Here is a 72,089-nt window from a genome sequence, read left to right as displayed (position 1 = left end):
GTCATGCTATCCATTTTAGTTAAACAATATACATGTCAACTATTTCATGTCCTCTTTTTTCCACACTATCTATTGCATCTGTCTCTCATACAATGTCTGTACATTCAACTATGTTTCCTGTTTATCAGCCATTTGAATTGGAGCGGGTGATGCCAGTATCTAGCGGACTAAAAACACGGTCTTCAAATAAAACAGTGCTACCTCTTGGTGGAGATAGCACCCCAGTTGTACATGCACAAGAACCAGCCCTACCACACATAACCCAAACTCTCGCAGATTGTACCCCTACTGCGATGGACAGAGAACCAGCTTCACCCAATCTAACCCCAACCCTAGCCGATAGTAACCCAGTTCCTATTGACACAGCACCATCTCCACCATAGAGCTCCCAAACAAGAGCAGTTAGTAAGGCAGCTCCAGTGCCCAAAGGGCCAGTACTATCACGGCGAACCCCAACTCCACAAGTTAGTGTACGCCTATGCCTGTGGAGGAAGCACAACCAGCTAGTCGTAGTTTAGCATCTATCGCATTTGATGTTGTTAAATCGTATGTGTGTATCTTCCCATCTTGGAAATATTATACTGAAGATGAAGGAAAATGCCAGTTGCAGGTGTTTGTCTAGGAGTTATGTGTAAGTAATGTTATTCATGGCAATTACTTTGCTTCGTCCCATACATCCTACCTCCATGATGGTTATAACACAGCAAATTTTCCCATTTTTCTCCATAGAGAAGGACCGATTTGGAAACTCGGGATGACGTAACCTGTGCTAATACCTCTGCTATCTTCAAGAATGCTTGGTGGCAGTATCGGAATTACCTGAAGAAAACATACTTCACCGGCAAAGAAACTCATCAAATTCCCTTACGTTCTCCTGAGACACATTTACTGCACGATGACTGGGAACGCCTTGTTCTGTACTGGTCCCGAACCAAGAATGTGGTAAGGTCTATGAGCTCATTTTCTATTTTTAAGTATTATATTCTTGCGTCTTACTGTACTCTGTTCATGTAGAACAAGTGCCTAAACCTGAAGAACAACTGTTCTAATTTAAGATTCCATTGCTATCATAGTTCAAAAAAAGCGCTAGGCGTTAATTGTGCGTTTTGCCACCGCCTTGCGCTTTACTGACCAAAGCGCATGCTTATGCGCAGTTATGCACAGATTATGCGCAGTTATGCACAGATTATGCGTAGTTATGCGCAATGCGTTTTGCCAACGCCTAGAGCCTAGGCGCGCTTAAGCGCTCGCTTAGGCGCGCCTTTTTTAACTATGATTTCTTTGCTCTTGTATCACTGTATTTACTCATACAAACTTATTTTTAAATTGAAGGATCCAATCGAAACTCCAATGGCACAGCAGGTATGTTCACGCATGTTTCTTTAACAGGTTTGCTCTTATCAATAGCTCTGTTGATTTCAATTTCAATTATGTATATAGTTGACTTTCATATCATGCACATTACTAGCATCACAACAGAGCCAATAGTGTTGTTGTACATGTAGACCCATGGTACCCATCTGAAATCTTGTTGTGCCGTGTAGTTTCCCACACTTTGTATTCTTTCACTGCTGCTTTGTCTTGAACTGATATGATTTGAACCGTGTCTATATTTTGATTTGGCAAGACAATGCAGTGACCATAGGACATAGATATATGTTTGTTTGATGCTTTTATTATGTACTAGTACTTGGCAATAGAAGACTTGGTAGTTTAATCCTGTCCACCTTACTAATGAACTGGTTCACTGAAATGAGTTTCATATACTAGTACATGCTAAACTTGTTATGTGTCTGCTTGTTTCTTCTTTTAGAATGCTGACAGAATATTGGGGAAGAGTGGCTTATTAAGCAATGGTAAAGGAAGTAATGCAGATAAGGTTCAGGATAGTGACACATCCTTGTTGGTCTCCAACAAAACTTATAAAACAGCTAAGGAAGACTATCTTGAAGACAGCAAGACAACCCCAAAGTCCTATCTCGGTTTAGTGTTCGAGTTACTGGCCACTACCGCTTGCACAAGCTATTCAAACTCACTGTCTGAATCAGTTCGGTTTCTTGAGTCTCAACTACAAGCTGAAAGACATCGATCAGTTGTGCTGCGACAAGAAGCGGAAGGACTGCGGAAGTCCCTGGAGCATTCAGATGCATACTTTCTGGTGCAACAGCAAGCGTTGGAGGATTTTAGCGCCAAACAGGACAAAGCTAATCAGCTTGCTAAGCTTATTGCCAGCATGGTGGATACCCAGGATAACGTTTCTTGAGCTCTTCTGAAGTTGTTTCAGTTATGCTCTTGTTTTGCTGCCGCGTTTATTTGCACGGGTGGCCAATTTTGACGGCCAGTGTATGTAATGTGCTGTTTTGTTCCCTATATTTGCACTGGTGGCGAACTTTGATGCCCAGTGGAGGTAATATGTGTAATAGCGGTAATAGGCTAGCGTTAATTGCTTGCTTATTTATTTCCTTATTGTCTTGTTTAGTTGTTTGCTTGTAGTCACTGCAGTTCTTTTTCTGTTTTTTTTTCTAGTGGCCACAATAGCCTATTTTTGGTAACTAGGCCAAAATAATCATGGCAACACACGGACTGTTGTAACCATGGGCCTCCTGCAGGCCGTATGATCCATGGGCCTTCGTCCGGCCGTAGGATCCATCGGCCTTCTATACGGGCCTTAGGGTCCATGGGCCTCCTACGGGCCGTAGGGTCCATGGGCCTTCTACGGGCCGTATGATCCATGGGCCTTCTACGGGCCGTACTATCCATGGGCCTCATACGGGCCGTAGGATCCATGGGCCTTCTACGGGGCGTATCACCATTTTGCCAATCATGGGCCGTACTATTCATGGACCATAACGGGCCATTAATAGGCCGTATTTGACAACTCTATGAAAACAGCCCAACGGGTTTTTTTGACATGAAAACAGCCCAACGTATTAACGGGCCGCAAACGGGCCGACTGTAACGATGGGCTGAATTTGGCCCACAAGCAGAAAATTACAGTAACGGGCCGTATGTAACCGAATGCTGCAAATGAGCCCAAGAATCAATGGGCCCTGAGAAGGCCGAAAGATAACTTGGGCTGGAAATGGCCCAATGGAATAACGGGCTGTTAATGGGTATAAAGTGATACACTGTTCATTACGGGCCAGTTTCACCACGGGCCATTAATGGGCCAAGAGTTACAAAGGTCCTCATATGGGCCGAAAGAAGTCATGGGCCGGAAGTTAAAAGGGGCTGAATCAAATTGGATGCCCAAATGACGCTACTAGGCCTAATTCGGATAGGGCGTAACGGGCCCTGGGTTAGCGGGCTGTAAATGGGTTATATGCGAACATGCCGTTAACAGGCTTTCCGTGGGCCGGCCCACCACCTTTTGACCAAGTCAAACGGGCCGGCCTTTTCACAGGAATGGGCCTCTGTTGGGCCGTGCCACGTGTCGTCGTATCATAGGCGCCTTCGGTCCAATGAGCGGATGACATCTGTCCCAACGGTGAGCCGACACGTGTTTCCTCCAGCCAATGATGATTTTACACGTGGAAAATCCCCATTGGTTGGGGCTGTTAACGGGTTATTGGATCCAAAACCCGACCCGATAGCTTAACGGCGTTCCGTTACGGTGGATGCCACGTGTCGGTCACCCTTGACGAAAGCACTTCTGTGACGCGCGATTTATCGTCATGGAAGTGGACACTTCCGTGATGATAATTTTGGCAATGTCATGGAACACTTATACGACAGCACAGGTATGACTATCTTGATTCTGTCATAAATTTGTCATGGATGTACATGCATGAAAAAAAACACGACCTACTGTGACAAACATGTATCATCACGGAAGTGTATTTTTTTGTAGTGCATCCTCCGAGGACTTTGAGCGAAAATCATCGAGTGGGGAAAACCCAAACCCAAACACATACAAACCCAAAGTGATTGAGCATCACTGAAGAGATTGATCCTGCGTGGATCCAACGCTTGTTACCTTTGAAGACTGTGCTTCTTCCAGACGGTTAGGCGTCATGGTCTAGAGCATCCAAGAGGAATTGTGGATTGCCGAGTGACCGAGTTTGTGAAGGTTTGGAAGTCACCTGAAGACTTACCACGAGTGATTGATAGAGGTCTGTGTGACCTTAGCTCAAGCAGAATACGGTGAGGACTGTGTGTTCGGGACTGTGTGTCCTCAGGTTTAAATACCTAGCCGCTCCAACCAGATGTACAACTGAGACAGCAGTTGGAACTAGTCTACCAAATCATTGTCTTCACCAAGCTTACTGGTTCTATTTCCTCAACTCTTTCACTTCCTCATTACTGTGTTGTGCACTTGTTCATATCTATGTTTGAAGACTTCAACTGAAGACTTTCTCAATTTCCTCAGTTCAATTTCTTCAGTCTGTTTGTCTTCATCCTGTGTTATCCTGTGATTACGCTTTCTGTACTCTGTGCTTGTCTTCATTTCATCATGATGACCATGCTTGTGTTCTGCTATGTTTACTTTTGAGTACTCATTCCGCTGCAAGTAGTTCTTCGCTAAGGAATTTCCTCACCTGCAAATTCCTCAGTGAAGAATTCATAAGAATTGCCTATTCACCCCCCTCTAGTCGATATAACGCACTTTCAACCCGGGGGCCATAGGTTTCACTAGTGGCTTCTCTCAAGATAGCATAAGTATTACGGTGGGTAACTGAATTACTGTCGAGCAATTGATAGAATTGTGCATAGTTATGAGAATATCTAGGTATGATCATGTATATAGGCATCACGTCCGTGACAAGTAGACCGACTCCTGCCTGCATCTACTACTACTACTCCACACATCGACCGCTATCCAGCATGCATCTAGAGTATTAAGTTCATAAGAACGGAGTAACGCTTTAAGCAAGATGACATGATGTAGAGGGATAAACTCATGCAATATGATATAAACCCCATCTTTTTATCCTCGATGGCAACAATACAATATGTGTCGTTTCCCCTACTGTCACTGGGATCGAGCACCGCAAGTTTGAACCCAAAGCTAAGCACTTCTCCCATTGCAAGAAAGATCAATCTAGTAGGCCAAACCAAATTGATAATTCGAAGAGACTTGCAAAGTTAACCAATCATACATAAAAGAATTCAGAGGAGATTCAAATATTGTTCATAGATAATCTGGATCATAAACCCACAATTCATCGATCTCGACAAACACACCGCAAAAGAAGAGTTACATCAAATAGATCTCCAAGAGAATCGAGGAGAACTTTGTATTGAGATCCAAAGAGAGAGAAGAAGCCATCTAGCTAATAACTATGGACCCGAAGGTCTGAGGCAAACTACTCACACATCATCGGAGAGGCTATGGTGTTGATGTAGAAGCCCTCCGTGATCAATGCCCCCTCCGGCAGGACGCCGGAAAAGGCCCCAAGATGGGATCTCACGGGTACAGAAGGTTGCCCCGGTGGAATTAGGTTTTCGTGGTCTGTTCTGATGGTTTGGGGGTACGTAGGTATATATAGGAGGAAGAAGTAGGTCGGTGGAGCCACAAGGGGCCCATGAGGGTGGAGGGCGCGCCTGGGGGGGGGGGTAGGCGCGCCCCCTGCCACGTGGCCGCCTCGTTGGTTGCTTGGCATCCACTCCAAGTCCTCTGGATCACGTTTTTTCCGAAAATCACGTTCCCGAAGGTTTCATTCCGTTTGGACTCCGTTTGATATTCTTTTTCTGCGAAACACTGAAATAGGCAAAAAAATAGCAATATGGGTTGGGCCTCCGGTTAATAGGTTAGTCCCAAAAATAATATAAAAGTATATAATAAAGCCTGTTAAACATCCAAAACAAAATATAATATAGCATGGAACAATCAAAAATTATAGATACGTTGGAGACGTATCAAGCATCCCCAATCTTAATTCCTGCTCGTCCTCAAGTAGGTAAATGATAAAAACGGAATTTTTGATGTGGAATGCTACTTGGCATAATTTTCAATGTAATTCTCTTATTTGTGGTATGAATATTCAGATCCGAAAGATTCAAGATAAAAGTTTAATATTGACATAAAAGTAATAATACTTCAAGCATACTAACTAAGCAATTATGTCTTCTCAAAATAACATGGCCAAAGAAAGTTCATCCCTACAAAATCATATAGTTTGGTCATGCTCCATTTTCGTCACACAAGGATGTTCTCATCATGCACAACCCCGATGACAAGCCAAGCAATTGTTTCATACTTTAGTAATCTCAAACTTTTTTCAACTTTCACGCAATATATGAGCGTGATCCATGGATATAGCACTATGGGTGGAATAGAATGTGATAATGGGGGTTATGTGGAGAAGATAAAAAAGGAGAAAGTCTCACATTGACGCGGCTAATCAACGAGCTACGGAGATGCCCACTGATTGATGTCAATGCAAGGAGCAGGGATTGCCATGCAACGGATGCACTAGAGCTATAAATGCATGAAAGCTCAACAAAAAGAAACTAAGTGGGTGTGCATCCAACTTGCTTGCTCACGAAGACCTAGGGCATTTGAGGAAGCCCAATGTTGGAATATACAAGCCAAGTTCTATAATGAAAAATTCCCACTAGTATATGAAAGTGACAAAACAAGAGACTCTCTATCATAAAGATCATGGTGCTACTTTGAAGCACAAGTATGGAAAAAAGGATAGTAGCATTGTCCCTTTCTTTATTTTTTTTATTTTTTGGCCTTCCTTTTTTTATTTGGGCTTTCTCTTTTTTTTCTTTTTTTATTGGGACAATGCTCTTTGAATGATGATCATCACACTTCTATTTATTTACAAAATGATTACAACTCGATACTAGAACAAAGTATGACTCTATATCAATGCCTCCGGCGGTGTACCGGGATGGGCAATGAATCAAGAGCGACATGTATGAAAAATATGCATGGTGGCTTTGCCACAAATACGATGTCAACTACATGATCATGCAAGGAAATATGACAATGATGAAACGTGTCATGATAAACGGATTGGTGGAAAGTTGCATCGCAATATATCTCGGAATGGCTATGGAAATGCCATAATAGGTAGGTATGGTGGCTGTTTTGAGGAAGATATAAGGAGGTTTATGTGTGAAGGAGCGTATTGTATCACGGGGTTTGGATGCGCCGGCGAAGTTTGCACCAACTCTCAAGGTGAGAAAGGGCAATGCACGGTACCGAAGAGGCTAGCAATGATGGAAGGATGAGAGTGCGTATAATCTATGGACTCGACATTAGTCATAAAGAACTCACATACTTATTGCAAAAATCTACAAGTCATCAAAAACCAAGCACTACGCGCATGCTCCTAGGGGTAAAGATTGGTAGGAAAAGACCATCGCCCGTCCCCGACCGCCACGCATAAGGAGGACAATCAAAGAACACCTCATGTTTCAAATTTGTTACACAACGTTTACCATACGTGCATGCTATGGGACTTGCAAACTTCAACGCAAGTATTTCTCAAATTCACAACTACTCAACTAGCACAACTGTAATATCACTACCTCCATATCTCAAAACAATCGTCAAGCATCAAACTTTTCTTAGTATTCAACGCACCTATAAGAAAGTTTTTACTAATCCTGAATGCCTATCATATTAGGACTAATTCCTGAATTTAAGAAAATTACCATGCTGTTTTGTAGTGCTCTCAAAATGATATAAGTGAAGCATGAGAGAACAATAGTTTCTATAAAACAAAACCACCGCCGTGCTCTAAAAATATAAGTGAAGCACTAGAGCAAAAACTATATAGCTCAAAAGATATAAGTGAAGCACATAGAGTGTTCTAATAAATTCCGAATCATGTGTGTGTCTCTCTAAAAAGGTGTGTACAGAAAAGAAGATTGTGGCAAACTAAAAAGCTAAGACTCAAATCATACAAGACGCTCCAAGCAAAATACATATCATGTGGTGAACAAAAATATAGCTCCAAGTAAAGTTACCGATGGACGAAGACGAAAGAGGGGATGCCTTCCGGGGCATCCCCAAGCTTTGGCTTTTTGGTGTCCTTAGATTTACCTTGGGGTGCCTTGGGCATCCCCAAGCTTTGGCTCTTGCCACTCCTTGTTCCGTAATCCATAAAATCCTTACCCAAAACTTAAAAACTTCCCAACACAAAACTCAACAGAAAATCTCGTGAGCTCCGTTAGCGAAAGAAAACAAAACACCACTTCAAGGTACTGTAATGAAGTCATTCTTTATTTATATTGGTGTTAAACCTACTGTATTCCAACTTATCTATGGTTTGTAAACTATTTTACTAGCCATAGAATTATCAAAATAAGCAAACAACACACAAAAAACAGAATCTGTCAAGAACAGAACAGTCTGTAGTAATCTGTAACTAACGCAAACGTATGTAACTCTAAAAATTCTACCATAATAGGAAGACCTAAAAAATATGTTTATTGATCTGCTGCAATTGGAATCAGTATTATATCACGTTCTGGTAATTTGTAACAATTGTTTTCGTGAACAGAAAGTTTCTGGAATTTTCTGCAAGATCAAATAACTAACATCCAAGAAGATCCTATAGGTTTAACTTGGCACAAACACTAATTAAAACACAAAAACAAATCTAACCAGAGGCTGGATCAAATATTTATTCCTAAAAATAATCAAAAAGCAAAAAAAACTAAAAATACAATTGGGTTGCCTCCCAACGAGCGCTATCGTTTAACGTCCCTACCTAGGCATTGAGATTTCGATGATGCTCACATGAAAGACAAGAACTGAAGCGCAAAGAGAGCATCATGAAACACATGACAAACACATCTAAGTCTAACATACTTCCTATGCATAGGCATCTTATAGGCAAACAAATTATCAAGGCAAGCAAAAACTAGCATATGCAAGGAAGCGGAAAGAAACAATAGCAATCTCAGCATAACGAGAGGTAATTTAGTAACATGAAAATTTCTAAAACCATATTTTCCTCTCTCATAATAATTACATGTAGGATCATAAGCAAATTCAACAATATAGCTATCACAAAACATATTCTTAACACGATCCACATGTATGCAAAGTTGACACTCTTCCAAAATAGTGGGATTAACATTAACTAAAGTCATGACCTCTCCAAACCCACTTTTATCAAAAACTTTATAAGATTGAACATTCTCCAAATATGTGGGATCTAAAGTTGACACTCTTCCAAACCCACTTTCAATATTATTGCAAACATTATAATCAAACTCATATTCATCATGGGGCTTAAATAAATTTTCAAGATCAAAAGAAGAATCACCCCAATCATGATCATTGCAACAAGTGGAGGACATAGCAAAACTAGCATCCCCAAGTTTAGGGTTTTGCATATTATTAGCACAATTTAAATCAATAGAATTTATAATAAAATCATTGCAATCATGCGTTTTCAAAGATCTGTCGTGAATCACTTCATAAAGTACTTCATTACAATTTTCAGATTCACGAATTTCAAGCAAAAGCTCATAAAGATAATCTAGTGCACTCAACTCACTAGCAATAGGTTCATCATAATTGGATCTCTTAAAGAGATTAGCAAGTGGATGAGGATCCATAAACTCTTAGCAAGCAAAAAGAAGGCACATGGTAACACGAGCAAACAGAAGGACGAACGGAAAAGGGGCGAATAAAACGGCAAAGGTGAAGTGGGGGAGAGGAAAACGAGAGGCAAATGGCAAATAATGTAATGCGAGGGATAAGAGTTTGTGATGGGTACTTGGTATGTCTTGACTTGTGCATAGACTCCCAGGCAACGGCGCCAGAAATCCTTCTTGCTACCTCTTGAGCACTGCGTTGGTTTTCCCTTGAAGAGGAAAGGGTGATGTAGTAAAGTAGCGTAAGTATTTCCCTCAGTTTTTTACAACCAAGGTATCAATCCAGTAGGACACTACGCTCGAGTCCCACACACCTACACAAACAAATAAGAACCTCGCAACCAACGCGACAAAGGGGTTGTCAATCCCTTCACGGTCACATACGAGACTGAGATCTGATAGAGATGATAAGATAATATTTTTGGTATTTCTATGATAAAGAGTAAAAGTAAAGAAAGCAAACAAACAGTAATGGAAATAACGGGAGATTAATATGATAGAAAATAGACCCGGGGGCCATAGGTTTCACTAGTGGCTTCTCTCAAGATAGCATAAGTATTACGGTGGGTAAATGAATTACTGTCGAGCAATTGATAGAATTGTGCATAGTTATGAGAATATCTAGGTATGATCATGTATATAGGCATCACGTCCGTGACAAGTAGACCGACTCCTACCTGCATCTACTACTATTACTCCACACATCGACCGCTATCCAGCATGCATCTAGAGTATTAAGTTCGTAAGAACGGAGTAACGCTTTGAGCAAGATGACATGATGTAGAGGGATAAACTCATGCAATATGATATAAACCCCATCTTTTTATCCTCGATGGCAACAATACAATACGTGTCGTTTCCCCTACTGTCACTGGGATCGAGCACCGCAAGATTGAACCCAAAGCTAAGCACTTCTCCCATTGCAAGAAAGATCAATCTAGTAGGCCAAACCAAACTGATAATTCGAAGAGACTTGAAAAGATAACCAATCATACATAAAAGACTTCAGAGGAGATTCAAATATTGTTCATAGATAATCTGGATCATAAACCCACAATTCATCGGTCTCGACAAACACACCGCAAAAGAAGAGTTACATCAAATAGATCTCCAAGAGAATAGAGGAGAACTTTGTATTGAGATCCAAAGAGAGAGAAGAAGCCATCTAGCTAATAACTATGGGCCCGAAGGTTTGAGGTAAACTACTCACACATCATCGGAGAGGCTATGGTGTTGATGTAGAAGCCCTCCATGATCAATGCCCCCTCCGGCAAGACGCCGGAAAAGGCCCAAAGATGGGATCTCACGGGTACAGAATGTTGCGGCGGTGGAATTAGGTTTTCGTGGTCTGTTCTGATGGTTTGGGGGTACGTAGGTATATATAGGAGGAAGAAGTAGGTCGGTCGAGCCATGAGGGGCCCATGAGGGTGGAGGGCGCGCCTGGGGGTAGGCGTGCCCCCTGCCTCGTGGCCGCCTCGTTGGTTGCTTGACATCCCCTCCAAGTCCTATGGATCACGTTTGTTCCGAAAATCACGTTCCCGAAGGTTTCATTCCGTTTGGACTGTGTTTGATATTATTTTTCTGTGAAACACTGAAATAGGCAAAAATACAGCAATTTGGGCTGGGCCTCCGGTTAATAGGTTAGTCCCAAAAATAATATGAAAGTGTATAATATAGCCCATTAAACATCCAAAACAGAATATAATATAGCATGGAACAATCAAAAATTATAGATACATTGGAGACGTATCACCCACGCTCGGGGACGAGCATAGGACGCAGGGGGGAATAGGATAAGGGCACTCGCGCACTGTGGCTTTTGGTCGCGACATGCCCATGCTTGCTGCGGCATCTCCGGCGTCGGCGAGCTCTAGGGAGGGGTCAATGGTGATGGGTCGGGGCTGTAGGTGCGGCGTGGTAGTCGTCGGCGAGCCCTGGATCGAGCACGCGTTGAACAGAGGAGATGGCGACACCCAGAGCGCGTCGAGTAGCTGCCAGGCACCGTGTCTTCACGTGGTCACCACGCTACATGGTCAAGACGACGCCCAAACGCTGCCAAACCTTGTCTACGCTCTAGTCCACGCAGTGTTTAGTCTAGGAAAGTTAAAAGCTCATACCCAGGCCGACCAGAATTGACTCAACCAAGCTGGCAAGTTTCTGACCAGAAACTTGGTCGCCAAGTTAAGCAAGCTTCTAGATGGCCACTAGGGCTGATCTCCTGGGGTTTAGGTTTTCTTAGGAGGGTAGTTAAGCTCAAGAAAGATCAGGGCCAAAAGATCAAGGAAAAATGTACTTGCTGTACAAACTGGAATTTTGGGGCAGAAGAGAAATGATTTTCTATAGCAAAAATATTGCAAAAAATCATGCAATATTTTTTCTTGGGGAGGTGTGCCAAGGTCCAAATAATATTCAGGATTTATCTCAGATTTTTGGGCGCAATAAAAATGAGGGTTGCTTTGGAGCACGAGTTTCTGATTAGAGTTTCAGAGAGGAAAATGAATATTTTTCTTTTATGAAAAATATTCATTTGATTATTTTGGGGATTTAACAGAGAAATAAAGTTGAATGAGAAGTAGATAGGTCACTTGGGTGAAAGTCAAGGGTATGCCCAAGTGACAAGTCCATTTGAAATGATTCCAAAATCCAAATCAATGCAAGGCAAAAACCATGTCCGGAAACAAAGAGAAGGCAAGTCCAGGAAAAGAGATAAGGCAAAATCCAGGCTGTCACAAAGGGAGCGGCAACCAAGGCTGTGGAAAAAAAGAGGGCTTGCCGCCACGCAGAGACCTCGAAAGATCTCTCACGGGCAGGCGATGGTTCCCAGGAGCGCCCTAGGCGCGGAGGCGAACATGCCGAGCTGGCGGCGCTGCAGTCGTTATCCCTCGACGGCATGACGGATCAGCTCTATAAGCACCTCAATAAGCAGAAGGAGTTCATCGACGGCTTGGTGGAGCTGCTGAAGGAGAGCCTCGGCGACATGCCCGCTGAGCTCAATGAGCAGGAGGAGTTGACCGCCGGCTTGGTGATGCTGTTGAAGAAGAGCATTGCCTCAGAGAAGAAGGCGGCCGGTGAAATCCTGCAACTTCAGGAGGACAAGGCGAAGCTCTGCCACGAGCTCGACCTACTGAAGGAGGAGAACGCTGGCTGGAAGAAGCTGCATGAGAATAGTAGTTCCTCGATGAAGATGCTATAGGCCCTCGTCATGGAACGGAAGGAGGAGTTGGCGAAGCTCCGCATCGAGCACCCGGCTACTGTCAAGGTACGTAATGCGGCCATGGAACAGATGATGAAGGCTCGTGTCGAGAAATCCCGCATCATGGATACAATGAATAAGATGGCGAAGGAGACACGCAAGGAGATGGAGGTCGTGGAGGCGATGAAGAAGCAATTACGACTCCGCGGCCAGCAACCCTTCATGTAGTGAGAGCAGCGCCCCAGACTTGTGTGTGCGTCTTCCTTCTTTTTTGGGGGTGATAATCTTCCTTCTTATTTTGCTCCTGTGTTTCTTCTTTTGCTTCGGGTGTTTCGCCGCATGTGTCACCTTCTCTGCGAGGCATGAATAGAACAATGCTAAAAATGAGATGACTAGCAAATTAGACAATTCTTTATTGCCAATAGAACAATGCCTCTTGCTAGTAATATATAATAAGAGTAGAGAGTAGAGAATATGGCACTGGGCTGCCGTGTTTCGTGCTCCTCCGTTGTACTCCAGTGGAAAACTTGAGTATACCGCACAGTTCTTTGCTCCTTCTCATGTCGTTGGCATATTTATACAAGCAGTCAAATCACAAGGCCCTGCCTTCCGGCAGTAACGAGCCGTCAAATCACAAAGGCCCTCGCCTCTCTTCAAACCGACCAAGCTAGACTGCCCCGCCCTCAAGCCTTTTAAAACATGTATACTTTTGTACAGTAGTAGTATCGATGGATTGCGCCATGGAGCAAAACTAACAAGATGAAATTAAAGAAAAAAGGTGGTACATATAGAGAGCGCTCGTCGCCAAATTATGCATATAGTACTATTAAAAAAGCTATTACGTGCTTAAATGGGGTGCTAAATTATATTAAAGAAATTAGCATACCTATTTAATTATTGTGTTCTTATTATTTATGCCACTAGTTGTGTATCACTACTCAGTTTTGCCATTAGAAGTTACAACTACTCAAAAATGCCATCGATCCGTGAGATGCCTGCTCAAAAATGCAATTAGATATCTCAAAAATGTCATCGTTAAGTTAGATGTTTGCTCAAAAATACCATTAGACATTGTTATTTTCACGTCAAACCCGTTGACCATGTTATATGACAAAAATAAGCCGATTCTCACAATGATAATTGTGGCCCCGCTTGTCAGGACTAACCAAGCGAATAATTTTACAGGAAAATAAGAACGTTGTTGGGATCAAGTAGGCCCCACACTTTGTTTTACTATAGTGAGATAGAGGGAGAGCTGGCATGTTGGTCCATCGGTATTTATGTCATTATAAAATGGCCAATGAGATTTGAGTCACAATAATGGTGTCCAGCACAACACACCCCTCAAATAAAACTAAGCACCCTGAAATTCTTTGACAACCAAACTTCTGGCTATATGATGTTGGCCATATATATTGTACGTATTATAATGTGAAGAAACGAGTGGTCGTACTATACCAACTAAAAGATGAACTGTAAGAAATACTAGTATGTACATACTGAAGAGTTAAAGTAACGAGAAGGAACATAACATAGTTCTGCTGGGGGCTCAGCACAACACACCCCTCAAATAAAACTAAGCACACCTACAATTAAACTAAAGCAACTAATCCGGTAGACACTGCATTAGAACCACCATGAGCAATGACACTGCCACCTTACTCGGACTCCTCATCCACGTACTCGACTTCATCCTTGTCCCTCTTCCTCTTGGGCGATACTTCTTTGCTTGAACCGCACACTTGGCTCTTGCTCTTCATCCAACCCTTGTAGATGTTGAAACAAATGTAGCCATCCATTGCAGCGTAGTGGATGTGGTCTATATCTAGTACATTCCACTCCCATTCATGATGAAAGTCGAACGGAGGTTTCTTCAGTGTACCGTACGAAGGATGAACCATGGCTCCTGCCAGGGTCAGCATTGAAGGCTGATCATGGGAGGGCACCAGCCGTTTCTTCTAGAGGTCAATGGGGTTGCCTACAACGAGGCCTATCTGACCCAGGATTTCCTTGTCGTTCCTAAAGTCTACAGTAACGAATTTGACCAGGCCACTCTTGAGGAACTTCTTAAATTCCTCGCACTCAACATCGGCATGGCATATGTGGTAGACCAAGCATAAGTCATGCACGAAAACCTGGATCACGGTGGGCCTCTTCTTCCCTGCCTCCTTTAGATTCTTCTCGCTTCCTGGGACTGTGGTGTACTCAACATCTAGCCCAGCGACCCACTCATCATTTGAGTTTTCGAACATGCGTCTGAAGCGAGCAAGGCATCCTTCCACCATTGCGGAAGAACGGGTGTAGATGACGTCATACTCATCGCCGGTGATGGTTCTAACCTTGTACTCACCGCCGATCATGGAGTTTTGGGACGCCATGGATCTGGGAGGAGGGTTAGGATTAGTGGAACTACCGTAATGTGAAAGGGCGGGACGACTAGGAGCGAACTGCCGTAATGTTAAAGGACGTCCAGGGACAAGTACGAGCAAGAACTGCCAGTGGTTGTTGTACAAATGCTGAGTGGGGCATGCGAACGGTAGGGTAGTGGCTTGCCTGGTGGATAAATGGATTCATGCACAACACTATGGGGGCCCAATTAGATGTCATGTCTACTTGACGCCCAATTAAATGGCTTTCGATGTCATGTCAAGCGTCTGGAAAATTACAGGTGATACGAAGCTACCGAGAGCCCTTGGATCTCAGATCGAACGGTTGCATGGCGTGATTCTAGACCTATGGGTGAATATCCTATCCTGGAGGGTTATTCTGCAAATTTTCAGCAACTTAGCATGCGACCCTTCGATCTCAGATCCAAGGGCTGCCAGCAGCCCGTATCATGGTCGCGCCTACCACGACCGTCGCCTCGCTTGCGCGATCGCGCCCTTGGAGATTTAACACGGTGTGTTAGGCTATCTGATGTTGGCATGTCATACATAGTCATCACTTAGTCACTCATACTACAACAAGGTTAGCTATAAGAGTATTTTTTGTTTACTTCTCTCTATCTCTTTCTTCATAGTATTTATTGCATTTGCCAAGGAGTGACCTCTTCCAATGAAATGGTGCTTAGATGAGGTGCTATGGACATTAAATGGCTTAGCAACTTAAGTCCCCAATGCATAGGTGCTTAGTTTTTTGTTGCTAAGTTTGCTTCATGTAGGTGCACGCGCTTAGCACCGTTTCTTCCCGGGGTCACCAAACTAGTCTCTCTCTTCTTAATTAACTTGCCACATCAGACTTTATGCCTATGTGGCAGGCTTAGCACCTGTAGGATCAAGTACAATAGTGGGCTATAAGCCCACTTTAGAGCATCTCCAATAGCTTGTCTATATGGATGTCTATACTCGTTTTCCACGACGTGAGCCCAAAACAGGCATCCAACAGCTTGTCTATATGGTCGTCCAAATATACACATCCTCTAAATCGACCTCGATAATGTCCATGCCTGGACAATGTGAAGGGTCGTCTAAACTCAGCTGCAGTCATGATTTCTTCCTCTCCCCAGCGATGGCCCTCCTGTCATGGTCCCTGTATATAGACATTCTGATGCAAAACTGGATGTGTATATGAGGGAATATTTTTAGACCATTGTCTATATGAATATATAGACATCCAAATATACACATGCTATTGGAGATGCTCTTACATGGCATTTTTGCATATGTGGGGGAAAGAGGCAAGGAAAAAGTGGAGGAGTGGGCTCTCAAGCAAGAGCCAGCCTCTACATGGTGGAGCATCGGGAGAGGCACCTGTATGGAGGTGGTCAGGAATCGGGAGACTCACGCTGGTCGTAGCGCCGCAGTTAAAATGATAATGGCAAGTCAAATCACTGGGCCCCACCTGTTCAGCAGTAACTCGCGGTCAAATCACACAACCCTACGTTTGCAGCAGCCTACTACTCCCTCATCTTCTCGCGTCTCTGTCGAACCGACTAGGCGGAACTGCCCCGCCTACCATGTGGGAACAGCCCCGCCCTCGACTTTTAAATCATACAGTATACTAATTTTGTATCCATGGATTGCGCCATGGACCAAAGCCTCAAGAAAACGGCGGTACACATTTACGGACTACAATATACAGCACACCCGTCGCGTTCGCGTCGCACCCCAGACGGTCGGTCGGTCTGGCACACCGCTCTCCGAATGGAACACGCGTCATATTGCATTTGCACACACATGCGGGTCTGCAATTGAGAACCGGCCATAGGCACACTCCCCGGCCCTGCAAGTCGGGTGAGTTAATAGGAGGGACGAGCAATAGTACTAGAGAAGTGGTGTACAGACCTTGGTGCCTGGACGATCCCTGCATGACACGAAAGATTAGTTCGTCCATGCATGTGACCAGACTCCAGCAGACACGCCTGGATTGTCTATCGTCTACATATCGTGCAGGTTGTGTTGTACATGGCTGTAGTTCTGGTGAGAAATCTGAAAAAAGGTTTCTTGTCATCTCGCAAAATTAGGTGTCATGTGCGTCGGATCACTGCGAGGGTTAAACAGCGACAACTGAGTTCCTCCAAGGCGCTAGTCATGGGGGCCACATGCACGAAGACTACTCGGCTGCCATCTTTGTCAAGCCGGCTATGTTAATTAGGGCATCTATCGATGGACCCCTTTTCTATGCGTTTATCTTTAATTTGAGCTTTGATCCTCGTCTAGTTTGTCCGTCGGGATTCATGTTGTCTCCCAGTGAGGTTATGGTTTCTTCTCATGTTATAATCCGATGCTTCACATCAAAATGAGGACAACTGCACCTCCGGGGCACGTGCATGAAGACAGTCATTGACGAGGTCAAGCCGGCTCCGGTAGACAAAAGAAAACTAGTAGTACTCCACTATATAGGCAGGAGCCTCCGCGCTTGCTTGCTAGTGTTGCTCTCTTCACACTTTCTCGTCTTCTCCAGATCTAAACACGACAGCGGTGGCCACACACTCTCTCTCTCTGCTCACCGCTGGTCACAGATCTAGCCGGATCCTATCCGCCAGGGAAGGTGAGAAGGTGCAACGTTCATGCGGTCGTCCTCGACAACGGCTCTTACCCACTGCCGGCGCGTCCCAATCAGCGTGCCTTGCCGTTCTCTCCCAAGCACCGCTGTCTAGGGAGGGCCTCCGACCCCTTCTTCCTCGCTGTCGTAGTGTGGGCAGATCCGGCCTCCCGCCGCCCACCTAGCGACATGCCGGCGACCCTCAGGTATAACTTCCTTCGAAACCGGCCTTTCTCTACTTCCCGAGCTCATGACGTCGCTGCATTTGTATCTTTTACTATTTCCTAGGCCCCCTCGTAGATAGGATCGATCGGTTGTTCGAAAGCCACCTAAATTTTTATTGTTAAGAGGTAAAACTAGTTCATGCACTCGAATCTAGTACTACTTGGTTCAAACAAGGAAGAAAGGGGTGGGGTGGGGGTGGGGGAAGATTTGTTACCTGAATCTAGGACTTGGTCGAAAGAGGAAATAATGGGGGCGAAAAGTAGCAGAGACTGGCTATCCAACTGGTCTCTAGGTCTAATAGGGAAATAAAGGGAAACGCAGTACAAACTCAATATAAACCCGATCTATTGGTTGAAAAGGAAAGAAAGTGGGGACTGGGGGACAAGTCAACAGAGTAAGTCCAGCACTAGATTTGCTAGCCTCACACAGTATAAGGTGGCTATACCGAACAAAAATGGGACCAACCCAGATATCCTGTTCTGATGTTTGTTGCCCCGAGCCACTCTTATGTAATGCCACTGGTAAAATGTAGCAGTCGCACTGCTAAAAGTAAGGACACGTTAAACCAATGTTGCTGGTAAAATGAAGCAATGGCACCATTAAAGTAATGTCGTATTTAACGGTTGTCATAGTTAATCCTAATGCCCACACTAATATCTAGCAATGCTGCTGCTTTAGAAATTGCTACTGTCCTTGTAGGATTGCCATTCAGATAAGGAACATGCTTCTTTTCATTTGATGTATGTTTCATCACTTGTTTGTCACCCTCCTTTCCACCTTTTTTGTGCAAACAGAGACATACATTTCACGCTTGATCTTAGTTGAACTGGACAAATGATATCCAAATTATAGTTGAACATTCCAGGAGCTTCACAACCAACCTTGATGTTGCTCAATTTTATTGCAACTAATGAAGAAGAAGCTCTGTGGGTTTCGTTTTCTGATGGAAATGGAACCGGGGCTGGAGCCCTTTTCTTAAAAAAATGAAGAAGAAGCTGCTAGCTCATGGGACATTGCTTCATTTTAGGTGAACTGCACCAAAAGGTCCCAAGAATTGAATCATCCATGTTGGTGACTGGTGTCATCCCTTCTACGATGGCGTTGACTGCAGACATGGTTCCCATCACGAGGTATGTTCCTTTTTGGTCTGACCGTTTGCCAAAGATCCTGCATGTTGAGTCTGCTCTTGTGCTACTGTTTTGGCACTGCCATGATAAAGCAGTAATGTTATTATTTTGCACCTTAATCTAGTGGCACTATTAATTTGAGGCAATGTTTTGGCACCGCTAGTGGCACTGATTTTTTTATATATCGAAAGAGGGGGTTTCCTCCGATTTCATTAAAGAAATCCAACCATAGAGAACCATTATCCGACAACATCTCAGTGTAAACGGGCAGTTATGCAACTACTACTAGAACGGACTGAGTACTAGCAGGAGACAAGTTCGCCACATAAGCTAGGCAGGTAGGGGGACGCAGCACCAGCTCGACCAAGTTTGGATTACAACCCAAATGCTACCACAGAAACATCAGAGGGGAAGATAGGGACTGAAAGAGCCAGCTTCAGCATCCCAGTCTAAGCACCCCCGGCCTCCATCCTTGCGACGCACGGTACACCTCGTTTGCCACCTGCTCGACCCTAGTGCCACTGATAAAATGAAGTAATAATACAGTTAAAATAGAGCGAGTGTCCTCTCTATCATTTCATTTCCAATGTAGATAAAGAAAGTGCTTCTCTTTGTTAGTATATGTTTCATCAACTAGTCCCATTGTTAATGTTTAAGCGTTTCTGCAAACTGGGGTGCTTAATTTTAGTTGATCTGCACAAAAATAGAGATTGGAATGTCTCAAGGCCCCTCCTTGTACTACCGTTGTACACTGATGTTCACCACTGGCAGAAGGTGTATCGGGGAGACTTGGGTCGATTTCCAATATGAGGCATACCGTATGAGGCGTCGCAGGGCCCATCTCGCCCTCGCAGCATGCCATACTATGATACCATCGCAATATTTTCTTCTATTTATTAGTGTATGTTTCATCAACTAGTGCGACTATAATGTAATCACACCTTTTCATTATCTGTGCAAACAGGGTTATTCAGCTGCATTTTGGTGGAACTGCAGAAATGTAGGGGTGGAACCGGCATATATGCAGAGTGCGAGGTGCCAAGTAAAAATTACCGACACCGACCCTGCTCCATCTAAGCATTGGCATCCACCACCATCAGTGGGATGTGTGGCGCTCACTGTGGACGAATCTTTCTCGGCAGCAAATCCTCTAACCAAATACTAGTAGCTTAGACTTCAAAAAAATACTAGTAGCTTATATTGGCAGTTTTCTAGGGGTGTACTCTTTTCTGAAAGAAGCACCAATCTATTTTTCTTTATTTGTACACAGTGTCACAACTTTGACCCAAAGGTCCAGAGCTATTTTAGGGTGATTGGCGTAGTACTCGGAGACTGATTGTAAGCATGATTCTTATTAGCTGTCACACTGATTGTAAGCATAAGCAGATGGAAGATTAGGTTAGTGCGAAGCTTACCTTAAACCCTAACGATGCCATTGAAACGAGGCGAGCATCGAGGGAACCGTGGAGAACGGCGGGGAAGCAACATCGCACCATCTGGCCTCCTCTTGCGGTGGGAGAACGAATACTCCTGTGGCTCCGGCTGGCTCTTCACCCTCACGAACGGCACAGCGTACTCGATCGATTCGTTATTCTCTGGGTGCTCGACCTTCGATCTGTACGCCCACCACCTCCGCCTGACTTTCACCTTGTGCGAATCTGTCTGCTCCATCGCCCAGAGGAGATACTCGATGAACTTGAAGGACTGCGGCGTGACTGTCGCCGAGGAGTACATCGTTGCCGTCATCGCCGCTGTCTCGCTCTTTCGCATACATTGCCACATGGCCCTCACCGTCCTCGAAATCTCCCACTCATTGTCAAACCAAGTAAGGATCTCCTTCAACGTGGCTAACTTTGCCTGGTCACCGCCAACGATCTGCCTGATTCGCTGTTGCTTCCTCTCCACAGATGTCCTTCTGAGTGGTCCGGTGCTACCTTTGGAAGATGGGAGGAGATACGGTGGTCTTGCAATAGAGAAGAGGGAGAGGCGAGACGGTGGTTTTGGAATGGAGATGATGGAGAGGAGAGGGGGTGGTTCTGAAATGGAGAAGAGGGAGAGGCGAGACGGTGGTTTTGGAATGGAGATGATGGAGAGGAGAGGTTTCCCTGCCTTTCGATCGCTGACAGGTGGGCCCCGCGCTTGGTGGGACCCATGTGTCAGTGTCTCAATGGCAGGATGGGCTACGTTAGGGGATCCTCGTCCGAGGAGAGAGGAGGTGGTTTTGCAATGGAGAAGAGGGAGAGGTGAGACGGTGGTTTTGGAATGGAGGTGATGGAGAGGAGAGGAGGTGGTTTTGCAATGGAGAAGAGGGAGAGGAGCGTGCGGCAGCGATTTAGGATTGGACGAGAGGGCCGGCGCGCTGTGACTAGATCAAAATCAAAATCAATTTACCCTTCAATTAAGAAAGCGACCCCACATTAACTAGCCTCCCTTTTATTCTGGGTCATAATTGACCATGATTTTCACAAATAAAATATATGTTATACGTTGCAAAAATAATATAATTTGAAAGTACATTCAGATACGAACCAAATGATACAATTTTTGGTGACATGCATTCACATTTTGCTTGTCAAATACAGCACGTGGTCAAACTTTGACCCAAAATACGCAAAACAAAAAATACTTCCAAGACTAGCGCCGCTCCTCTCCTCTTAAACCACCGCCGCTCCTCTCCTGTTCCAATCTAAATCCAGCGCTGCTCCTCTCCTCTTCCATTTCAAAACCACCGCCCCTCCGCTCCTGTTCCAATCCAAAACCAGCGTCGCTCCTCTCCCGTTCTAATCCAAAACCAGCGCTGCTCCTCTCCTCTTCCATTCAAAAACCACCGCCGGCGAGTGAAGGTGCTGTGGAGAAGTAGATCGATGGAGGAGTACAACTGATACGTGAGGATCGCAGACGGCGACCCTGTGAAGCTAGCTAGGATGTTGGAGATACAGTCTTGGTTTGACAACAAGGACCAACTAGCGGCGACGGCGACATCCATGGCCAAATATCTGTAACAGAGCGAAAAGGTGGCGATACTCCCGAAGGCAGTCGCGCGGGAGTACATAGAGCTGCTCCTCTGGGCCATGGAGCAAACTGATTCACCGAATGTGATCGTGAGGGATCGGTGGTGGGAGTATCGATCCCAAATGGAGCATCCACCAGAGATTGAAGGATCGAGCATCTACAGGGTGCCGTTTGTGAGCGTGTCCTGCCAGAGCGAGCCGGTGGAGTCTTCATCGACCGAACCCAGCTGCAAGAGGAGAAAAGCAGTTGGCCCGATGACACTTCCCCGCCATCCTCTCCCTCGCCATTCACATCGTCTCATGAGGCGGTTGTCTGTCGCCGAGGAATAGGAGGGGACTGCCCCCCAGCCCAATAGTCGGGCAGGTTGTGAATTGTCAGGAGGAGCTTAGGGTTGTCAGAATTTGCAGGTTGTGAATTGTGTTTTGTGTTGTGTATTTTGAGAGTACTTTCAGATATGAATCTCTTCTGAATTTCAGATTTGCAGTATTGAGCATATGAAGTATTTTATAAATTCTAGAGATCTATTTTTAGCACTTAAAAAATGTAGTTTCATAGGAGTATAAAAGTGCAGACAATGTGATTCTCAGAGAAGAAACTGCAACTTCAGTTTCAGATAAGAAACTGCAACTTTCAGAGTTAGAGCATTTATATTAACACGGCCTTTTCAAACAGGATTAACATCATGTTGGAAGTTTTATTCATGGTCGAAAATGGAACTACCAGCCAGTTAACATCATGCTGATCAACATTCATGCATAGCACATCTTCATATGATGCACAGTCAAAAAGATATGCTATTTTCAAAATGCCCACACAATGTCGAGTGAGAAAAACAGAGAAAATGAGGGACGAAGTTTTGGCAAGTGTTGGACGTGGTGTGCGTAGATGACAATGGGGACCCACTTGTCAATAATGGCGGAGGCAAAAAATTGGAGATATTTTCCCTGCATCAGGTGGAATCGAACCCGGGCGGAACAGCTGTCGGGTAGTGTCACTTGGCCACTGGGCTAGTTCAGTACTTTCGTTACAAATAAGGCACTACCTTGGGTGGTCCGATCACCTCCTGCGCCTTTGTGCGCTCGCCACGGCGCCGCTGTCTGCCGTTGTGAACATGCTAAACAAACAAGAGGAATCTGTAGAGGACTGTATGTGGAGAGGCGGACAGTCAGGACCCACCAGGTTTATGGTCGTACGCAAGCAAGTGCCTCATCGAAAAAAACTTCCTCCTAATGCTATATTGATGTTGGGGCCCACGGGTTTGTCAACATAGTTACATATTTTTAGGTGCTTCAACGTAGGAGATAAATTCACAACGAAGTTGTGGAGCTGGCGGGTAGTATCATTTATTATCACTGGGGCAGCAAGTATCTGCTGCGTTTTGGGCTGCCCCGTCTAGGCTCTCTTTTTTAACATGCGCAGCCCACGACATGTCGGTTTGTATTTTTTTGAGGGTCGTCATGTATCAACCGGCCTATGGACCTCCCATTCGAGGTTTTATTTTTCCTGAAACATCGGTAGCCCAATTTATGTATTTTTTTGAAGAAAACGCAGAGGTCTGTTCTATTTTTCTATATAAGAATAGGAACGCCTGGTCCAACTTTTGTTTCCCTTCTAACTATATTATATATATTTAAATTATTTTATATGTTATTATATATTATTGTTATTGTCATCATATATTTAACAGATACTTACATATGTAAGAAAACAATATCGCACATCTTATTAACTTATAAAAATAATTTCTTAACAATAAATACTGGATTTTTTTGGCAACGAAAATCCTGGTGATTGTGTACAAAAGCTTGGTAAGATTTAAGGACCAATGTAATAATAAATCACTTATTATTTAAATATATTTATAAAAAAATGCTCAACCCCTGTTTATTTTTTGATAACATTGCTGCGCCCAACCCAACATTATAATTAGAATCAACCCAGCAAAATCGTCTATTTCGAGAAAGTGCAAATGGCATGTAATTTTTTAGGAGAAAAATAAATGGGCAGCATGGACGCTACATTATTTGTTCACCCAGCCTAGCAAATGGACTGTAATTCTAAAAAAAAGAGATCAAATTGACTGTAAATTCTGAAAAATTGGGTTGAATACGTGCCACATTTTTGGAGGCTCAAATGTGGGCCAAGAGGTCGAAGCCAAGGCAAGTCGTTGACATTGTCAACTTAGTCAACAAATGATTCTGACATCGTTAGCCGTTGGATTTACATCCAACGACCGGCATCCATCTTCAATCTCTCGTCTTCTTCCTCCAGCGCTGTCGGGACCACCTGCTCCCGCCTCCTACTGCTAGCAGCTCTGCTTAGCACGCTGCGCTGTGAAGCGCTACCCCACTGTTGGCCAGGCCATCCCTCCACCCCTCCACACCTCATGTTCTTCTCCACCGACTGCCGAACCACACCGCACGAGAACCAGTTAACCCTCGTACACCTCTCCGTCTGCGACTCTACTCCCGCGTCTTCCCATCTCCGGCTCGTTGTTGTCCGGCGCCTCGCCGTCGTCCACCACCTTGGATGCGCTCGGCGCGGAGTAGTCAACGTGGTCAACGAACGACATCCATCAGAAGTAGACTGCGCGTGGAGAGGCTGACAGCTGGGTCCACGGCCGCACACAAGGAAATGCCTCCTTATTACGCGCAGAATAATGATTCCTCCACCTGACAGCTGGGACCCACCGGAAGGGCCTCTGCATTTCGCGAAAAAGACGTTCCCCCCGCTGACAGGTCGGACCCACCAGCTATATCTTCGCACGCAAGGAAGAGCCTCCTTATTACGCACAAAAAAATGAAAACCCCCTGCTAGCTGGGACCCTCCATAGTGGGAGGCTGACTTGTGGGCCTACTAAGTTGACGGGGACCGAGGGCTTTGTCAACTTAGTCAATATGAATGATTCTAGCTCCAGTGACCGTACGATGTCCATCCAACGGTGGTAGTGCTTCTTCAACCTCTGGTCTTGTTGCTCCAGCCGCCCAAACCAGCGTAGGTCGTGCCGAATGCTCCTGCTTCCCATGGCCGGCTGTGATGCCGCGGAGGCCTCACCGCTCCCTACTACTCCCACTGCTGGCCAGGCCTTGCGGCGACTGCAGCCTCACACCGCAGCCGAACCAGTGAACCCTCGTACTCCTCTCCGCGTCGGCATCCACTGCCGCGTCTTCCCCGGCTCCGCGTCGTCCCCTTCCTAGGCCTCGCCGTCGTCTACCGCCCCGGTGCTCTCGCCGCGGCATGGTCAACGTGGTCAAGGAACGACTTCCATTGGAAGAGTACTGTACGTGGAGAGGCTGACAGCTGGGTCCACGGCCGCAGCAAGGAAGTGCCTCCTTATTTTGCGGAAAATAATGATTCCTCCACCTGACAGCAGGGACCCACCGGATGGGCCACCGTATTTCACGAAAACAAATGATTCGCCCCCTGACTGCTGGGACCCACCACCTATATCTTTGCACGCAAGGAAGTGCCTGACAGTCGGAACCCACCCAGTCGAAGCGTACGTAGCATTGTCATTCTGGTCGCGAACGTGTACGTACATACTGGTCGATGTAGAGGCGCGCACGTGTGGTAGTAGAGGCGCGCACGTAGCATATACACGTACGTACAGCGGCCAGGGTGCAAGAAAGTAAATACGGCCACGTACGTACATACGGGCGGGGTCTCGAACGCCTACTCGCGCATACGTACGGCTAGGGCACGTGTACATGACTATGGCTGGGTCGGAACGGAGAAACTGCCTCGTCGTCGTGTTCATGGGGAGGCAACGGAATGCATCGTGTTCATTGGGAGGCAACGGAACGCGTGCTGTTCATCGGGAGCCAACCGGCTTGGACGGAACAGCCAATGGAAATGAGGCCTGGCATACCGCAGAACGGAGGAAACAGCCTTGTGTTCGACCGACCACGGTCGAAACGGGATCCTATTCATCGGGAGGGGTCTGGCGTACCGCAAAATGGAGCAAACGGACCTCCTACGGTCGAAATGGGGTCCTGTTTATCGGGAGGGGTGTGGCGTACTGCAAAATGGAGGAAACGGACTTGTGTTGGAGCGCTACGGTCGAAACAGGGGTCCTATTCATCGGGAGGGGTGTGGCGTACCGCAAAACGGGACTCCACGAAATACTGTTCATCTCCACCGTCAACCTCCTCCAGCCTCCACGGGCTCCTGTTCATCCACCGTCGACCTCCTCCAGCCTCCACCTGCGACTGTTCATCCACGTGCTCCTGTTCATGCAGCCTCCACCGCGCGCTCCTCCACCGGCTATTGTTCAACTAGCCCCCTCCACGGGGTCCTGTTCAACCACCCCTCCACGGGATACTATTCATCCAGCCCTCCACTGGCTACTGTTCAACCAGCCCTCCACGGGGTCCTGTTCATCCACCGGCTCGACCGATCGGGGTACTGTTCATCCAGCGGCAACGACCTCTACTACCACGGGGTCCTGTTCATCCAACCCCCCACCGGGAACTATTCATCCAAACCCCCTCAACAACGCTCACTGTTCATCTAGGGAAGGAGGCAGCAGTGTTCGATCGGCTTCAGTTAGCAGCAGTAGCAAAGGAATCACTCGGGTTCAGTTAACAGCAAGGGATCGCTCGGGTTCAGTAACGCGTAGCATGCAGTGCAATCGCTCGGGTTCAGTTAGAGCCTGCAGTGGAATCGCTCGGGTTCAGTTAGAGCCCAACGCCTCGCACACATGCGCGTACGTACGAGTGAAACGCGCATCGCTCGGCCCCCGACCACCCACCGTAGCCGGGAACTCCCCGATATTTTCCTCGCCCTCGCTTCTACCACGTTCTTTTCCGTCATGGACGGCCCAAAGAATGTCATGCAGTTGCGTCTCCGGCCCGCCCAGGACGGAAAGCCCATTTTCTGTCATGATTTTTTGTCATAGAAGTAGGACCCCACCACATCTATGATGATACCGGGTTTTGTCGCAATTATCGCCATAGAAGTGTCACAAGTATGACAGAAAAAAATTCATTCGGCCCAAAATGTCACGGATGTGTCTTTTTTTTGTAGTGTTGTCGTAAGACTTCTATCCCGTGTTTGAACTATGATTGAGTTGAATAAATGAATGATTAGTGTGTTAATGGTTGTTGCATGCATATGGGTAGTCTTATTTTCTCTTTAGACCCTTGTTCTATTATAATTTCTCATCCACTCCAAAACATCAGATGCCTTCAAGACGTGACACCTGATTAACTTTCCACCGGAGCTCACACGCCTGATCCAGTAGCAGAATGCCTTGATGCGGATGGTCATTCAGAACCAAGGCAACTACTACTACTACTACTACTACAATCCACCGCCACCACCCCCTGTCGACAACCTGACCCGTTTCTTAAGGTTGAATCCGGTGGTGTCCTCTAGCAGCACCAAGCCAATTGTTGCTGATGATTGGCTCCTCAAGATCGGAAGGGAGCTAGTAACTCCTGGACGCACGGATGCGGAGAAGGTGCGCTTTGCCGCACATCAGCTTGGCGGACCCGCATCTTCTTGGTGGGAGAACTACACTGACACCTATCACATTCCCACAGTCACATGGGATCAGTTTCAGCAGGCCTTCCGCACCGCTCATGTCTCAGCTGGTGCGACGAGTTTGAAGAAGCATGAGTTCCACAACTTACGCCGGGGGAATCGTACTGTGGGGCAGTACGTGGATGAGTTCAGCCAGTTAGCTCGCTATGCCCCAGATGATGTGGCCATAGATGTCGCAAAGCAGGAGAAATTCCTGGAAGGACTCAATGATGAGCTGGGAATGCAGCTGATGGTGGCTACTTTCAACAACTACCAGGAGCTGGTAGACAAGGCCATCATCCTTGAAGGCAAGCAGCATCAGATTGATAACTTCAAGTGGAAGTATGGCCAGGGGAAGTACAGCTCTGGAGCTCAGCTCTCCTGGCCTAATTCTTCCTCCTATATCTACTCTTATACCCCAAAAACATCTGGGGGAGCCACGAAACCACTTTTCCACTGCCGCAACCTTCTGTACCCGTGAGATCCCATCTTGGGGCGTTTTCCGGCATCCTGCCGGAAGGGGAATCGATCACGGAGGGCTTCTACATCAACACCATTGCCTCTCCGATGAAGCGTGAGTAGTTTACTTCAGACGTACGGGTCCATAGCTAGTATCTAGATGGCTTCTTCTCTCTCTTTGATTCTCAATACAAAGTTCTCCTCAATGTTCTTGGAGATCTATTCGATGTAATACTCTTTTGCGGTGTGTTTGCCGAGATCCGATGAATTGTGGATTTATGATCGGATCATCTATGAATATTTTTTGAATCTTCTCTGAATTCTTTTATGCATGATTTGATATCTTTGCAAGTCTCTTCGAACTATCGATTTGGTTTGGCCAACTAGATTGGTTTTTCTTGCAATGGGAGAAGTGCTTAGCTTTGGGTTCAATCTTGCGGTGCTCGATCCTAGTGACAGGAGGGGAACCGACACGTATTGCATTGTTTCCATCGAGGATAAAAAGATGGGGTTTTCATCATATTGCTCGAGTTAATTCCTCTACATCATGTCATCTTGCCTAAGGCGTTACTCCGTTCTTTATGAACTTAATACTCTAGATGCATGCTGGATAGCGGTTGATGTGTGGAGTAATAGTAGTAGATGCAGAATCGTTTCGGTCTACTTGACATGGACGTGATGCCTATATTCATAATCATTGCCTTAGATATCGTCATAACTTTGCGCTTTTCTATCAATTGCTCAGCAGTAATTTGTTCACCCACCGTAATAATTTCTATCTTGAGAGAAGCCTCTAGTGAAACCTATGGTCCCCGGGTCTATTTTACATCATATTAGTTTTCCGTCAACTTGCCAATTTCTGTCACCGTTCCCTTACTTTGCAATCTTTTACTTTCCGTTCCATAAACCAAAAATATTACTTTATCGTTTATCCTTCTCTATGAGATCTCACTTTGCGAATAACCGTGAAGGGATTGACAACCCCTTTGTCGCGTTGGTTGCAAGTTGGTGTTTGTTTGTGCAGGTATTCGGTGGCTTGTTGCGTAGTCTCCTACTGTATTGATACCTTGGTTGTCAAAACTAAGGGAAATACTTACGCTCCTTTGCTGCATCACCTTTTCCTCTTCAAGGGAAAGACCAACGCAAGATCAAGAGGTAGCACCATGTCAGATGCAACCCTGCAAAACCAAGTTAGACGTCCTCTAATTGGTTTTAGCAAATATTAATTACGTGGCTGCTAGGGTTTACGGACAACATTAGCTACCTACATCCACAAACAAAGGTGGTAATCTTTGTTGCTAGATTAACTTTCAGGGTGGGTGAGGGAAGAGACATAATTAAAAATCTCTAGCCCCACAGTAAACTTCGTCAATACGCGTGACCCCCTAGAAGATTGAACATCTCCGTTGCCCTCTCTTGATCGCTATGGTTCACTATTCTTGACTATGATGTAGCCCAAAGAACTGTTAGCAGATCATCGACATCCAGAGTTGAATGATTGTCGGAATTTTGTGATAAGCTACACCATTCCGTCAATGAACTGAACCAATGAAATACTCATGGGAAGCATAGCAAGAACATCATCCCTCACATCCACATATGATCTAGATCGCAACCTGCACCTACTCATAGAACTGCTCCTGATGCCACTGTTGGGAAACATAGTAGAAAACTAAAAAAACTCGGCCTACGAACACCCAGGAACAATATGAAGGTGCATTAGAGGGTTGGATCATGATCATTACCAAAACTGAGTAGTAGCGAAAGTAGATGAGTCGGTGTGGATCATCCTTGGAGTCCCTCGTACCGTTGATGAACGATATCACAAACCGCCCTCGAACGATCCCTCGAACTGAAGACTGAAAGCACAACCTCTCTATAGTTTGCACGCGTACGGTCTCCATGATCCGGCAACATTTTGTCGTCCAGAACCGATCACCACCGGAGAATTAGAGGAGAATATAGCCACACGGGGATTCTAATTATGAGGACTGGTGTTGAACTAGCTCTAATTGTCTCAACTAGAATTAGTAGTGTTGGACTAGAGGAGGCTCCAAAAGCTGTGTATCGGTTGTGGCCAATACCTCAAGTGTATACAGGTTAGAGGGTAAAAGAGGGCATCCCACTAAGGGGGGAAAGTCCCTCCTTGGGGCGCCGGCCAAGCGGGAGGAATTGGACCCCTCACCTAGCCCCCCGCACAAGGAAAGGGGGCGCCACTTCCTATTGGGCCATGGTCGCCCAATACTCCTTCCATCACTTGGCCTTTTAAAGCCAATTTATATTAAATTAAATATAAAATCCCTCTAATAATTACTAGAACCTTTCATTAATTATCAGGAATACCCGGTATTGCCCGATAATCTTTGAAACCCTTCTAGTGACCCCGAAATGCTTCCGGTTCCTCTCGAACTATTCCAGATATTAACAAAACTATTTCACAGTTAAATCCTCGATACTCTCGCACTACTAACACTTAGCAGATGTGATTACCTTAAGCTTGTGACCCTGTAGGTTTGATAAATCATAGACATGAACGAAACCCTTCAATGACCGATAGCGGAATCGTGGACGTCCATATCGACCCCTATGATTACACAAATGATATTCAAGTGAACCTTTGGTTATATTGCGATGTTCCCTTTGCTTCATGATAATTTACAAAATCAGAGATGACATATATCGGTATCCTTTTGAGTTGTACACATGCTCACTATACCGGTCTCCTCGTTGTCGGTTTTGTTCTTCTTTCTCGTTATCGCGTTCCGGCATCCCCATGACGAAGTCACCTATCTCTGGCTAGACGATGATGAATGTCATCACACCAAGTGGGCCCTAAGGATATCTCTCCATCGTCGAAGGAGCAAATTACACTCCCGAGCTATCATGTCCCTTGTCAAACTTTCCGATGAATCTGTAAGTTGTCGTTATGATCACCAAGTTACTAATGACGTTTGATGAACTCCAAAGCTCATCGCACGGTAAGAAGTGACTACGATACTCACATTATCTAAGGAACTAAAATCACAAGTTAACACTCTGTGTTATAAAGTTTGACTTATGACGATATTATCTCAAAGTATAACAAACAAGTTTTGGGTCGATTCAATATGATTGTTCTTCTAACTTCATACTCTCAATGTTGTTTTGAGACAATCGTTAGACCTTAACGATATCGCAAGATCCGAAAAATGTGATCGTCAATAACACTTGATCTAGTCTTAGAGGCAAGACTAGGAATCTTATTTTACCGTTTATCATTCTACACGTGCATATGAGTTTTCCACTGAATCACATATACCAGAATCGTAGTAGTTATAGCATAGAATATAAACTATAAATTATGAACAGGGAAATGTACTAATACAATATTATTGCCTCTTGGGCATACTTTCCAACACTTACTTGGTCTACCACCGTACACTCTCCAATCCACTTTCCACTTCCTTATCAATGGTGCACCCCGTGGATAACTCCCTAATCTTCATTCTGGGGTTCACAATGAGGATGAGGAACCAACAGATCCTACCGCCAACTTGTGGGCGAAGATGGAGCTTCCCATGGAGGAGGCTATGCAGACACTGAAAATGAACAAACCATATAATATCATGTTAGCTATCTTACAATTATGCAAAGCAATATGACAGTGACAAAAAGCATTGGTTATGGGCATGTTTCTAAATGTGGTTGTACATATGCTTCTTGGTGCAGTTGTGTTCGTGCTTATTCATAGTATCCAAGAAACCAGGCTCCTATTGTTGACTAATTTGGCAATGTGCTGGGATAGGTTAGCTTTTACTAAACTACTTTTACTTACTTTGCTCCCATGTCGAGATACAATTTCCACACTAAGAAAGGCCTGATCAAGAAAAAAAACCTAGAATCCATTTGTCGGGTCAAGCAATCGGGAATGTAAATGTAGTGTGAACATATTATTACTCCTATAAAGGATGGCAGAGTACCCTCCTCCCTAGGCGCACGCGGGCGGAGATAGCCTCCTAGCCGCCCGTCCGGTGGTGGCTTGCCGCAAAGGGTACTTGGGGCGTTTCCGAGCCGTACGATCTACCCAGACGACTCGGACCGGGGTGACCCGGCTGGACGGTCAATGACGGGTGGACCGCCTAGCTTGCCTGGGGCCACCGTCATTGGGCCACGTCGGTCGTGCCTGTAGGAGAGGGATCACGTGTGTGTGGCTGGTACGTCCATGACGGGTGGATCACGCACTAGGTGGCTTGCCGCTTGGGGCTCTTAGGGGTGCTCAGAGCCATCTGATCAGCCCGGACGACTCTGATCGGGGTGAGCGACCTAGAAGGTCCATGGCAGGTAGACCACTTATCGTGATCGGGGCCACTGTCATGTGACGTACTTGGGTGTGTGGGTGAGGCTTGGCACGCTGCTCGGTGCACAAGAGTGCCCTCCTGACCATATGTTTTCATTTGGCGTGCCGCAAGATTCTATCTAGCGCTCTACGGCGGGTGGACCGCGTGGTGCATCCAGGGCCATTGTCATTACATTGGGCCTCTTCAAGGGCGCCCGGAGACACCATCATTTTTTGGTGTCCGTTGGACCCCTACCCATGCGCTAGGGCCTAGCCGGGCCTGCCTGTTGGCGTATTGGACTGGTCTGGTCGAGCCAGGCGGGCCCTGTGGCATGCTCATGTGCGCCATTGTGGTCGAACCATCCCGGCCCGTTTGGTGCGACCAGGTTGGTTTTGCGTTGCGCCATGTTGTCGCACATGCCACTTGCTAGTCGGGTGGTCTCACCAGCCGCCTCGGTTGGTCGGACCGGCTGGCTGGCAAGAACGTGACAGAAAATTTGTAATGAAGTAATGTGTAAAAAATTCAGGAACTTATCATGTTCCAGTAAAGAATGCAAATTCAAACGATGGACGCAAAAGTTTATGTTTCTGCACATAACCTAACAAACATGCAAGTGCAACACCCAAAGGCTCCGCTTGGCACAAAAAGAAAAGGAAATACACACACATGATTAATACAGTAATAATAATCATGTTGGCACAGAAGAAACTGTAAATATAACTATTGGGTTGCCTCCCAACAAATGCTTTTCTTTAATGCCTTTTTAGATAGGCATAATGCCATCTATCAAGTTTTATCACCATTCAAACATAGATCATTTGTGACTCTCATAATATATTCATAAGGAGTCTAAACACTTTTTCTTGGAAAGTGTTCCATACCTTTCTTCAATGAAAGTTGGAATCTTATATTACTGTCCTTCATATCGACAATTGCACCTACGGTTCTTAAAAAGGGTCTTCCAAGTACGATAGGACATGCAGGATTACATTCAATAGCCAAAACAATAAAGTCTACGGGGACATAATTTCTATTTGCAATAATAAGCACATCATTTATTCTCCATATAGGCTTTTTAATGGTTGAATCTGCAAGGTGCAAATTTAATGAGCATTCAAACATAGCATCAAAACCAATATATCATACAGTGCTTTAGACATAGTAGACACACTTGCACCTAAATCACATAAAGCATTGCATTTGTAATTATTGATCTTAGTTCTAATAGTAGGTTTCCATCCATCATCTAAAGGTTCCCGTCCATCATCTAATTTTCTAGGGATGGAAACCTCAAGTTCAAGCTTTTCTTCATTAGCCTTGGTAAGTGCTTCTACGATATGTTTAGTAAAAGCTTTATTATGATCACAGACATTGGGTGAATTTAACATGGATTGCAACAAGGTAATGCATTTAGTAATAGAGTAATTATCGTAATGAAAGTCCTTGAAATTAAAAATAGTGGGTGTAATGCTACCTAAAGTCTTGACCTCTCCAAGCCCACTTTTTATCAATTTTAGCATCAAAAATTTCACCCTTCGAACAATTGGGACTCCTACCTAAAGTTGACTCTTCTCGAGTCCCTTTATAATCATTTAAACACTTTTAATATTTCTAAACAATGATTCTGTGGGTGACACACCTGTAGTTTTAACATCCTCATCATTACTAGCAAGATAGTGCAACTCAGCCTCTCTTTCTTCCCGTTCTCGTCAAGCTCTTAACATATTAATCATTCTAGCATTATAATTAATAGAAACTTGGATGTATTTTGGACATCCAGGCATTTCCTCTTTATTAGGTGGCAAAATTTTAACCTTAAGCAAATCAACCTCATGAACAAGCATGTCCACACTTCTAGTCATAGCATCGAAGATACTAAGACTGTTATTGCTGCCCTGTAATAAGAATGCTACTGAAGATGCTCTTAGGAGGGCAATGGTACCACTAGTGGAGAAACGGGCTTTAGTCCCGGTTGATAAAGGCCTTTAGTCCCGGGTCACCAACCAAGACTAATAAATGGAGAATAAAGGCCCCCACCCTTTAGTCCCGATTGGTCACGACCCGGGACTAAAGGCCCACCACGTGACCACTAGCGTGCGCCGGGGGTTGAGGGACCTTTAGCCACAGCTGATGACACCAACCAGGACTAAGGGTTTTAGGGTTTATGCTTTCTTTTTCCTTTTCATTTTTTGTTTTCCATTTAATTCTTTTCATTTCAAACATATTTTACGCTACCACACATACTGTACATGTTATGCATATATAATATAATTTCTCGTACGACCATGCATACACACACACACACACACACACATATATATATATATATACAATTTGGTATATACTGTTTCTCCTACAAATTGCAGATCATTACATGCAGGCAGTGGCGGAGCCAGGAATGAAGCAAACCCCGGGCCCAATTTTTTTCGACAACATAAAAGAAACTTTGGCACTTAAAACTACCTTATACCATTTCTGAAAGAAAACACCTAATGCGAAAGCATACAAAAATAAAGTTCAATTTCTCAATAAATTTACAATTTAAACTAGATGCTCAATGATCAAAGAAAAAAGATAAAAACATGACAGATGTACAAAGAGTAATATGACTTCGTCGGAGCCTTCCATAACTTGATCAACAATAGAAAAACCAACACCTTCAAGCCACTAAAAATATATATAATTTCAAAAGGAAAAACTTAAACATCAAGTGAAACTGTTCTCATTGATATATCGGCGCACACAGACACACACACACACACACACACACACACACACATTATTCAATTATATTTCAGTTCGGAGTAGTTTATACACTGATACAATTGGAAATCATCAGGGGAAAACGGGAAAGCATCAAAAATATATACCAAGTTGTGGCAGTCAACCAACCAGCAGTGGATGGCGCGGCGCGCTGGCGAACGGCGGGCAATAGAGGCGGCGGTGCGAGGACTGGAGATTGATTACATACGACCAGTGCCTGCGTACGGCGACGCGCAGGACTGGCCACGCGAACGTCTAGTTTTTTTTTTGAGGCAAGCGCGAGTGTCTAGTGTGCCTACGTCTACGTGCTTGCGTGAGTTTCACGTGAGCCAACCCAGCAGGCTTTGGGCCTCCTTCCTTTGACTGGGCTGCACCCTGGGCCTGCAGGAAAACATATATATACAATAGCCTATCAAGTTTTCCACGCCCCGGGCCTGGGCCCTGGGTGCCCGGGGCCTAGCTCCGCCCCTGCATGCAGGCATTAAGTGTAATGGTATTCTCCGGTTTCAGATATGACCTGCTCAAGCAAGAATCCTGCAATTTCATCTTGAATTGTTCTTATGCGGTAAGTTGGTAGGAGCTTATCCCGCACCTCTTGCATCTTTTAAAGAATGAGATCAATATGAATATATTAGTTGTGTGTGTATATATTAGATCATGATAAAAACAATTATGAATAGTGTTTACATACCCAAACTTGTCTTACATCTCTCCGCCATTCCGTCAGAAAGCGAATGTTCTCGCATACGTAGTATGCACATAAATTATTCCCCTGTTCCCGTCTCATGCAATTTTCAAGAATAGAATTCAACCAGATAATAATCAAGCATGATAATGGTATTGAAACTAGAATTAAATAGAAGTGCATACCTAGCTAGTACTACTTAATTACCTTGGACTGTCGCCATTTCAGCTGCGGTTTCCATTCAACGACAACCTCTTTGATGAACCGTTTCCAAACCCTGCCCGGCAAAGAAAATAAATAAAGGAGTTATTAATTACTTGATATCAGGAAATGAACGAAAGAGGCCGACATAGTGTGATAATGATCGAAATTACCTGTCAAGCATCAAGATCAGGCTGGTGTATTCTTTAGGGTCTCTAGATAGTGAGTCCAGCGATTCAACAGTTCCCTCATCAACTCTAATGATTAGCAGGATCCAGTAGAACCTGGGCACACGTTTATATAAGCGGGCATGCATAACTCATCAACTACACTTAACATCGAGTAAATAAAATAGAATTTGTAGTATAAGACAGTAACACTCACTGGAAGTTGTAAGGAAATAGTATTTCTATTCTGGTATTTAGTTCCTTCAAAAACCTTAGCAAGTTATTCTTTGAGTCTTCGGCGTGGTTTTTTTATCATAACTTCATTAACGGTATATGGGTCAACGAACCCAATGCCATAGACTCCATCTCTTTTGCCTTCATAAATCTTCATTCTACATAATAGCGCACAAAAAATATAGTGAGTATAATTATAGGCAATGAACGAGCTGAGCTAGAGACTTAAATTACAGAAAGAAATCACTTACAGACAATAGCAACTGGCGATAGATTTGTCGAGTGCGTCTTGATTGTATAACTGGAAAATTTCCGAAGACTCAATCCATATCTCGTTTGCATGGAAGTAATGCTCTAGCTTGACTTTCACCATCAGCATCTCTCGCTTGTTATTTACTTCTTTAATGTACCAGTCAAGCAATCTTCGCATTTGGGTTGATAGAAGCAGGACCTCCTCAGGCTTGACCAGAGGGTTCCCTGGGACATATTTCCATGCTAATTCAGCCATGGGGAATTCCTTGGTGCCTAGGAGTTGACCAACAGTGAGACCAAATTATTTAGCAACATCATTGGTTACCGCCTTATCGGTACTCACCTTGAGCGGGGGGATCGATTGCATTGCCTGTTCCCTGAGCTGGGGAATTGTTTTCCCGCTTTTATTACTACTTGTATGGCTTAACTACTGCATTTTTTCATGATATGGCTTGCTAATAGAGCATTCATAATCTGATTGCCTATTCTCCACACGTGCCGGGGGTCGCTCTAGAAGATTCACAAAGTGTTGTACGGTTTTCGCAGGTATTTTCTCCTTTGGCGGCGGGGGCAGTTTCGATGCAAAATGGGCCTTCACTTCGGAAGCCAGGACCTCTCTGGTTTCCTCCTCAGTCATCTCGTAAGCTAACTTCTTTTTGGCAGGAGGCTCGGGTTTCTTCTTTAGTGCTATCTTCCGCTTTTGGCCCTGCTGCTGGGACATAAGGGTAGGAGTCTGCAGATGCAGCAGAGATCGATATGGCGGACTCGCACTAGGCTCTGTCTGGAGGTGGGGTGGAGTCGGCTGATGCGGTGGAGATCGATATGGTGGACTCGCGCTGGGCTCCGTCTCGTGATGGGGTGGAGTCAGCTGACATGGCAGACTTAGAGGCGAAGGAGTCGGTTTCCTTGGCGTCGAGTTTGGAAACACGATGCAATACTTTCTCCATACAATGACACCACCTCTGACTTCTCCAGTGTCTACTCCCCTTCACCTCCAGGAATGTCAAGCTCTAGTGATTCATATCCCGACAGAACTTCATCCACCCTGACACGAGCATAGCCAGCTGGAATCGGATTGCAGTGGATGGTTGCTTCAGGTGGAGTCGGTAAAGCATAGCCGTCCGCCAGCTTCATGGATATGTTCTTCATTTTCATGTGTAGCTCGCATGTTGTGCTCTCTTTGATATCATCCACGGGGTAGCGAGCCAGCAATTCATCATTGGGTCAACCCCCTGTGGAACCCATGCTGCTTTTCCACAAAGATGGGACGGTACTATCCAATGCTGGATCTGCTTGCTCCTGACGCTGAGACGCCCTTCGCTAGCTAATTGTGTCGATCTGCTCCTGCTGCCGCATTAACATGCGTTCCATCTCCGTGTTCTTTGCTTCTACCTTCTGAAACCGGTCTGCATCTTGCTTCTTTTTTCTCGAACGGCTTCTATAAATGTCATTCCACTCCGGAAACTCCTGAACCCATGAAACAACGCCTTTGCGTCGTGTTCGTCCACTATGTTCAGGATTCCCGAGGGCACATGTAAGCTTGATGTTCTCTCTCTCTCGAGGTGGAACAAACCCTGTTGAGCTTCTTCTATTTCCTTAAGTAAAGCATCTTTTTTAAGAGATGCCTTTTCAATAATCTCCCATGTCACTGGGTCCAACTTTCCCCCATGCGCATAAAACCAATTCTAGGACCTCTCGGGCCAACCCGCTATTTTTGGAGTGACCCCTGTAGCAATCATCTTGGCCTCATATGCTTCCCACTTAGGAACGCCTCTCTTGTAGCCACCTGTCCCCAGAACATGGTCATACTCTTTTTTGGCAGCATTTATCTTATTTTTTTCTCAATCGTTCCTTAGCTGCATCTGATTCCTCGTACTGCACAAAGAAGTCCCAGTGACCTTTTATCTTCTCTGGTGCTCTAGTGAATTCTGGAGCCTTCTTTTCTGCCACATAGTCCCTATATAATCTTTTCTTCCAGGTCTAAAGTTGTGTGGCCATGTTCTTAAGAGAAAAATGTTTGACTTTCAACCGTTGGCCGTCTGTGAAACCCTCTAGTAGGTTAAAATGTGACATTAGCGTATCCCAAAGCAAATCTTTCTATCTATCATCGACATAAGTAACTCATCAATCTTACTTTAGCTTATTCCATTCTTGAATGGTGATCGGGATGTTGTCCCTAACAATAACTCCGCATTGATTTATAAATGTACGGGCATTGTTTGAAGGAGCAATCGGTTCGCCATCTGCTTTGATTTCATCGATGTTGTACTTTATGCCATCGGGCAACTTTTTGGCTTGGCCTCGTACCCTTGTAGAAGATTTGCTCGATCCGAAGGGCTAAAAGAAGAAAGATTCGTTAATATATATACAAATCAATTAATAAATGTAATGACCACCAGAGGCCTTATATATATATACCTCGCCGGACTTTGTTAATTGTCTACCATTTCCTTCACCATCATTGTTTGTGTGCCCTTCGTCTCTTGGTTCTTCCTCAAGTCCCTCATCGGAGTCGTTAAGATATTGTGAGCCGTCATCTGGTTCATTCTCTTGGTTTTGGGAGGAGCGTATAATGTGGGAGATGATATCCTCTTGATCATGGTCGTCTCTGCCGCTATCGTCCATAGCTTAACTAATCCAATAGAAAGATAAAACAATTAGAATGACATGGAGATGTGATGTGGTTTGAGCTTATGCAACTAACATCGTGTAAACATGGCAAGTTTTAATTCAGGCAGTTTGAGACTTAGCATATTTCATCAAGTGTAAATCAGCAACATCATATTTTGGCATGAAGACAAGTTTATATCAGTCATGTCAGGGCATATCATGGCAAACAAGAGGGAACACAATCAATGCAATGCAACAATACTTGCGAAGGGGGAAAACATCCGGAGGGGTCTTCCCGGCAGTGCTAGTGGTGACCTATCGCAGTACTAGGGGTGTTCTAACGCGGTACTATACATTGTAGACGGAGATGGAAAACATCCGGAAGGGTTTTGCCCAGCGTTTGGCATTTTCCGGACAAACAAAAGAGAGGAGATGGTTCTATGTTTGCACTGGTTGAGAGGTGTGACAGATGAACGGGTTGCATATTCGGATTCATTTGATTTTTCTGAGCAATTTTCATATATAAATTATTTTCATCCGAGTTACGAATTATTTATTATGATTTTTCAATTTTTTAAATAATTTTTGGAGTTTTAGTCTAATTAGAAATTGTAAGGGCATATTTATCCCTTAGTAGTTTTGGTGATTGAAGACAATGCTTTTGCGGACTAATCGTGTGCATTGAGAATTTCAGATATATCATGTCTAGGCACAAGACGATTTGGTGCCCCTCGAAGACTATTGAAGATGGCGTTTCTCTATGTTTCTTTTCGGTGGATTTGAGTCGTAGGAAAGCCTGTCCGGGGTTGGGTGCGACATATGCCAATGGATGGCTTATCATAGTGGGAGCGAGTAGAACGTCGTCGGTGCCTGGAAGCGGGATGAGGCGTAGACACGAACGCCTGTGCACTTTACCCAGGTTCAGGGCTCTCCTAGGAGATAACACCCCTAGTCCTGCTCTGCAGGGTCTCCGCATGATCACTAAGGCACTAGTGAGTACAATGGTGCTCCTCGAGCTGTATGCTAGAGGTGGAAGAAGGGAAGGCTTGCTCTCCTCTCCCCCTAGGTGTGAGTCTAATTCTAACAGGTTGGAACCCTTTTCATGGGTGCCCTGGGGGTTTATATAGGCCTACCCCCCAGGGGTACAATGGTAATCTGGCCGGGTGTAGGACCCGGCTGTCAGTCTGTCTGGTCGCCGGCTTCTCCGCCGGCTGCTGGGGCACGCCGCCTGGTGGGCCCCGCTGACTGGTCTGGTACAGAGCCGACAGGCCGCCTCCGCCGCTCGCGGGTCTTGCCGGCTGCTGATTACTGTAGCTGTGATGCTAATGATGCACGCTTGGTCACAGGGGCGTGGCTACAGTCCCACCGCCTGGCGGGAGATCACCATAGCCACTCCGGGTCTTATCTGGTTAATGGTGCACGGGCCCCGAGGAAGGAACGGGCCGCCTGCTAGGAGCCAGCCTCCCTCGGGTCCGACTGGAGAGGCCTCTACCGTCTTCCAGGCTCTCGCTGCCTGGTGGGGCCCGCCGTCTTCAGGTCGTACCGACAGGCGGTCGTGGGAGCAGGGCTTCGCCTAACAGGAGTGACGTCCGGGGCGGAGTGGCAACAGTGCCGCGCCGGGCGGAGATCTCCACCCGTACGGAGCACTGTGGCCACGCCCGGCCCTGGATACGGGGGTGGTGTACACTATAGCCTTACACTGTCTTGTCCTCTTAATGGGGGCGCAGACTTTGAGGGCGCCATGGGCCGACTGCTAGGAGCCGGCCTCTCTGGAGGCCGCCTGCTAGGAGTCGGCCCGTCTTGGAGCCGCCTTCCTGAGCATGGCCGTCTTCTGGCAGTCGGCCGTTCAGCCAGCCGGCCACCAGAAGGCGGCGCTTCATCTTGACGTCTTGAGGGGCGCAGTCGGCCCCGATGTCTTGAAAGGTTCTGGGACTCGGATTAGGCTACCTGTGGCCCGTTAGTCCAACAGTAGTCCCCGAAGCTGGTGAGGTGTCGCGGCTGAAGAGCCGAGGAGCCTCAACAGTTTCCTCCATCGGGTGCTCTGGAAGGAAGCTTCATCCGTCTCTTAGCAAGCCGGCTGGCAGGAGTCGGGCACGTCCAGTCGGATTCGTCTGAAACTTCGAACGCCACGGCGGGAACTAGGTGGCGTGTAGGCTAAGCTTCTAAGCCCACCGCCCGTCGCGGGTGTGCCATGTGGCGTCAGCCAGCCGGGCCAGCCTGCAAGCCCACACGCATGATGGGACGCGACTGCAGGCTGGGCCCGCCACCACTGGGCCTCGACACGCGAGCGGATCCGCTGCGGCCGAGGCGGGCGGTTGCGTTTCCCCACGGAGTTACTGCGCGCAGTAACTCGCGTGATAAAGGTGGGAACATGGGGTCGTGGGCACAGTTATTCCCACGATCCCACGCCCGCCCCCTCGGCTTCATAGCCCGTAGGCTATAAGTAGGGGGAGGAGAAGGAGCGACAGAGCACGCGCACCCCTCCATCCCGCTCTTGCCTCCTTCTTCTTCCTCTCGCCGCAGCACCCCCGAGCCACGCCGGAGCGCCGTTGCTGCTCGTCGCCGTCGTGTTTGTCTGCCCCGAGCCCTCTTGGCCCTGCCCCATTCTCATCTCCCCCGCCACGCCATTCCCTCCGTCGAGCTCTCCATGGCGCGCGAGCAGGGAGGAGACTGGGACGGATCGAACGTCAACGAAGACCACATCACCTTCCTCCGTGAGAAGCGGCGTCTTCCCGGCACGGGCTATGTGAAGGCGCGCATGCCGTCGGATGGGGAGATCTCACAGGCGCCAGGGGAGGGCGAGCGGGTCGTCTTCTGCTCGCACTTCATCCGCGGCTTCGGCCTGCCGGCGAGCGGCTTTCTTCGCTCGTTTCTCGAGTTTTACCACCTCTAGCCTCATCACATCATGCCCAACACCATGATGCTCCTGGCCACCTTCGTCACGTTGTGCGAAGGCTATCTCACCATCGAGTTGTGGGGAGCATTCTTCTACACCAAGCTGGGCACCTCCGTCCAGGAGGTGGCTGCCCAGTGCGGTGCCTTCGTCGCGGTTCGCCAGCCACCGCCGAAGAACGCCTTCCCCACCATAAAGCTGCCACAGTCGGTCAAGATGTGGCAGCAATCTTAATTCTACGTGGAGAACATGGACCCGGCCGTCGACTTCATCAACCTGCCAGCTTATGAAGCCGGCCCGCCGGCCGAGCCTCGGGCCAGCTTGGGCTACAAGCCGAAGCCGGTGTCAGCGGACGGCGCCGCCGCCATCCAACGACTCCGGGAGCTGACCAACACCGAAGGCCTCAAGGCATCCGACTTGTTGGTTGACTTCGTCGCGCGCCGGGTTCTCCCGCTCCAAGGCGGGCTGCACCTGATCAGCCGGATGAGCGGGCATCACGACCCGTGCCGGCTGAGTACCAAGGAGATGCCGGCTGCCGAGGTCGCAAACTTGGTGAACAAGATCTCCGGCCTCAAGCTGGAGGGGTCTTGGAGCTTCGGCAAGCGGCCATATTCCCGCGCCGACCCGCCGCCTGCGGTAAGTTTTCCAATTCTTTATTTTTGATACTCGTCTTAGTCTTGATCTTGGTCTTGATCAGCCGGCCTCTCATCATTTGAAACAGATCTACATGTCGGAAGCGACGGCCGCCATCGTAGGGGCGGGTGGCGACTACCAACGGGACCGGGCGGTGAGCGACGTGGATGACCCCGACCTGGGGGCGGCCGCCTTGGAGGACACCGCCACAGGCGGCGTCTCCGAAGCAGGCGGCTCCAAGGAAGGCGGCATCGAGACCTGGCCCGACGATGATGAGGAAGAATAGCCACGCCCTGCGCGGGGCGCCGGCAGGGCGGACGCGGGTCCCTCCGTCGAGCCGACTGCTCGAGGCGGCACGCGCAAGCGTAAACAAGGCACCGTTTTGTTCGGCAGCGTGCCGCAGAAGGCCAAGAATCCGACTGCTGCCACCAGGCGGAAGGAGGCCGCAGCGAAGGCGAACAAGTTCCAGAAGCTCCAAAAGGCGCCTCCCTTGGTGTCGGCGTAAGTATCTTTTTCTCGTGCTTTTCTTTCCTGTCGATCCCTTCTGAGCTTCCTCTCTTCGTCTTCTTGACTTAGGGCACCGCTCTCTCTCGAGAAGTCGGCCGCCGCCTCCATCGTTGGGTCGGCGGAGACCTCCACCACCACCCGGTGAATCGATCCGGCCGCCGACCTCCGGGAGGCGACGGAGCGAAATGCATGGGAGGCGCGTGAGGAGCAGGAAGCCGCCCGCCTGGAGAAGGCGGAGGCAGACAAGGCAGAGGTTGCCGCCTTGAAGAAGCTAGCGGAGGTCGAGGCCGCTATCACGACGAAGGAGTAGGCCGAAGAGGCCGCGCGCCGCCAGTCGGCGGTATTCGTCATCCCCATGAACTCCGCGTCGCCACCACCAGAGTTCGTGGCGCCGACTGGAGGAGCCGGCGACGAGCACCCGATCATGGAGAGGGATGGCGGCGACGTCGCCATGCCGGACAGGGCCGTGCCTCCGCCACCGCCATCTGGAGATGCGCGATATGAGCAGCCGACGGACGCACCGGTGCCACCAGCCGGAGATGAAATGGTAACCGGCCCGACTCCGGAGGTCCGCACTCCATCGCACCACCGGTTTGCAAAGGCGGCCTCGGCGCCACGCCCGCTGGAGACCGGCGCCGCGAGCTCTTCGAGCCCGGATGCCGAGGCGACCAGCGCTGCGCCCACTGAGTGGGTGCGGGGAGGCGGGACGGGCCCTTTGAACAAGGCGATCTTGGTCGTCCAGGCCAAACTCCGCGCTGAAGCCGATGCTCTCAAGCACTGCAACAAGGTGTTCCTAGAGTCGCGAGCAGCCGTCCGGGTATGCTTCTTGGTTCTTCATCTTTGATTCTTGTACTTCTCATACTTCTCTGTGGGGGCACGCCAGCGCACCCACTGGGTGTAGTCCCCGAGTTTCGAGCCGGCTGCTGAGCAGGCGGCTCGGAACTTTAACTGGCAAGCTCTGGGTACTAACATTGTCTGATATCTTCACTGCAGGATTATCATAACCTTCGCGCAGCCGCCTTCAATTCCAAGGTCCAGGAGCTGACTCAACGAACCACCGACCTGTCGCAGAGCCGGAGTAAGTCTTACTTTCTTTCTCTGCGGGGGCGCGCTGGCGCACCCGCGGGCTGTAGTCCCTGAGATGCGGGCCGGCTATTGAGCAGTCAGGCCGGATCTCCCCGGCGACTGTTCTTCTTCTTGATAGCTAGTGATAACTTCTTTCTCTGCGGGGGCGCGCTGGCGCACGTGCGGGCTGTAGTCCCCGAGATTCGGGCCGACTGCTGAGCAGTCGGGCCGGATCTCCCAGGAAACTATGTCTCTCCTTGTTGATTGTTGATGTCTTTTTTCTTCTTCTACCTTTGCAGAGGCCAACGCCGCCCTGCAGCAGCAGCTGGGCGAAGCCAACACCGCGTTGCGTGCCAAGGAGGCGGACTGCAGCAAGCTGGCCGAGGAGCGTGACCGCTGGTCATGCAACTGGCGGAGCAGGCGGAGCTTCTCAAGAAGACCCAGAAGGAGGCAGAGGACAAGGAGGCCAGTCTCCTTGCTGAGTTTGAGACTGAATGCTCCGCCTGGACCGACAAGAAGGCTTTGCTGACCGCCGGCTTCGGCAAAATTGAGGACATGGTCGACGGTGAGCTTCCCTCTTTGTTCTTTCTTTGATCCACCGGCTTCTGACTGAGCCAGCTACCTGTTTCTAACTTCAGCTTTTTTGCTTTCTGTTTGAGCAGAATTCTTCCCAGGCCACTCTGACGCCACCAATCAGGCCATCGAAGCTAATCGCGAAGAGAAGAGGGCGGAAGGTGCGCAGATTGCAGCTAACGCCCCAGGGACCCTCAGCGAGCAGCTCCTCGGGATCCAGGCCCGTCTTCGGCCGGCTCATCGGATGTTGCGCCGTCTTCAGCGCGTCGGCGCCCAGGCGATTGCCGCCCTCTGGCCAGACACGCCGGCTCCATGCACACCCAGCCGGACCGCCGACTGGCTAGAGGTGGCGACCGGCCGCCTTTGGGCTTGGAAGGGTTCCTCGGCCCGGGCTGGGGCGCGCCGGGCCTTGGAATTCGTCAAGGCGTGGTACCCTGGGCTAGATCTAGCCCAGCTGGCCACGCTTCGACTGGAAGCCCGAGAACTGCTGGCGGCGGTGGAGCGTGATCTTGTCCAGCGGGCTGCGGCGATCACCGAGTACACCAACACCAGCATCTTCGTCCCGGAGCTGGCTGAGAACGGCACCAAGGCGCCGCAGGAGTGGTTCGGGCTGAACCCGGAAGATGGCGAGGACTCGGCCGAAGTGATCGACTCTAGCGACGAGGGGGAAGGCGAGGAGGACGAGGAAGGTGAAGAGGAGGCGCCAGAGGTCGGAGCGGACGACCAGCCTCAGCTTGACCGCGCCTCCAGCAACGAGCCACGCCCGAGCGAGCCGGCTGCTGCTGAAGACGACCAAGCGGAGACCTACCAGCTGGCCGCTCCACCAACCGGCACCACCGACTCCAACGTCCCGCCGAACCCGTCTGCTGCTCCCTAGGCTGCCAATTTACCTTTTGTTTTTACCTGCTTATCAGTCTCGACAAAACTTTGTTAACTTCGCACAATTCCACCCGCGGGGTGTATTTCAAACTTCTGTTGAATGTTGGCCAAGGGCCATTTGGTATGTAAATATGCTTGTCGAGTTCTGTCTTTCCTTGCTTTTTGCTCTATGGCTTTTTTCCGTTGCCGCCTTCCCTCGGTTGCCGTCTTGCCAGCCGAACAGCCGCTCTGCGGACTGCGGCTGGGTCAAGTACTGAGCCACTTCCGGGGAGGCGAGTACTTAGCCGATTAGAGTTTTCTAGCAAGTTAAGTAGAAGACAGCCGGTCGGCTGCTCAGCAGTCGGTCGGCGAAGCAGGAAGCCGGCTTGAACTATGTGCATGCTTTGGGTCCTTAGCCATTTTTCATGCGAGCATCCTTTCTTCCTTAACTCCTGCCCACCGGATAGTTGCTCTGCGAGCTGCGGCTTCTGGCAGGAGAAGGCCTAAGTGCCAACACAATACTTGTCCGGTTGTAGGAAGCACTACATAGTACAAGGCGGCGAGTCCCCGGGTCGACTGGTCGAACCCGGTGCCAGGCGGACTAATTAAATAACACAATGACAAGCATAATACTTATCATATAGATAAAAGAGGGCAGTCCCCGAGCTCTTCTCGGGGGAACCGGAGTCTTCGTACTTAATACAAAAGTTGGCGTGGTACATACTGCATCAACTGTAAAACCTTCGGAGGAGGTTCGCATTCCATGGTCGCTCCGTCTCCTTGCCGGAGTCGTCTCTTTTGCGTGCTCGAGGCTTCTGAGCATCGATCAGGTAGTAGGAGTCATTGCCCAACACCTTGCTGATGATGAAGGGGCCTTCCCAAGGTGCCGAGAGCTTGAGCTGGCCGGCCGTTCGCTGGATCAGCCGGAGCACAAGGTCTCCCTCTTGGAAGGATCTTGGCTTGACCTTCCGGTTGTAGTATCGGCGCACGCTCTGCTAGTAGATGGTGGACCGGCTGAGTGCCAACAGTCGGCCCTCTTCCAGCATATCGACGCTGTCTTGTCGTGCTTCTTCTGCCTCTTCTTCGGTGTACATGGTGACTCGAGGGGAGTCAAATTCTACGTCCGTCGGGATGACGGCTTCGGCACCGTAGACGAGGAAGAAAGGCGTATAGCCGGTTGACTTGTTCGAAGTTGTGCGCAGGCTCCAGAGGACGGCCGGCAGATCGTCGAGCCAGCAGCCGGCCGACCGCTCTAGAGACTCGACCAGTCGGGGCTTGATGCCGGACAAAATGAGGCTGTTTGCTCGCTCCACCTGGCCATTTGACTGCGGATGGGAAATGGACACTAAGTCCAGTCGAATGCCCTACGTCGCGCAGAAACGGGCCAAGGCGCCTTTGGCAAAGTTTGTGTCGTTGTCGGTGATGATGTTGTGTGGTATGCCATACCGGATGGTGATGTTGGAGATGAAAGTCACAGCAGTCGGACCATTCAACTTCTTAATTGGCTTTGCTTCTATCCACTTGGTGAACTTGTCCACCGCGACAAGCAGATGAGTCATGCCGCCACGCGCCGTCTTGAATGGTCCCACCATGTCCAGGCCCCAGATAGCGAAGGGACAAGCAATGGGGATGGTCTTGAGTGCAGAAGCCGACTGATGTGGCTTGGAGCGGAACTTCTGGCACCCTTTGCATTTCTGGACCAAGTCTTTGGCGTCTTCTAGAGTAGTCGGCCAGAAAAACCCGTGGCGGAAAGCTTTGGCCACGAGTGCTCTTGAAGCTGCGTGGTGACCACACTCGCCTTGATGGATATCTTTGAGGATTGCTTGGCCTTGCTCTAGCTCTACGCAGCGCTGGTAAACACCAGTGACACTGCGCCTCACAAGTTCTCTGTTGACGATGGTGTATGCTGCTGCCCGATGCTGCACCTGTCGGGCCGAGATCTCGTCAGTCGGCATCTCTTTATTCACCAGAAAGTTGAGGATGGACTGAGCCCATGAAGGTGCTGCAATTTCTTCGACTGCTAGGACTGCTACTTGTACGAGGGCGGTTGGGCTGGGAGGCGGCGGGTTGGAGTCGGCTGCCGCTTGCTGAGTCGATGAAGTCCCCGTGCCGACTGCGGCAGTCCCCGGGCCGGGTTCTGAAGTCCTCGGGCTGGGTGCGGCTGTTGCAGTCCCCGGGTCGCCTGTCGAATTCCCCGTGCCGGCTGCTGGGGTCCTCAAGTCGGATCCGATTGCTTCAGGAGGAGCCAGCACAAAGATGGAATCCGACTCTGGCGATGGCTTGACAGACGGCTTAAGGAGACGTTGTAGGGCGACGCCGGCTGGTATTGCTTGCCGGGTGGAGCCGATTCATGCCAAGGCATCTGCTTGCTCATTGTCATTTCTTGGCACATGGAGGAACTCGCATCCTTCAAAGTATCCACTGAGTTGCTGAACGAGGAAGCGGTAGCTAGCCATATTTGCATCCTTGGCGTCCCAGTCGCCTGATGACTGCTGAACCACCAAGTCGGAATCACCATAACACAGGATCCGGCGAATGCCGAGTTCCTTGGCAAGCCGGAGCCCCTGAATGAGCGCTTCGTATTCAGCAACGTTGTTAGAGGTGGCAAAATAGACTTGCAGCACATATCTGAGCGTGTCGCCTTTGGGAGATGTGAGGACAATGTCGGCTCCCAAACCGGTGCGCATCTTGAAACCATCAAAGTGCATTCGCCAATGGGTGGAGTCTGGCGCTGGCGGCAGGTACTGGGTCTCGGCCCAGTCGACGAGGAAGTCGGCCAGTGCTTGTGACTTGATGGCGGTGCGAGGCTGGTAGTAGATGGTGCAGGGGGGCAAATCTATGGCCCATTTAGCCACTCGGCCTGAGGCATCTCGGCTTCCAATGATCTCAGCAAGGGGAGCAGTGCAGACCACAGTGATTGGGTGCTCTTGAAAATATGGCTTCAATTTCTTGGCGGCAAAGTGCACGCCATAGCACAGCTTCTGGTAGTGGGGGTAGTTCTGCTTCGAGGCGGATAGTACTTCACTTAGGTAATACATCGGCCTCTGGACTGGTAGTGCTTTGCCTTCTTCCTTGCGTTCCACGACTATGACTGTGCTGACCACCCGACTGGTGGTGGCGATGTAGAGGAGCATGGGCTCCTTAGGAGTCGGAGCCGCCAGTATAGGCGGAGTGGTCAACATCTTCTTTAGCTGGAGAAAAGCTTCATCCGCCTTGTCGTTCCACTCGAAAAAAGTGGTCTTCTTCATGAGCTGGTACAGGGGAAGAGCCTTCTCGCCCAGCCGACTAATGAAATGGCTAATGGATGCCAAGCAGCCGGTAAATTTTTGTACGTCCAGCAGTCGGGTGGGCACTTCCATCCTCTTGATGGCCTTGATCTTCACGGGGTTGCATTCTACACCACGCTCTGAGACCAGGAAGCCAAGAAGCTGGCCGGCTGGTACTCCAAAGACGCATTTCTCCGGGTTGAGCTTGATCTGGAATTGGCGCAAGTTTTCAAAGGTCTCCTTGAGGTCCTCTAGCAGCGTTCCACGCTTCTCCATCTTCACCACGACATCGTCCACATAGACGTGGGCGTCCCTCCCGAGTTGCTTGAGGAGACACTTCTGCATGCAACGATGAAACATGGCGCCGGCATTTCTCAAGCCGAACGTCATGGTCAGGTAACAGAAGGCTCCGAATGGCGTGATGAAGGCAGTCTTCAGCCCGTCGGCCGGGTTCAGCTTAATCTGATGGTATCCTGAGTACGCATCCAAAAAAACCCAACGGCTCCCATCCAGCTGTGGAATCAATCACTTGGTCGATTCTTGGCAAGGCAAATGGATCTTTGGGGCATGCCTTGTTGAGGCTGGTATAATCAATACACATGCGCCACTGCTTGTTCTTCTTTAGTACAAGGACTGGGTTTGCTAGCCACTCTGGAAAGAACACTTCCATGATGAAGCCGGCTACTAGAAGCCGGGCTATTTCTTCTCCAACAACTCTTCTCTTCTCTTCTGACAGGCGATGCAAGGGCTGCCTGACTGGCTTGGCATTAGACCGGACATTTAGCTTGTGCTCGGCGAAATCCGTCGGAACACCCGGCATGTCCTTGGGAGACAATGCAAAGATGTCCCGATTCTCATGGAGGAAATCGACGAGCTCGCCTTCCTATTTGCTGTCAAGGTTTGCACCTATGACAGCATGCCTCTCCAGGTGCTCCGGGTCCAAGGGTATCTTCTTCGTCTCCTTCGCTGGCTTGAACGAGCCCTCAACTTCTGACTCCTTGGGGTTGGGTGACATTTCCGGCTGCTTGCCGGCCATCGCCAGAACCCGGTAAAGGAGCCGCTTCTCAGCTGCGATCACGAGGGACTCGGCTAACCGGCTGCTCTCTACTGCGCAGGCGGACGACTTCTTGTAGTCTCCTGCTATGGTCAGGATTCCCTTGGAGCTCGGCATCTTCATCTTCAGGTAAGCATAGTGGGGGACCTCCATAAACTTGGCCAGAGCAGGCCGGCCAAGCAATGCATGATAGGGGCTCTCAAGGTCCACCACCTCAAACCAGACTGGCTCTCGGCAGAAATGATTTTTGTCCCAAAAGAGGACATCTATCTGAGTCTTGCCAATTGGTGAGCAGGAAAGGCCTGGAACAATGCCATGGAAAACAGTCCGGCTGGGCTGAAGATGTCTCTGCTTGATTCCCAACTTCTCCATGGTGTCTTTGTACAGGATGTTAGTGTTGCTGCCGCCATCTATCAGAACTCGGGAGAAACGAGCAGCTCGCCTCTCCGTGGCAAAGGTGGCATCCAACACCAGAGCGTAAGAGCCGGGATTGGGCATCACCTCCGGGTGGTCGGCTCTACTCCAGCTGATGGGCTTCTCAGACCAATGCATGAACTCGGGGGCCTCTGATGCTACTTCATTTACTTCTTGTTGTTGCCGCCATCTGCTATGCCTGTCGCCAGCCACGCTGGTGAACACGACATAAGCTCCATGCTCCTCAGGGTATTCATCTTGTATCGCGCCGACTGGCCGAACCATCGGCTGCTGAGGAGGAGGAGGCGGCAGGTCGGCAGGTGGCGGAGGCTGGAGTCCGTCGCCCTTGGCGATCCTAGTGAGCCAATGGCACTTCCGAGTGGTGTGATTAGACGGCTTCACGCCGCTGTGGAACTTGCAGGGAGCATCGAGAGTCTGCTCGTATGAGAAGGCGGGCAACCAATTGGGCTTGCCGCCCTTCTGGCGTTTGGGAGGAGGCTGCCCTTCCGGCTGCTGATCTTCGACTGTTGCCACCTGCCGGCTCGTGGAAGCCGGCTGCATGGCCTTGCACTTGTTATCGTTCGGTTGCTGTCGCCGACTGGCTTCACCAGCCGGGGTCCGAGGAGCTTGAGGGGCCACCTTGCCCGACACATTAACTTGGATCTCCGTCTTCATGGAGGAGTCGGCCGTGGCGTACTTGTCTGCTATGATCAGCAGTCCGTCAAGGGTCGCCGGCTCGTCGCAAAGAAGCTTGTGCTTGAGGAGGGTGCCCTCTCGGCACCCGGCAGTGAAGTATTCGATGGCCTGCACCTCCTGCACGCCCTCACAAGAGTTGTGCAGCTCTGCCCAGCGCGTGAGGTAGTCGTGAGTCGACTCGTTGGGGCCTTGGACGCATAAGGAGAGCTGACGAGGCTTGGGCGGCCGCTTGTAGGTGCTCGTGAAGTTGCGGATGAAGGCTTCGGTGAAGTCAACATAGCTATTGATACTGCGGGGCTTCAGGCTATTCAGCCATGTCCGGGTCGTGCCCTAGAGCATGAGCGGAACGTACTTCACGTCAACGCGCTTGTTGCCGTTGGCGATGCCGACGGCTGTGGAGTAGTCGACCAGCCAGTCCTCCGGCTTCACGGAGCCGGTGTATTTGGGTGTATCTCTTGGGAGCGTGAACCCTCTGGGGAAAGGTTCGTCTCGGATGCGGGGGCCGAAGCAACGCGGACCCAGCTCATCTTCTTCTTCTAGCGACAGGGATCGATCGACAGGAATGCACGGTCAAGTGACCAAAGTAAACCACAAGTAAGGAGTTAGGGTTAGGGATAACCAAAGTCACGAAGACGAGGATGTATCCCGATGTTTACTTCCTTGGAGGGAAGCTAGTCACCGTTAGAGAGGTGGATGTTACCACGAAGGCACACTAACGCCATGAAGGCTCACCCTATTCTCCTTGAGATATCACCACGAAGGCGATTCTCAACCACTAGTGGTAGACCTTGAGGCGGCCTCCAAACCTTCACAAACTTTCCGGGGGACAAATCACAAGTTGATTCCTCACCGGAGCACTCCTACCGCCTAGGAGTCTCCAACCTCCAAGAGTAACAAGAACAAAGGGGAAATGCTCAAGACTTGCTCAAATCACGAATTCCTTTGGTCAAGAGAGGGAGAGGGAGTGGATCTATCACTTGATTGGAAAAACTCTCAAGAACTCTCACGAATCTCTCCGGGATCTAAGATTTGGTGTAGGAGAAGTGAGAGGGAGCCACTTGTGTTCTTGGGGCGATTTGAGATGAAGTGGTCAACCCTCTGCCGGATGGGTAGAGGGGTATATATAGTGTGCCAAGAAAACTAGCCGTTTTAGTGTAAGTGGCAGCGCCGGGCCGGACATCCGGGCAATGGCCGGACATCCGGCGGCTGAGAATCACACACACGTATGTGGAAAACAGATTACAGGGCCCGGAGATCTGGCCAAACTTGGGGCCCCGGACATCCGGCCAAGTGCCGGACATCCGGCGTATACAAACAGCATTTCGGTAAGGTTTCTAGACATCTACGGCCGGACATCCGGGCCAGGGGCTGGACATCCGGCGATTTCACACAAATCACACGCCCTCTGGATAGCAGTGGCCGGACATCGGGGGAAAAGCCCGGACATCCGGCCAACACAAAAACTGCAGCCGCCCCAAAAGTAAAACATGCATAACTTTCACATCCGGTCTCCGATTTTGATGATCTTGGGCTCGTTTTGAAGCTATGGAAAAGCTCCAGGTCCTCACATAGAGAACCACCCAAGATAAACCAAAATGTAGGGTGCAAAGTATGGAAAGGTAAGATCATATACTTTGGGGAACCTATTTGGCTATGGATTTACTTTGGTAGATGTATAGGCATATTGTATTTGTATTGGATAGGAGTGAAATATGCCTATGTTTGAATATGATGTGAGGAAGTAGAAATAGAAGATGTTGACTTGAGCAAATCTATCACTAACCCCTTTGATCCCCTCTTAATAGTGCGGGACCCCTATAACTCAAGAAACATAAAAGAGCTATACTACATAGCTATCGAGAATCCATTCTTGAGTGTATATTTTTCTTCGGTGGTCATCTCTCCACAACACTAATGCCAAAGGAACTAATACCTTTGACTCAAGCCTTTCACTTGATCTTGATGTTGATGTTTCTTCTTGGCTCAAGTTGAAGGCAAGACATTGGTGAAGTCTTCAAGTAGCTCCCCCATACACAATATGGGAGGCTTTGCTTTGTATTCATCTTCACTTGTCCATCATGTGACCATCCACAAGCTTCAAGCATGTAATCCCTCAGGATAGTTATCTTGAACTTGCCCTTATCAACCATGATCACCAACACTTGATGTCATCCTCTCATAGACACTTGAAATCTCTCTCTCGATGCGAGCCCATGAGAATCACCTAACCCTCAAAAACATAGACAACACATAGTATGGGTTAGTACACAGAGTGCAATTGATAATTTCTTATCATAGCACAAGATCTTTTGTGGTGCATCATTTGCGCTCGTGTGTTGACCATTTAGAGTTCAATCTCCGAGCTTCAACTTGGTCAACCGATATCTCTACTCCATGTTTAATCTTGACATCATGAAGGGTATATTGAATTCTTCACTTGAATAGCTTGCTCAATCATGACTCAGTCCATTATGATCATATCTTTGAGCCACTCCTAGAATTCATCATTCAAATCATCCTTTTAAGATCTTGATCCATTATGGCTCAAACCATAGCTCTAAGCATGGCAACCCTTAAGATACTCCAATGAACTCCATTTTGTATATCTCAATGAAAACATTAGTCCATAAGGATTGTCATTAATTAATTACCAAAACAACACATGGGGACTACATGTACTTTCAATCTCCCCCATTTTGGTAATTGATGACAATCTCAACAAGAGGGTTTATATAATGAATTTTTAAACAAGCATGCAATTTATCATCAAGACACTACAGAAGCATTTGATGATAGTACACCCATAGTATATTGAGCAAACTCCCCCACAATATATGCATGTGTGAATGAACTTTGAATGTCATTGCATATATTGGTTGACATAAACTAGGAGGAGATTTCTCTATATACAATACTCATTCATGCAATAAGAATATATAACAAGGGTAGATATGCATGAGTGACAACAAGAACTACAAAAGATATTTATCTTAAACCCTCTAAACTTCTCCCCCATTGGCACCAAATGCCAAAATGGAAGACAAAACATCTAGCAGACCAATATAGTATGAGCTCCTCCTTGATGTGTGCATATCACAAAATGTGAGTGAAAACAAATGCACATATTCAATGATGAACAGCTAAAGGAGCTCGAAATCTATAGAAGGCAATCAGATACGAAGATATGAACTTTTTCATGTATAAAAATTTATGAGTGGCCAATAATAATCATGATATGTATCCACAAAGAAACTCGTATACACAAAAAGAAAGGTTGCAATTGATAAGAACATGATACCCACAAGTGAATCCACTATTATACAACTTGAGCCTAGTCATAATAGCAAGGCACATGGCACAAAGCACATGGCACAGATTTATCTCATTTGCATAACACAAAGTGAAGCAAGCAATCAAAAGATCCGACGAGACAAAAGGATAAAAGAATATTACGATTTGGGTATAGGAGTGTTCTAAGGAAAATAGAGAAGCTCCCCATGATTTGTGCACTATTTAGAATTTTTGTATTTGGATACAAGTCCACAAAATAGGATCATCACTCCCCCAAAATCAATAGGAACATAAAACAATTTCAAGCAAGCATAGATAAGAAAAGAAGCCTAGCATTTGCAACAAACATATGGTTGAGCAACATGTAAATGAGGCAACCTAAGAATAGGCACAACCAAAATGATGTGTGTGAGTCACGTCAAAGCACTTGAGAAGACTAGTATAAGGATGATAATTAAGCATCAACATAGTCTTGAGTAAATGAGATACAAGGTGCAAGACATGTCCTTCCCACACACACGAAGTTAAGAAGGTCACACACACATCAAGCAAATGGGTTCACAAGCTCACTAATAGCAAATTTAAAATCAAAGCTTGTGACAACCCATGATAAAGATAGGAAATAATAGGCTTGTCAAGACAATCACGAGGACAACAATCTTCACCAAACATGAGTGCACTAAGATGCAAAGAGGTAAGACACGCACTCATACAACAAATGCTTCCATGGAGCCACCAAAGATATAAAAAGAGAATGAAACGGTGGACATGAAAGAATAGGGATATCAACTAGAGATGTAACTTGTCTCACGTGTATACGATTCTAGGTAGATGACAATCATGATGATATATATCCACAAAGAAGGATGTACACATGAAATAGTTACAAAAGGAAAGAATAAGATATCCAAACGGGAGACATAAAATATACAAATGAGATCTTTTCTTGAAAGTATAGCACATGGCTTAATGTAATCATATCGTATATTAATGAACTCCAAACACACAACCATCAAAGACATCACAACTAGCAACAAGAGATCATTGTTGCGATGCTTTGAGAAAGGAAACAAGTATGACAAGAACGAGTCAAGAAATTCATGCCATGATGCAACCTACACAAGGTTGAATGCAAGAAATGTATGCATGAAGTAGATACTTGTTACCGAGATAGCATTGGAATGATGTAGTAGGTAATGGTTCATGCTTGGCTCTAATTTCCTCATAGTGCCACCACCTTCATGAATAAGCCAAGCACCCAATGCTTCTCAAATGTACCTAAAACAATTTAAGTACAATATGGTCCCCAAACTTATTGGGTCCAAAGTAGTTAGCATAACTACAAAACATAGGGTAAAATCACTTAAATATGTGCATATCGATATGAATTTGAATATCATGCACATCTTAGCTATTAAGAATTTGATGGATTTACCCTATATATATTGGATCAAATAAAGCAAACAAGGCATGCGAATTTACACATAGTAAATACGCATGCACAAGCCTCCCAAAATCCAGGGAGATACAAATTGGACAAATGAACACATAACCGTTAATACTTCCAATAACATCACTAGTCATTCATGTTGTCCAAAATGACTCAAAGTGACAAAGTTCAACATATGATAGCACACAAAGTCCAACATATGAACCAAGGAAAACCAATGAGCATATAAGATATGCATCACACACATACTCATGGGAATATCTCACTCAAGTAGATATAGGACACTATAAACAATGAGATAACAAACTACCATAACTCCAACTAATAAGATGAACTCGAACAAAATGGTGTTTCAAGTTGACATTCGGTGTAGAAACCAATATAAGTACATGATCATCTATACTAACACAAGCATAACATGAGAGTTTGGAATAAACACAATGCTTGGATAGTATATTATTAACATTCCAATTAGATAGATCATTCATGCAAAGCAACAATTGGAATGCATTTATTCAAATGTTTCCCAAATACGATTTTTAAGATAACCATGGGCAAAACCGCACAAGAATACCATACTCAAACAAAGCATTGCATGCCACAGAGATATAGGATAATCTCAAATATAAATTCTAAGTGGCAAACTGGCAAACCTCTATTGTTAATGTTCACACGAGAAGTGATATGCACAAAGTATATCACTCCCCCATAATGTGATAATCCATGTATTATCCATAAGAGGCAAATGAAACCCAACTAAGGATAATTAATGGATGAGGATTTGAGTTTCAAATGAACTTTACATACCACATAGTAACTAGATAATATTGCACTAACAATACTAGGTGGTATCCTACATATATACACATTTAAGGTTTGTGATATGCGTAAAACATAGCACTCCCCCATAATGTGATGATCCATTAATATCTCAAAAGCGCCAATGAAGATTCAACTAATGAAGCAATAAAGGCTCGAAACCACACACACAACTATATGATGTGCATAGTAACTTACGCATGCTAGATAACACGAATCAAGCATATTAGGAGACACAACATATACAAACACATGCTAGGTACAAAACCTAAACATGCATGGGACTAGTAACTTTGAATGTAGACAATATAAATACAAGTTATCGCCATGAGGAGCATTGGAATGACAAATATGATAATAATTCACATGACTTGGTTTGAACCATAATGAATGGTGAGAATCATTTTTCTTCATGCACTAGCCAAGTCTCCAATGCCCTCCACACACCTATTGATCAAGTTTGAGCTCGATGGTCCCCAACCACGTTGGGTCCTAAGAGGTTAGTAACAATAGGCTTGGCAACCCAAATGGTCTTATCCACTTTCAAACCACTTTGGGCACCAACATACTTGGCAAACATATTACCATCAATATCCTTCCTAAGTGAATAATGATCATAGATAATTGGAGGCTTAGAGATGTTACCATTGGGACATGATGAAGCTATGTGTCCCTTCTTACGGCAAATATAGCAACATGTACTCCCCCTTCTCTTCTTCTTTACTTTCTCAACTTGGGAAGTAATGACATGGTTCATCATGGATAGTGGCCGTTCTTCAACTTGAGGTTGAACTTGAGATTGAGCTTGAGGCCGCTTTCCATGTAGCTTCCCTTTATAAGCCCTTTTCTTCATTGGACAAGATCTCACGTGATGTCCAACCTTTTTGCACTTAAAGCAAGAAATGTTGGACTCGTTCTTGGCTTGGTCTTGCCCCCTTTTCTTTTTCATGGATTTCTTCTTGTTGGAGTGAAAACTATGTCCATCATCGCACTTTTCCAAGTCTTTCTTCAAACTAGTGACTTGGGCCTTGAGCTCATTAATTTCCTCTACATGGTTAGTTTCAAGACTAGAAACAAGAGGACTAGTGCAAGTAGAAACTTCATGGTTAGAGCAACAAGACAAGGTGAGCAATTCATCATGAGGTGTATCAATATCATGTAGAGAGGAATTGCAAGGACTAGCACATGGCAATAAGGCATTTCGAGTAGAAGATGTGCTAATATCCACATGAGACTCACACGATTTTACCTTGGTGACCATAGCCTCATGAGCTAACTTTAGCCCATCATGGGAGATTAGAAGATCCTCATAAGTGCCCGAGAGCTTTTCATGACTTTCTTCCAATTTCCCATAATTCTTAGTTAGCAAATCAAGTTGAGTCCTCAGCTCAACATTCTCCTTCAAAATTGATGCTTCACATGAAATCGAGTTAGTAGCACAAGCATCATTATCAATATCATAGGAGCAAGTAGCAATTAGAGGCTTCTCATGAGTTGATCGAAGCTCCTCATGAGACTTAGAGAGTTTGATGAGCTCTCCCTTGACATTATTGCATTCAAGGAGAAGGAGCTCAAAATCCTCTTTAAGTTTACCATGAGTAATTTCAATCTCTTCTTTTAAAGACCTCAAGTCACTAATACATTGACGAGCCTTAGCAAGTTCATGTTCAAGTTGTTCACTTTTCGCTTGCTCGTTAAGAAATAAGTCATTACGTTTTTCAAAGCAAGCAAGAACATCTTGGAACCTTTTATAAGTGTTATTTTTAGCTCTATGAAGAGTTTTCCCAATCTCATAGAGATTTTGAGTCAAGTCATCATCCTCATCCTCATTACAACTATCATCATTATCACTAAGAGAAGATGATACCTCATCATTACCTCTTGCCATGAGGCACATGTGAACAAAGGGGGTTGATGATGATTCTTTTGGAGAAGAGGGTTCTTCATCAATCAAGCATGCCTCATCTTTCTTGATTTCCTCTACATGCTTAGTCATAGAACAACTAGAGGAAACCAAGGCATTTCTATCATGGCAACATGGGAGATCAAGCATATCATCACAAATGAGATTAACACCATCATCACAAGACATTTCTTCACTCACCATGTCATTACCTTGTGGCACGCCACATGTTGGTGAAGTGGAAGATATTGAAGTGTGCAAGTAATCGGAGGTGGAAGTAATAGTGAGATCTTCATGATTTAAAAATGTGGAGAACTCCTCCATCAACTCCCCAAACAGTATATTATCTTCATCAAGATTGGACCCACCATATATATCTTCAAGTTTGGTCCAAGTCTCATGAGCCGACTTGCAAGTCGTGACTGCCTTAAACACTTCAAAGGTTAAAGCTTGATGAATGACAAGAGAAGTATCACAATCAAGATACATATCCTCAATAGATGGAGAATGTCCATCCTTAGCAATAGAAATTCCTATAAGAACAATTCGCAAAGCATTTGGACCCATGGCCCGAAAGTGACAAAGCATGCGAATTCTCCATAGGTGATAATTTGTGCCATCCAAATAAAAAGTGTTGTTGTGCACTAAATCACTAGTCAACATCGACACTCTCCAGGCGGTGAAGCCTAATAAGGAGAGACCTTGCTCTGATACCAATTGAAAGGACCATGATGTCGCCTAGAGGGGGGTGAATAGGCGTTTTAAAATCTTTTGCGGATTTGGCTATATCCTAATGCGGAAATAAACTAAGCGGATACTTTTCAAGCACAAATCCTAAATATACTAGGATCACTAAGTGCACCAACAACTTAGGATAGACAAGATGAGAACAACGAGGATATGAGTAAGCACAAGTAAGTCACATAAACTTACTCAATGTATATCACGAGATATGGAAATGAATAATACACACAACCACAAGTAAGCAATACAAGCTTACATAAATTGTATCACAATATATGGAATTGAATGATACAAGCAAACTCAAGTAAGCACTACAAGCTTACACAAGTTATGTCACAAGATATGGAAATGAATGTTACAAGCTAGCAATTCACACTAAGCATAAGATAGAACAATAGTAGAAAGTATGAATTGCGAATATAAAGTGTAGGCCTAAATAATCTCTTCAAGGTAATGGCCAACACAATATAATGAGGACAACAAGATATAGTGAATGCACGGTCAAGTGACCAAAGTAAACCACAAGTAAGGAGTTAGGGTTAGGGATAACCAAAGTCACGAAGACGAGGATGTATCCCGATGTTCACTTCCTTGGAGGGAAGCTAGTCACCGTTAGAGAGGTGGATGTTACCACGAAGGCACACCAACGCCATGAAGGCTCACCCTATTCTCCTTGAGATATCACCACGAAGGCGATTCTCAACCACTAGTGGTAGACCTTGAGGCGGCCTCCAAACCTTCACAAACTTTCCGGGGGACAAATCACAAGTTGATTCCTCACCGGAGCACTCCTACCGCCTAGGAGTCTCCAACCTCCTAGAGTAACAAGAACAAAGGGGAAATGCTCAAGACTTGCTCAAATCACGAATTCCTTTGGTCAAGAGAGGGAGAGGGAGTGGATCTATCACTTGATTGGAAAAACTCTCAAGAACTCTCACGAATCTCTCCAGGATCTAAGATTTGGTGTAGGAGAAGTGAGAGGGAGCCACTTGTGTTCTTGGGGCGATTTGAGATGAAGTGGTCAACCCTCTGCCGGATGGGTAGAGGGGTATATATAGTGTGCCAAGAAAACTAGCCGTTTTAGTGTAAGTGGCAGCGCCGGGCCGGACATCCGGGCAATGGCCGGATATCCGGCGGCTGAGAATCACACACACGTATGTGGAAAACAGATTACAGGGCCTGGACATCTGGCCAAACTTGGGGCCCCGGACATCCGGCCAACTGCCGGACATCCGGCGTATACAAACAGCATTTCGGTAAGGTTTCTAGACATCTACGGCCGGACATCCGGGCCAGGGGCTGGACATCCGGCGATTTCACACAAATCACACGCCCTCTGGATAGCAGTGGCTGGACATCCGGGGAAAAGCCCGGACATCCGGCCAACACAAAAACTGCAGCCGCCCCAAAAGTAAAACATGCATAACTTTCACATCCGGACTCCGATTTTGATGATCTTGGGCTCGTTTTGAAGCTATGGAAAAGCTCCAGGTCCTCACATAGAGAACCACCCAAGATAAACCAAAATGTAGGGTGCAAAGTATGGAAAGGTAAGATCATATACTTTGGGGAACCTATTTGGCTATGGATTTACTTTGGTAGATGTATAGGCATATTGTATTTGTATTGGATAGGAGTGAAATATGCCTATGTTTGAATATGATGTGAGGAAGTAGAAATAGAAGATGTTGACTTGAGAAAATCTATCACTAACCCCTTTGATCCCCTCTTAATAGTGCGGGACCCCTATAACTCAAGAAACATAAAAGAGCTATACTACATAGCTATCGAGAATCCATTCTTGAGTGTATATTTTTCTTCGGTGGTCATCTCTCCACAACACTAATGCCAAAGGAACTAATACCTTTGACTCAAGCCTTTCACTTGATCTTGATGTTGATGTTTCTTCTTGGCTCAAGTTGAAGGCAAGACATTGGTGAAGTCTTCAAGTAGCTCCCCCATACACAATATGGGAGGCTTTGCTTTGTATTCATCTTCACTTGTCCATCATGTGATCATCCACAAGCTTCAAGCATGTAATCCCTCAGGATAGTTATCTTGAACTTGCCCTTATCAACCATGATCACCAACACTTGATGTCATCCTCTCATAGACACTTGAAATCTCTCTCGATGCGAGCCCATGAGAATCACCTAACCCTCAAAAACATAGACAGCACATAGTATGGGTTAGTACACAGAGTGCAATTGATAATTTCTTATCATACCACAAGATCTTATGTGGTGCATCATTTGCGCTCGTGTGTTGACCATTTAGAGTTCAATCTCCGAGCTTCAACTTGGTCAACCGATATCTCTACTCCATGTTTAATCTTGACGTCATGAAGGGTATATTGAATTCTTCACTTGAATAGCTTGCTCAATCATGACTCAACACATGAGTCCATTATGATCATATCTTTGAGCCACTCCTAGAATTCATCATTCAAATCATCCTTTTTAAGATCTTGATCCATTATGGCTCAAACCATAGCTCTAAGCATGGCAACCCATAAGATACTCCAATGAACTCCATTTTTTATATCTCAATGCAAACATTAGTCCATAAGGATTGTCATTAATTAATTACTAAAACAACACATGGGGACTACATGTACTTTCACTAAGGCACTAGTGAGTACGATGGTGCTCCTCGAGCTGTATGCTGGAGGTGGAAGAAGGCAAGGCTTGCTCTCCTCTCCCCCTAGGTGTGATTCTAATTCTAACAGGTTGGAACCCTTTGCATGGGTGCCCTGGGGGGTTTATATAGGCCTACCCCCCAGGGGTACAATGCTAATCTGGCCGGGTGTAGGACCCGGCTGTCAGTCTCTCTGGTCGGCGGCTTCTCCGCCGGCTGCTGGGCCCCGCTGACTGGTCTGGTGTAGAGGCGACAGGCCGCCTCCGCCGCTCGCGGGTCTTGCCGGCTGCTGATTACTATAGCCGTGATGCTAATGATGCACGCTTGGTCAGGGGGCGTGGCTACAGTCCCGCCGCCTGGCGGGAGATCACCATAGCCACTCTGGGTCCTATCTGGTTAATGGTGCACGGGCCCCGAGGAAGGAACGGGCCGCCTGCTAGGAGCCAGCCTCCCTCGGGTCCGACTGGAGAGGCCTCTGCCGTCTTCCGGGCTCTTGCTACCTGGTGGGGCCCGCCGTCTTCAGGCCGTACCGACAGGCGGTCGTGGGAGCAGGGCTTCGCCTGACAGGAGTGACGTCCGGGGCGGAGTGGCAACAGTGCCGCGCCGGGCGGAGATCTCCACCCGTACGGAGCACTGTGGCCACGCCCGGCCCTGGATACGGGGTGGTGGGCTACACTGTAGCCTTACACTGGCTTGTCCTGTTAATGGGGGTGCAGACTTTGAGGGCGCCATGGGCCGACTACTAGGAGCCGGCCTCTCTAGAGGCCGCCTGCTAGGAGTCGGCCCATCTTGGAGTCGCCTTCCTGAGCATGGCCGTCTTCTGGCAGTCGGCCGTTCAGCCAGCCGGCCACCAGAAGGCGGCGCTTCGTCTTGACGTCTTGAGGGGCGCAGCCGGCCCCGATGTCTTGAAAGGTTCTGGGACTCGGGTTAGGCTACCCGTGGCCCGTTACTCCGACAAAGCCGTAGTATTAAGAGGGGGTCCGCGTTGGAAAGGTTTGGGTGGAATCAACACGTACATGTCTATTCCTTTTTTTCACCACCCCACCTTTGGATCTTTGGAGCATCCTCCGTCTCTCCATGTCTCTGCAAAATGAAGGAGTCCTAGTGTTGCTGAAGGGGGGCATGCGGTAGTACTGCCCTTTGGAGCGGTAGTACCGCAGGCCCTTGCGGTAGTATCGCAGGTGCTCACGGTAGTACCACTCCATGGACGCGGTAGTACCATGGGCTCTGGCCAGGCTTGGCAACATGAGCGGAAGTAGGGGCGGATGTAATTTTTTACATCCGCGCCCTACGTGGTAGTACCGCTCCAGGCTTGCGGTAGTACCGTGTCGGATTTTTGCATAGATCAAAACTCAGCGGAAGTAGTCACAGATGTATTTTTATATGTCTGTGCCTTCCCAGCCTAGACGATTCCTGCCTTGCGGTAGTACCGCAAGGGGGTGTGGTAGTACCGCACCAGCGGTTCTACCGCTCCCTGCCAAAGCGCATCAGGACTGGTTCTAGGCCCTGCCGTGCCAGCGGTAGTACCGCGGGCCAGTGCGGTAGTACTGCTTGTATGGTGCGGTAGTACCGCTTGTATGGTGCGGTAGTACCGCTTGTATGGTGCGGTAGTACCGCGTGTCATAGGGTGAGGTGGTGGATAACGGTTGGATTTGTTCTTTCACTATAAAAGGGGAGTCTTCTTTTCCGAGTTGACTACCTCTTCCATCCCCAAGCTCCATTGTTGCTCTAAGCTCCATTTTCGCCCAATCTCTCTCCCTAGCCAATCAAACTTGTTGATTCTCTAGGGATTGGTTGAGAAGGCTCCGATCTACACTTCCATCGAGAGAAATTTGATTCCCCTTCTAATCCCTTGCGGATCTTGTTACTGTTGGGTGTTTGAGCACCCTAGACGGTTGAGGTCACCGTGGATTCATATTCCATTGCGGTGAAGCTTCGTGGTGTCGTTGGGAGCCTCCAATTAAGTTGTGGAGATTGCCCCAACCTTGTTTGTAAAGGTCCGGCCACCGCCTCCAAGGGCACCAATAGTGGAATCACGGCATCTCGCATTGTGTGAGGGCGTGAGGAGAATATGGTGGCCCTAGTGGCTTCTTGGGGAGCATTGTACCTCCACACGGCTCCAACGGAAACGTACTTCCCCTAAAAGGAAGGAACTTCGGTAACTCATCCCCGTCTTCACCGGCTCCACTCTTGGTTATCTCGTACCTTTACTTGTGCAAGCTTATTTTGTGTTGTATCCTTTGCTTGCTTGTGTGCTTGTTGTTGTTGCATCATATAGGTTGCTCACCTAGTTGCATATCTAGACATCCTACTTTGATGCAAAGTTTAAATTGGTAAAGAAAAGCTAAAAATTGTTAGTTGCCTATTCACCCCCCCCCTCTAGTCAACTATATTGATCCTTTCAATTGGTATCAGAGCCTCGTCTCTTTATTAAGGACTTTGCCGTCCGAAGAGTATGGTTGACACCATAGACGGTGGGGAGGAGCACTCCGGTGTGAATCCGTTCTCGTCTACGGCCGATGGGGCAACCGCGGTCTCTCGTGAGCAGTTCAATGTGGCTTTGGACACATTGAAAAACTCCATGACGGCCGAGGGCAAAGGCATGTTTAAGAACTTTCTTGATGGTCTCAAATTATCCACCACACCATTGGAAGTGATCGATCCCACTAACAAGGTGACGGATGATAACTCCGACAAGGGGGAAGCTACTAGTGAGAAAGTTCCTTTGTCTAGTGGTAAAAATGGTGTGGCATCTTTGCCCATGTGGAACCACCTCCTACTTATGGAGGAACTATTCCCTCCACTCATTTAAATCATGCCGGCCCTCCTCCTAAGATTGTGAAAAATGAGGATTTTGATGCTTGGGTATATCGCTTTAAACGTCATTTAAACCATGTTAATACTAACCTTTGGAGAATCATTGAGCAAGGTTTTTATCCGCATGACCCAAGGAACTTCACCCCTAGATAAGCCGTGGATCATCAATTCAATGAGAATTCTCTCTTCATCATCCAAGATGCAATTCCATCTGAAGATCTTGCACATCTCCGACCTTTCACCATGGCCAAGGAAGCATGGCACCATGTTGTTTCCCTTTACAAGGGAAGCGCAAGGATTCAATGCTCCAACTATGAAGTGGTGCAAGATGAAGCCGATGATTTTGCAATGAATGAAGATGAAGAACGTCGTGAGCTTTACCAGAGGTTAAGCACTCTCGCGGTCTCACTTGAGATCATGGGAGCAAGGATACGGATGAAAATTGGATCAAGCGCAAGTTCCTCAAGGCCTTGATGCCTTATCACAAGTCCATGTCCTCCGTCATCTGTCAAAGACCGGACTTCCACACCTTGTCCTCAAGTGAAGTCTTGGATGAGTTTGTGGCAATGAGGATCTTGGACAAGACCGCCGACAATGCGGTGTTGCGTTCTCAAAGAGCTAAGAAGCCCAACCTTGCTTTGAAGGCCAAGGTTAGTGTGGAAGAAGAGGATGAAGAGGAAGAAGAGGAGAGCAACCCCGAAGATACAAAATATGCTTATCATGAGCACATGGCTCTCGCTTCAAGGCAATTTTGGAGCAAGAAGAACTCAAGGCCCTCAAAGTGGCATGAAAAGCAAGCAACGAGTGAGGACTTGCTATAATTGTGGCAATGTGAGTCACTTTGTTGCAGAGTGTTCTTATGAGAAGAGGGAAGACAATGGTGGCAAGCTCATCCGAAAAGACAAGGCCAAGTCCTTCCCCAACAAGAGAAACTTCACCAAGAAGACTCCTCCCAAGGGGTTGGTGTTACAAGAAGAATACAATGAGGATGATGATGATGATGGTGGTGAGTCGGTTGCCATGGCCTCCGTTGCCATTGCGACAACTCCACGGGTGTCTCTCTTTGACTCACCCAATGAGAACATCACCGCCAAGTGCCTCATGGCTAAAGCCACCAACAAGGTAACCCCCAACATCAAAACTACCATCATTACTAATCCTTCTCTGACGGATCGCATTGATGAAAGTGAGGGGACCAATGTGGAGGAAGATGAATTAGAGTCTTTCATGAGTATGCTCAAGGGTAAATCCAAGAAGCACTTCGTTGATCTCTTGGAACAACTTGGTGAAGCCAATGACATGATCGAGGCTCACAAAGGTACCATCTCTAAGATGGAGGGGCATACTCCTGACTATGCCGATGAGATTTTGGATCTCTCCAATTCTCTTGAGTAAGAGCGCGGTCATCGTTTGGCTCTTGAGGATTCATACAATGAGGACCATTCTAAATTGAAGAAAGATCTTGATCATGCTCTTGTTGTATCTCATGTGCTAAACTCCGAGAAAGCCAAGCTTGGGGTTGATCTTGCTAGACTCAAAGAGGAGTCTGATTTACTTGACAAGGCTCACAAGGTCTTGAAGGGTTCTCATGCTAGCCTCAAAGAGTCTCATGATCAACTCCAAGTAAATCTAACTAAGGAGAAAGCCATTTTTCCTCCTATGGTCTTAATTGATAATGCAAATGCTACTAACCCGTGTTGTGAGCATGTGCATCTTGTTGAGGAGAATGCAAAGTTGAAGGAGCAACTTGAGAAAGGCCTTGTGTCGTGCATACAAGGTGAGAAGAACCTCAACGACCTTTTGAGCAATCAAAAGGAAGTTCTGGCCAAGGAAGGGATTGGGTTCACACCCAAACCCAAGAACAAGAAGAAGAATGACAAGGCCAAACGACCTCCTCCTCTCAAGCAAACCTTTGTGAAAGAGGGAGAGGGCGCTCCTAAGGAGAAGAAGAACAATGTGAAGGGTGGTGGTGTCAAGAAGGGCAATGCCACCCCTTCCAACAAAGCCGGCGACTTTAACCCTTCCTGTGTGTTATGTCGTGCTAGTGATGGGCATGTTTATGCTAAATTTGTTGGTTCTCCTTATGAGTACATTGAATGGTCTATTTGGGTTCCTAAGACCCTTGTCACTAACCTCAAAGGACCCATTACAAAATGGGTACCTAACCAAGCATTGATCTCTTGTAGTTGTTTGCTTCCGGTGGGGGATCATGGTTGCTCGACAGTGGAGCCACTAATCATATGACCGGAAGCAAGGACTTGGTGGTGGACGTGCACAAGATTCCATCTATTCCCACCAATGTCGAGTGGGGTGACGCCTCATCCTCTAAGGTATTGGGACTTGGCAAGGTTGTCATTTCTCATGATCTCACGATCGAGAAGGTCATGCTTGTTGAGTCCCTTGCATACAATTTACTTTTCGTTCATCAACTTGCAATCATGGGCTTTGCCACTTTCTTTGATATTGATACCGTGGCCCTCTTGTGGAGCAAGACTCTTAAAGTAGCCTTTTTTGGTCATCTCGAGAACGGTCTCTATGTGATTAACTTTTCGGAGCGACCCACTAAGAACGCGACATGCCTAATGGCTAAAGTTGACGTGGGATGGATTTGGCATCGCCGTTTAGCCCATGTCAATATGAGATCTTTGCAAAGTGTTCTCAAGGGGGACCATGTTCGTGGACTAACAAATGTTAGTTTTGCCAAAGATCGTGCTTGCAGTGCTTGTATTGAAGGAAAGCTACATGAGAAGGCTCACCCTCCCACGACTATCATCTACTCAAAGAGGACTTTGGAGCTCCTTCACTTGGATCTCTTTGGGCCTCCATCCTTTGATAGTCTTGGCGGTAGGAAGTATTGCTTGGTGATTGTGGATGATTATTCAAGATACACTTGGGTATACTTCTTCAAGAGGAAGAGTGAGACCCAACAAACCGTCCTTGACTTTGCAAATGAAGCCCAACGCCAACACAATGCAAAGATCTTGACAATAAGAAATGACAATGGCACCGAGTTCAAGAACTACACCTTGGATGAGTTTCTTAGAGATGAGGGGATCAAGCATCAATATTCCGCACCTTACACCCCTCAACAAAATGGTGTAGCGGAGAGGAACAACCGGACATTGATGGATGCGGCAAGGACCATGTTGGCGGAGTTCAAGTCTCCATACAACTTTTGGGCCGAAGCCATCAACACCGCATGTCATGCATCCAATCAGCTCTATCTCCACAAAGGCTTGAACAAGACTCTATATGAGATACTCACCGGTAACAAGCCCAACCTCAAGTACTTTTGGGTGTAAGTGTTTCATTCTCAAGAAAGGTGTTCGTTTGTTTAAATTTGAGGATAGAGCTCAAGAGGGCATATTTGTTGGTTACGCTACAAACTCTCATGCTTACTGTGTCCTCAATAAGTCCACGGGACTTATTGAGGAGACGTGTAACGTAGAGTTTGATGAGAATAACAGCTCCCGAGTGGAGCGAAGTGGCACTTGTGATGTAGGTGATGAAATTCCTCCCCAAGCCATAAGAAGAATGGGTGTTGGTTTTATCCTACCCATTGAGGAACCCCTTCTGGCCGAAGGAGAAGGACAATGTTCCACTCAAATGGAACCATCACCAACCCAAGCCCACATGCTTCCGAAGAACAAAGTGAAGGCCCTCAACCTCATGAACAAGACCAACGGCAAGATCAACCTCAAGATGGTGTTGAACCACCAAGTGATGCCCAAGGTCAAGTTCTCTCCTCCGAGCAAGTTCAAGATCAAGAGCAAGCTCAAGATCAAGAGCAAGCTCAAGAACGAGCTCAAGATGATCAAGTAATCGCTCCTCAACTCACTCATAAGGAGGAATTGGAGCGTCGTGCCGCCAAGATTGCATCCAAGCTCTCTACCAAGGGTCATCTCATGAAAAATGTGCTTGGAAGCATACGAAAGGGGGTAAGCACTCGTAGAAAAATGGAAAACTATTGTGAATATCACGCGTTTGTCTCTTGTGTTGAACCCCAAAAGGTCTATGAGGCGCTCGAAGATCCGGATTGGCTTAATGCCATGCATGAAGAACTCAACAACTTCGAGCACAACAAGGTGTGGAGATTGGTGCCAAGGCCAACGAGGAACCATAATGTCATTGGAACCAAGTGGATATTCAAGAACAAGCAAGATGCTCATGGAATTATAGTCCGCAACAAGGCTTGTTTGGTAGCACAAGGCTACTCCCAAGTCGAGGATATCGACTACGGTGAAACCTTTGCTCCCGTTGCTCGCCTTGAATCTATTTGTTTGTTGATTGCTTATGCTTCTCATCATAATTTGAAGTTGCAACAAATGGATGTGAAAATTGCTTTTCTTAATGGTCCTATTAATGAGTTGGTGTATGTCAAACAACCCCCCGGGTTCGAGGATCCCTATTTCCCCGATCATGTGTACCAACTCGATAAGGCACTCTATGGCCTTAAACAAGCCCCACGTGCGTGGTATGACCACCTTACCGAGTTGTTGCAAGATCGTGGGTTTGAAATTGGGAAAATCGACCCCACTCTTTTTACTAAGAAGGTCAAAGGGGAGTTGTTTGTGTGCCAACTATATGTTGATGATATTATCTTTGGTTCCGCTAACAAAGCTTTCAATGAGGAATTTGTCGCTCTCATGACCTCAAAGTTCAAGATGTCCATGATGGGAGAGTTGAAGTTCTTTCTCAGGTTCGAAGTCAAGCAAAGAAGAGAAGGGACCTTCATCAACCAAGCCAAATACACTCAAGACATGCTCAAGAGATTCAAGCTAAGTGATGTCAAGCCGGCTTCCACTCCAATGCCCGTCAAATGCCAACTTGACATAGATCCCAATGGTAAAGCGGTGGATCAAAAGGTATATCACTCCATGATTGGCTCCTTGCTTTACCTTTGTGCATATAGACCGGATATCATGTTGAGTGTGGGAATTTGTGCATGGTTTCAAGTCGCACCTAAGGAAAGCCACTTTGTGGCGGTCAGGTGGATCTTTCGATATTCGGCTCATACCCCAAACTTTGGCTTATGGTACCCAAGAGGAGCAAGCTTCAACCTTGTAGGCTATTCGGACTCCGATTGGGCGGGAGACAAAGTGGATAGGAAGTCAACTTCTGGAGGGTGCCAATTCCTTGGTTGCTCTTTGGTGAGTTGGTCTTCTAAGAAGCAAAGTTGTGTGTCTTTCTCGTCCACCGAAGCGGAGTATGTGGCCGCCGGTAGTTGTTGTGCATGTAACATCCCAAATTTTCAATTTGGTATGTTATACATAGATCATCATTCCATATCATATTTTATTGCATTTTGACAAATCCTCGATAAATCCTAAGCAACTCAAGGACCCTCGGAGAGAGTTGGGGATTTTCTCGAATTTTCATATTTGATTTTCATCAAATAATAAAGCGAGGATTTTGGTTTTAAATATTTTCTCTCCGGAAAAATATTTCATTTTTAAATGAGAGGAGAAAATATGACTTCTCCAAAACAATTGAAATACTGGAGGAAAAATGTTAAAATCATTTATTGGATTTTATTCGGATTTTATTTGCATTAAAAACATTGCATGTTTCAAAAAATTTATTTTGTGTTAAAAAAATGTTCACCCTATTCTAGATTTTCTAACTAGACGGGGAAAATTTATTTTATCTTTTTTGGTCTTTTATTTATTTTTCTACGAATTATTTTCCGCGGAACGTATTTAAAAAAAATGCGCAGCGCCCGACTGGGCCGAGGCCCAGCCGAGCCGCCGGCCCGCCCGCGGGATCTCCTCCCCGCGCACGACGCCGCCGCCGCCGGAGTCCGCCATGGACACGGGAGCCCCGCCACCGCCTAGCCCCTCCCCCAAGCCACCTTCCCCCCCTATATATATACCCCCCCTTTCCTCCTCCCTCTCACCCCGCCGCCGGAGCCGCACTCGCCGCCGCCCGCTGCACCCAGGCCGCCGCCCCGAGCCCCGAGCCGCCCGAGCCCCGCCGCCCCTCGCCGGAGTCGCCGGAGCCCCGCCGGAGCCCGTCCTCAAGGTAGCCGCACCTCGCCTCGTTTGCCGGTTTTTGTTAAAAAAAACCGTTCGTTTTTTTCGGTTTGGTTATTTTGTGAGTGTTCACCGACTCGTTCGTTTTAACGAACGCGTTCGTCGGATTTTCTCTGTTAACGAACGTCCGTTCTTTAACCGTTCGTCCGTTTTTCCTTTTCGTCGGATTTTTCCTGATTTTTCTCAGATTCGATTTCTGATCGAATCTTCGTTTCTGTTTAACTTCTCGCTCGTTTATCAGAATCAGGCGATTCAAGCGCCTAGAGTTTCGTCTCGAAATTCTCTTTCCGTTTAACCTACTCAAACAAGTTTTTGCTACTGTAAAATTTGACCTAGATCCAGATTAGTAAGCGGACCTTGTTTCTTTCACCGTTTGACTTTCGTTGCTTCGTTCGAGTTGATTCTTTTTGCAAACCGGAGTTCTTAAGTTGAACTTTCTGGTTGGATCTTTCATTCGAGTTTTACCTGTGCATTAGATGAGTACTGATTGTCTGCTTGTTTGTTTGCGATAGAGTACCCGGAGTGTGCCGCTTGTTACTTCGAATCGCTAGGTTTTGCGGATCATCAGCAAGGCAAGTAACACTTTGATCATACCTTCCATACCCAGTTTTTATTGCATTAGATCTATTCCTCAAACATTGCATGATTAGGATCTAATTAAATTGTGGGTACTGGGAAGTAGTTGAGGTAGTACCTATTACCTGTTTTCTTATCAAACCCTTGGGAGTTACTTCTACGTTGCTATTATATTGCCATGCTATGCTCGTAGACGTGGATTTGGGTTTGAGAGATATTCATGACAGATGTGAGATTGTTAATAATGGTTTACCTAAGGTGGCAACTAAAACTCACATCTGGGTGGATTGAGGCACCTGGAGAATCCAGTGTTGTCTGTTTGTATAAGGACCGCCACCCAGGCTCAAAGGGATCATAAGATTATTCATGCTAGAAACTTCCGTGTGCAGCCACAAGCTATTATGGGCTCTAGCATAGTTGAGTAGGTTACATGATCTCTTGAAGAGGTGGGCTAGCAGATGTAGGGGAAAGTAGGTGTACCGGTCCACCCGGAGTAAAGAGTGATTGTTCCTGAAAGACTGTGTCTCGGTCATCCGTTTCTCAA

This window comes from Triticum aestivum, chromosome 1D (genome assembly GCF_018294505.1).
Source record: "Triticum aestivum cultivar Chinese Spring chromosome 1D, IWGSC CS RefSeq v2.1, whole genome shotgun sequence".
Lineage (NCBI taxonomy): Eukaryota > Viridiplantae > Streptophyta > Magnoliopsida > Poales > Poaceae > Triticum > Triticum aestivum.
Note: the sequence above shows the minus strand (reverse complement) of the source record.